The sequence below is a fragment of the Centroberyx affinis genome, unplaced genomic scaffold, assembly GCF_046629955.1.
Source record: "Centroberyx affinis isolate AG114_WGS23_722 - 3 ecotype Tasmania unplaced genomic scaffold, CSIRO-AGI_Caff_v1 ptg001801l_1, whole genome shotgun sequence".
NCBI classification, from domain to species: domain Eukaryota; kingdom Metazoa; phylum Chordata; class Actinopteri; order Beryciformes; family Berycidae; genus Centroberyx; species Centroberyx affinis.
In genome coordinates, this window is record NW_027280191.1 from 188,297 (window position 1) to 259,284 (window position 70,988).

Sequence of the window (70,988 nt, forward strand, 5' to 3'; positions counted from 1 at the left end):
ATATTGGAATAAATAAAACATATCTTAAATCAAATGCAAACTCTTCAGTCCTTTTCATTAGAAAAATGCAGGTTGAAAAAAACCTGACCCTCGCATCACTAAGGCATGCACAATTTGCACTATATAATGTTTGTTATCTGGACTATGGCTACTGGGTAAAGTAGTCTAGCCTTGCTAACTAGCTAGGTCTAACACCTCATTTCCATTACTCATTATGATGTGTTTCCATTAGGCAAACTTTATGAGCCGTTATGCTAACCGTGGCTGAGTTTAGCTGACTGATTTCCTGAAGAGAGAAGAGAGAGGCTGATGTTAGCTTGTTGGTGGCCTTCAAGTGCCCTTCCAGGCCCGGTCAGTAAAATTGAATACGGTTGGAAAATAAGGAGGAAGTAAGGAGTGTTGGGTCACATTTCCATATACTTAGAGAGGGAACGTGAGGTGAGGGAAGAAGGAAATATGTCCTGACGATCGAAATATCAAGTGCAACAGATAGTAAGGAAAAGAAGGGTCAGAGAAACAATAACAGCTGAAAAAGGTAAAATTCTACTTAGAAGATATTCAACATATAAAAGCCTGGTATTAATTTACCTTGATGCCACCACAATGTGATCTTTCCTGGTTAGTAAAGCACACTTTCCTTATAGTTTGCATGAGGCAAATGGGGACACATAGACACTGGCATGTGGTCACCAACAGACACAAAGGGCTACCAGACTACAGATTTAATGTAAAGCTATTTTTTAAGTTGTCGTCAATTAGTTCCTCAGGCTACTTGAAGACACAATGTAGACCAACTCTGATTAACCTGACAACATAAATATATTTTACAAGAGTGGAAGACTGGATGCAAATTACTTTTGGAAGGTGTAATATGGGCACAGTAGCCTAAAGTTTAGAGAAGCTGGTTGGTGACTGTAAGGTCACCAATAGAGGCTTTGCAGTTGTGCCATAAATCTCTTAGCAGCCACATCTGGATCCATCCAGGATTGGATTATTGGCTTTGTTATTTAGCTAACCAGCCAGCAGGCTAATTGAGCAAAGCAACTGTTAACATTGACAACACTGGCTGATCTTTGCTGCCAGATGTCATCACCTGTTGTACTCTGTGGAAGGTGACATCACCTGGCACCAAAGATCAGCCAATAGCAGATGGCAATTTCAGTAACATGCCTTAGATGTCAGACTTTACACAGATTTGGGATTGGGGTTTCTTTAACATGTACTACTAGCCGCTACAACGCTAGCTTCTACTACTGTTAGCTAAAACAGTTGTGTTTACAACAGTGATGGTTATTCAACCAGACACATTAGCTAGCAAACCAGCTAACATTATCGAAACACAAAATCAACTAGATTTATCAGTGGCAACATAATCAGTTCCCAGTCAAAACCAGCACAGAAATTAACCATGTATATTGAATTCTGTTTAAACGGCCAAGTGAAACACAATCAGCTGTTCTCAGACACTGTCGCCCAAGAGATGAGGACCTCCAATATGGCCGCCAGACGTCCCAGGTTTCTCCCAAGTTCTCCACTAGAGCTGCTCACTAGCAAACAGTGGAAGGCTGTGGTTGTGCTGGGCAGCTCCCTGGGGTGAATGTGTGTTTCAATATGAAGCAGAGGTACTGAAAAAGCAGCTTAAGACTACTTTTGTTGTTCAGATGGAGAGGAAGATGGAAGAGAAGTGGATGAACAACAACATCAAAGTTGGATGGGGAAAGACGCCGGATGGAAAAGTCTTCCATAAAGACGAAGATAAGAAGAATACAGTTTGCAGGTAAAGAGGGAACCTGTTTGTCTTGCTTAAGTACATTCTTACAAATTCATATAACAATATTGGAATAATGTCATCTTAGGGTAATCTTTGGTTTGATTACTGTTTTTTAATGAATAATTTTCTGTAATGGATTTTGATTTGACTAACAAATAGCAACAAATCATTTCCCAGACATTTTCATGGTGGGACCCAGCAACAGTTGTTTTGTGTAGATTTTCGGATGAGTTTATTTGCCCCTACAAATGATTTAAAACTAAATCAAAAACTGTTTATTTGTTCCTTTGTGGCTAACTGAACAGGAAGTGCACAGTGAAACGCTCATGGGAAAGTAACTCACTAAAAGATTCTGTTGTTGTAGATGCCAAAAAATCATTTTCTGGTGATATACAACCCTTTTCATTGAGAGTGTATCATGCTTCGCAACACAATATTTCCAAGACAACAAAGCAGCATACATCCAATATTAACCTACAATATTGACCTAATTATGTATCACATCTCCATGTAAATAAATACTTATATATCTCAAAACCATACTTTTGTGTTTAAGTCCTGTTATACACTGATACAAGCTTTAAAAAAGTGTGAAGTTGTAGCAATTATTCATTTTAAATTTGCACTGGAGAGATAACAAGGCAGATTGTTTTTCACCAAGTGGTGGAATATGTCTGCAATTCTTTATTGTGATGCATGTGCTTTTCTGACATTTGGATGGAGAAACTTTGTGAAATTTGTTTTAAATTTCATGATTATTCGTTTAACATAGTTAAATGATAGCTTGCCATTTGTGTTGCATCATTCAGAGAATATTTTAATATTGAATACATGAGTGCAAATATACATAAAGCTAAAATAAGTCTTTTTATGGAATTAAATGGAATCAAGAGTTTTATTGTGTTACAGATATATTATTGAAATAAAATAAAAAAGATATCTTAAATAAAATGCTTCTTTCCTTTTCATTAGAAAAATGAAAATACACAACATTCATCAAACAAAGAAAAATAGTTTAAAAAGACTTTCACTTGTTTATAGGTAATCTTTGGAAGTTTTTTTTTTTAACATGAATCTATCCTACAATCTTCTCAGCATGTCAAAATCTACAGTATTTGTATATGGCTGTTGGAGGGTGGGGGGGTGGGGTGCATACATCTTTGCGCCTGCAGAGGGTGCTATTTTACCCAAATCGTACATAGTATAGCTTAAAACACAAGGATGGCAGCCTCCTGGAATGACATGAGCTGTTCTCCTGGCTCATCCCACAGTGCAATACACAACCAGCATTCGCACTGCCTCATCCACTCTATTCAAACTGATCAGTTCAGACACACAGTGATGTTTGGATGCGCTGAGCTGTCTCGGGTTCCTGCACATTTCTGATCAGATTCCATAGTTTTTGCACGAGTCTTCCATGACAAAGAAAAGCAAATTCCACTCCTCTTACTTAACTTTCCTCTCAAAACAGGATATCCACCATTTGTAAATGTGACACTGACACCGTTTGCTCGCAAGAAAACAGTCAGTGTTTGATATATCATATTGAAGCGTTTTGTGAAGGCTTTGTGTCAGCTAATGTTGACCACATTTCATGGTGTCCAAAGTCCAAAACAAAGAGAACCACTGCAATATTCTAGTGTACGAATTAATGGCCATTTATCCACGACGGACACCTTATACTGCACATGGCAGCGAGTCAGCGACAGTACAATGTAGGAGGCTTTTAGGCATTTATCTGTCACTCTTATCCAGACTGACTCGATATGAATGAGTAGGTAGGGGTCCAGTGTGCTGCTGAAGGCCGTGTTGAGAGGACACATGACTGTTGTGGGGCTCAAACTTGTAAACTTTTGGTTGCAAGACAGTCACTATCTACTTTATCACTGGGCTACTTCATGTGCCATAATGGCAAGTTCTGAAGCTGATACTGGTGTACGCAGTCTCACATTTCCAGACTTTCCCATATCTTTTTAGTGATTTTTTTTGTAGTTTTCAAATACTTTAAAGGACCTAGAAATTGCCAAAAATGATTTTCCATACTTTGTGGGAACCCTGTGTCTACACGTGGCAGTTAAACAGTGTAGATAGTGTGGATTTCTGTCTCTCCAGTAAAGAAGAAAAATGGACCGCACTGAAAAAATGTTCAGGCCTCCTTTTTTTTCCACATTTTTCTATTTTCAATTCTTTCTACTGTATCAGTGTGGAATATAAAACACACACTGTTCATTTATTTATATTATGCACTTATAAAATGCTAAAACAGAAGTAATAAAGTAAGCCTGATCGTTTGGTTTTTGAATGCAGACCATTTTCCGTCACTGATTGCCATGCTCCACTGGTTCTGCGTGCCAAAACAGCCTTTCTAACTGGATGAATTCATGTGTCTCCCCCCCCCACCGATAAAAAGATATTTCTAGTCCCTCTGCTGCTCCAAGATGAGGTCGGACAGCGAGTTGATGTCCGTCTCTGCGGGGTGGCTCTGCAGCACCAGCGTCACCATGCTGTCCTGACCCGGAAAAACCTGACAGAGGCCCTCTCTCAGCCTGGCCGTTTCCTCCGGGCTCCTCACTGCGGGACCCCCGGCGCCCTGCTGCCTCTGCTGGTGTCCCGTCCCCGCGTGCCCCCCCCTGCCCTGCCCTCTGCCCTTCCCCCGGCTCCCTCCGGCCGCCGGCTCCACAACCCCCCCCAGTGTTCGGTCGCGGAAGTGCAGGACCTCGGTCTGGGAGCGTGGAGGTTTGAAGTGGGGGACGGCGGAGGCTACGCCGGCAAAAGTGTGGCTTCCTGGGTCAGGAGGCCTGAGGGGAAGAAAAGAAAAGAAAATCAAAAGTATAACATCAACCAGCAGCTGTTATTTTTTATTCAGAGAAAATTAGGAGTATGGGATATGAGATAAATAAGTTAAGCTGTTATTTGCCTTTATTTATGCTAGACTTTGGGTTTTGTGTAATGAAGAGTGTGTGTGTGTGTTCTATTTGTTTAATCTTTATTTAACCAGGTAGGTCAGTTGAAAACATTTTTTTTTAAGGGTGACGACCAGGCGAGGGGCAAAAGGCGTCTTGAAGGGCAGAAAAAGGGATCAGAAAAAATAAAATAAAATAAAATGAAATAAAGGCACTCAGAGAGCACAAACCTCTCCAACTTCCTGCTACACCCAAAGACATCATTCCTATCCCTTAAATGTTATGTTAAATTGGTTTCTTGACCGTGCAAACATATTCTTGGGATTAGGAATCAAGTCTCTATCTCTGTTAGTTTCATAGTTATGGTTTAAAGAGGATTATCATCGAATGGCAGAAATCTCAGATCCGGATCACCACCAAAATCTAATCAGTTATTCCTTGGCCCAAGGCCTTTCTGTCCTCCAAATTTCATGGACATCCATTTGTAAATTTCTGAGATATCCTGCAGACAGACAGACAGACAGACAGACAGGCAGACAAGCAGACAGACAGACAGACAGACAGACAGACAGACAGACAGACTTATCAGGTGAAAACATGAGGCAGTAACATCAGGCAGAGGTAAAAATATACAACAACACATGCCTTACTTGCTTACACATGCCTTACTGACTTACTATGGCGTACATATGGTAACAAAAAGTGTGTGTGCGTGTGTGTGCGTGTGTGTGCGTGTGTTTGGTGTTCATAATACCTGTGCTTTAAGTGTAGGAAGTCATCCAGGTGAGGCCCTCCTCTCCCCAGAGGGTCGTCCGGCACCATGAAGTGATCCCCAACAAACGTGTACTGAAGCAGTCTGGGGAAGCAACAGCACATCACACCACTGTGATTAGTGGAATAGCCCTTTAAGCAGTTTTTCAGAAGAGTGAAAAGTAAGTGTATTTAGTCTTTGTGTCTTTAGGTACTCGAGTTCATTAAAATATAGTATTTTTAATACATCTACTCTTGTCATGTGGGGGAAGCTGGATTAATAAAATAATTTAATAAATATAAATAAATAATGATTTTCCCCGAACCAATCACTAGTGACTGAAGTATCCGGCCGTTACTTAAGTGACATCAATGCTGGGCGTATTTGCTTTACCAAGAAGGAAGAATGATGAATGATGATATTTTATCGATCGATAATCGATGGAAAGTGGTGTCATACCTACAGATTTTAAAACAGCAAGGGTTATCCCATTGTTTAAGTCAGGTGATCCTCAGTCTTTCAATAACTATCACCCAATCTCTGTGTTGCCATGTTTTTCAAAAGTCCTTGAAAAATTCATATACAAGACATACTTAAACTGTATGGGCCGCTACATACCCTACCTCTCTTTATAGAATTTTCATTTTACAAAAAAAATGTGTTAATTACTCACTCTAACCACCATGAGCCTTCAGCCCAACTTTTTGCTAAATTGAATATACTGTCTGTTTTCAATATCAACATTTATGTAATTTGTTCTTTCATCTACAAATATTTACATCACTCGGAACTCCTTCCTAAACCTTTCAAAGATCTAGTCTGCCTTAATTACCAAGTACACACATACAGCACTAGACACAGCAATAATATTCATCTCCCTTTTTTCTGTTGGTCCCATTGCCAGTTTTCAATTTGGTACAGAGGAGCACAGCTTTGGAATAAGTATATGTCCGATTTAAAATCAGCAACATCTCTCCAAAACTTCAAATATAAGATAAGGTCCACTCTAATCGAGCAGTCACATTAATCCACACACACACTCATCCACTCATCACACTTTATACTGATTAGTCACTTCTAAAATATCTAGTTTACTTTAATTAGTATTTTCATTTGATTTGTATTTAATTTTGTATTTTTTTCCCCTTTTTTTATTTATTCTTTTACTTTATTTATTTTTTATTTATTTTATTTTTATCTTCACCTATCTTGTTTATTTGTACTTCTACTATCTTGTTTTATATTTTGTAATTTCCTTGTTTTGTTACTAATGTTGTACATACTGCTTATTTAGGTGGGCTACACCATAAGCCCCTTGGGGTTTCTTAATCTCACCTGCAAAATTGGCTCTGATTTGCTGTATCGTTCTTTTCTTTTGTTGCAATGTGCAAAAAAATAAATAAAAATAATAATAATGTTGGTTGTTTTGACAAAAATATCATCTTTGCAAAGACAATAAGGTTTTGTGTAACCAACATAAGGTTTTATGTTGGTTAAGGGGTGATTTCAACAAATATTATCCTGCTGAAACACCAATGAAAAACTGTTGCAGGAATGGTTCAAACCAGTCTGGAGTCTGGAACCAGGCTAGATTCAACCTATAGCCAGTCCACATGTGCTGTTCTAAATGCCCAGTATCAGGTAGGTCTTTCCCAGGAGAAATCCTCTGGCAGAAAGGATGTTATGCATTTTACGCAGCAAAACGTTTTGTTGTGTTTTGTTATTCTTGCCTTTCTCTACCTCTTTTTGATGATATCCTTCCACACGTGGGACTCATCCAGGAGGTCTCTCAGGTTGTCGTTTGTTACGATCACTCCATCTGTCTGCTGTGCAAGCTGCAGCATGATTCTGTGTGTGTGGGGTGGGGGCAGGGGGGATGTGAAAGGTGAGAGAGATGAAGGCAATAGGGAAACAAGCTAAAATCTTTAATCTTTTTATTCTCTATTTGTCGTTTTGTCTCTTTATCTCTTTACAAAATACAACGAAAGTTATTTGTCTGGGCTTAAATGCTGAGAGAAAATAGGTATTTTGAATGAAATAGACAATAAACATGAATTGCCTGCGAATGGATGAACTTAACATCAGCATAAAAATAACACTGTTAATGAACACAACCAGTTCATAATGTTGCTTGAAGACAAACAGATCTGTTTTCACTTGAGTTTGTGCTCAGCTACCAACAATTATATAATTGTTGGACCATATGAAAAAAATATATGTTTTTTTAAACATGCATTTATTCAGGGAAAGTTGACTGAGCTCACATGCAACAGATGCATGCACTTTCACACCTGGAGCTGCCCAGCACAACCAATCCTCTACTGTTGGCCACTTAGCAGTTTCACTGCAGCAGTTGAGAGTTAAGTGCCTTGGGAAAGGAAAAGGGAAAGGAGAGTGTTTCTCCCTCACTTTCCCCACACAGATTTCCCCAGCCAATCAGGGAATTGAAATCAGTGACCGTCCCATCACAAGCCTGCTTCTCTAACCTCTATACCTTCCTGCTATAACAAGACAGTAGCAGTGCATTGACTGTCATTAGATGTTTCTGAGCAGTCGTCGTTTCTAACCTGTCGTCGTACGCGTTGATCCTCTTGCCCTGCACTTCTCTGGAGGGGGTGTAGGAGAGCAGGCCCAGCGTCTGCAGCTCAGCCAGATAGTGCTGCTCTGAGGGTCGAGACAAACAACAGCATGTTTTGGGTGCATAAGAGGAAAACACACACACACCCGCACTCACATCCATGTATGCACACTTCCACTGAGGCTTCAGGCTGCAGCTGAAAGCGCCCCGATGCGACTAGTGTTTGAACATTCAAATCATAATTTGTCAGTGTTGCCGTGGCAATAAGTAAATCTTACATCATTCACCTGAGACAATTTCTGTAATTTTGGTTCCCACGGCAACTTGGCTAAGCAGCGTTAGCATGGAAGACAACAAGACACAAGAATGGGAAGAAAGAGAAACAGACGCCTCGATTCAGCCAAAACTGCCAGGTGCATACTGTAACCAAAATGTGTGGGAAACAAGTGGGAAAGTAGGTACAAAAACAAAAATGATGCCGTTTGTTATTGTTACTCTGCTGCGCGATATCTCTTCGACATCGCTGTCAGGTCATATTGGTATCGGATATGTTGCATCCTAAAATAGATATGAATATATATGAACAGTCATCCAAACAAATCAAATATGAGCTGATTCAGCAACTGAACACGAAGGCCTGCGGTGTGAATGTACTCACACAAACTATTTCTCTCACTCACACACACACACACACACACACACACAGGCACATAAGCACACATGCATGCCTGCATGGAAGCATATAAGCACTCATCTAATTTTAAAACCCCACTCTGCAATCCACATGTATAACAAAGCTAACAAAAGGTAACCATGCCATGTTTTTCATATCATTCAAAATATTTAACAAAGGTTTTGATACATAGCAGTAATAGGTAGCTAATCAAGGGTTAAATGAAGCTGTAAAACGCTGGGTTACAATTTCAATGTTTGTAAAAACTGAATAAAATAGCTACTATGGTTAAGGCAGAAAATGCTTATTTTCCAGTGACAGGTCAAACAATTAAACAAATGATGTGAAATGTATGCAGTTAGAAGAAGCTGTATCAGGGCTTAAATGAACGTTAATGCAAGCAAGCACATACACACACACACTCCTGTGCACACATATACACACAGACAAATGTGTGCGCGCACATAAATATATATACTGAACAAAAATATAAACGGAACACTTTTGTTTTTGCTCCCATTTTTCATGAGTTGAAATAAAAGATCTAAGACTTTTTCTATGCACACAAAAGGCTTATTTCTCTCAAATTTTGTTCACAAATTTGTTTAAATCCGTGTTAGTGAGCACTTCTCCTTTGCCAAGATAATCCATCCACCTGACAGGTGTGGCATATCAAGATGCTGATTAAACAGCATGATTATTGCACAGGTGTGCCTTGGGCTGGTCACAGTAAAAGGCCACTCTAAAATGTGCAGTTTTATCACACAACACAATGCCACAGATGTCGCACGTTTTGAGGGAGCGTGCATTGGCATGCCGACTGCAGGAATGTCCACCAGAGCTGTTGCCCGTGAATTGAATGTTCATTTCCCTACCATAAGCCGTCTCCAATGTCGTTTCCGAGAATTTGGCAGTACATCCCACCGGCCTCACAACCACAGACCACGTGTAACCACGCCAGCCCAGGATCTCCACATCCGGCTTCTTCACCTGCGAGATCGTCTGAGACCGGCCACCCGGACAGCTGATGCAACAGTTGGTTTGCAAAACCAAAGAATTTCTGCACAATCTGTCAGAAACTGTCTCAGGGAAGCTCATCTGCGTGCTCGTCAGGTGCATTTTATTGATGGCAATTTGAATGCACAGAGATACCGTGACAAGATCCTGAGGCCCATTGTCGTTCCATTCATCCACCACCATCACCTCATGTTGCAGCATGATAATGCAAGGCCCCATGTTGCAAGGATCTGTACACAATTCCTGGAAGCTGAAAACATCCCAGTTCTTGCATGGCCTGCATACTCACCAGACATGTCACCCATTGAGCATGTTTGGGATGCTCTGGATTGGCGTGTACGACAGCGTGTTCCAATTCCTGCCAATATCCAGCAACTTGGCACAGCCATTGAAGAGGAGTGGACCAACTTTCCACAGGCCACAATCAACAACCTGATCAACTCTATGCAAAGGAGATGTGTCACACCGCATGAGGCAAATGGTGGTCACACCAGATACTGACTGGTTTTCAAAAAATGCATATCTGTAGCCCTAGTCATGTGAGATCCATAGTTCAGTACCTAATAAATGTCTTTTTTCAAGATAAAACTGCACATTTTAGAGTGGCCTTTTACTGTGACCAGCCCAAGGCACACCTGTGCAATAATCATACTGTTTAATCAGCATCTTGATATGCCACACCTGTCAGGTGGATAGATTATCTTGGCAAAGGAGAAGTGCTCACTAACACGGATTTAAACAAATTTGTGAACACAATTTGAGAGAAATAAGCCTTTTTTTGTGCATAGAAAAAGTCTTAGATCTTTTATTTCAACTCATGAAAAATGGGAGGAAAAACAAAAGTGTTGCGTTTATATTTTTGTTCAGTACGTATATGTATCACTTGTATGCAACATGAAAACTATTATTATAATACATATTAGCACACATATAAAAGCCACATGTGTACAAGTGTCACCTTTGATCTTGGGGTCTCTCTTCTGTCTCCACTGCGGCAGCAAGGTGCTGATGTGACGATGTCCTCGGTTCCAGAAGTGCTGGACGGCCAGAGCGATTCCTCGACAGGAGAAGAAATGGCCCAAACCGTGACTGTGGAATACATGGAGCAGCGTATGAGGAGTTTTACAACAAAATGAGAAGTCCACTACAGAACCCTTTAAAGGATAGTGGGTAACATCACTTGTTCACTTATATCACTTTTAAAGACCGGAATTTTTCCATTTTATTTAGATATTGAGTGGTGAACGTTAAAGTAATAATTGTGGCATTTTCATCTAAATAAATCTCCATCACATAAAATACAGACGGCAGAGTAAATTCCAAATAAATACACAATACACAATTCTCCCATCCTTTCCTGCGGTCCTCACCTCATGGCCACGTTGCTCCCGTCGATGATGATCATCCTCAGCCCCGGCTTTTCAGGCTCGTCGGTCAGCTGGAGGTCAAAGGGCGTCTGCAAGCCCTCCAGGAAACGCTGCTCCCCTGTCACCACCACCCCCGACGCGGTGGCTGGGAAACCCTGTCTCTGCCGCGCTCTGGTGGGGGACGAGTCGCTCCCGGCGGGATGGGGCCTTACGGCGGCGGGAAGAGGCATGACGTAGGCGGGTGGTGCAACTTGGGGGGGTTGCTTTGGGGCGTTGCTGTGCGGTGGATTGGAGGTGTACGAGGTTTGGGTGTTTTGTTTGGGGGGTTGGAGATTGGTAAATAGAGTATCTAAGGTGGGGGGATAAGTAGGGAGGGGCGGCCCTCTGACTTCAGGCAGGGTGGTCTGGTGGTTTGTAGACAGCTGTTTGGGGTGGGACTTCGCATTCCATGCAAAGAAATCGAGTTCTGCCACAGGTGCGGTTTGGTTCGGCACATCGACTCTTCCTCTCTCATCTGTTTCTCTCTTTTCTTTACGGCTTTTTCTCTCCACCCTATTTTCTCGCGCCTCGTTCCCTCTTCTCGTCTCGTCCTCCCCCGCTCCGGCTCTCCTCGCCTCTCCCTCCAGCACCACGTCGTCCACCTCTCTCGGCCCCTCTCTCGCCGGGTCCGTTCTGCCGGTTTCCGACTCCCTCTGCAGCTTCAGGAGCAGCTGGCGGGTGGAGAGGTCGGGCCACATGCCGTAGACCTCCGCCACCTTCTCCTCCGTGTAGCCGCAGCTGGTCGCAGCTCTCTTCAACACTCCCAGGACGAAGTCTTCCTCACTTCCTCCCTCCCACATCTCTTTCCCCCTCTCGCTCTCTCCCTCTTCTCCGCCCTCCTCTCCCTCGCCGACTCCTCCCATCATGTTTCTCGCTTCCTCTCCCGTCCCTCCATTACTACTCATCGCATTCACTCCTTTACCTGTCCCTCCCGTCCCGCCTTCCCCCTCTCTGTGCTCTGTCTCGCAGGGCCGGTTCCTCTCGCTCCGACTCTGGCCGATCCGGTCTTGATTTCTCTGGTCTTGGTCCCTCCGGTTTGGTTCTTTCCGCCCCTGGTGTTTCTGATCCTGGTCGCTGCGGTCCTGTTCCTGCTGAACCAGGTCCAGTATCTGCGAGGCCTCTTTCGGTCCCGTTCGGGCGAGGACTCGTCGCACCACGTCCTCCGTATACCCCATCGCTGTGAAGAACTTCAACAGGAGGCAGAACTCCTTCTTGCTTCCCACAGACAGCAGCAGCTCCCCTTCTTCCTCCCGCTCCTCCTCCTCTTCCTCCTCGATCTCCAACTTTTCCAGCTCCTCCGGCTGCCCCTCTTCTCCCACCTCCTGCGGGGAATGCACCCGTCTTTCCTCGGCACCCTCTGCCCTCCTTCTGGTGCTCGCAGAGGTGGGGGGAGACTGGAGGAAGGGGTCGCCGGCTATCATATCTGCTCCCAAACCTCCGGCCATCCCATCACCCCACCTATCAGTATTGTTCGAATGCCCAGGAAGTGTGTATGTAGTGGAGGAGGGACTGTCCCATCTACCCCCTGATTCCCCGCCTAATCTGGTTCCTGCAATTCCCTCTATCAGTGTTTTGTATATTCTCTGGCTGTTGTCTGCTCCCTCTGCAGCAGAGTCTCCAGGGTCCGGGCTTGAATTTAGCCCAGATTCCCTCACCAAATCCAGCAGGATTTCCTTCACCGACCCTGGTAGCACCAGAAGATCCAGGATGTGCCTGTCCTCCCATTTCTCCACGAGGGATTTGAAGGCCCGTCGCGAATCCAGGGATTCGCCCGAGCCTCTGTCCCCAGACTCGGCGCGCCGGCCCTGGGTGCCCTCGTACCGGTCCACCAGGTCTGTGATGAGGGAGTAGGCTCGCACCACAGGCTCCGTCATACCTGAAATAAGCAGGAATCCTGGAGAGCCAACCTGGTTTGGTGAATGGAAAACAATGTGACATCATTTTAATGCAAATAAATAAAAACTAGTGCTTGAAACTCGAAATTGAAACAAAATTCCTCCCTCTCTTTAAACCTTCAATTAAACTTCCCTACAACGTAATATGGGTACTTCCCTTGCCTCTATTATTTCGTACTGTACATGTAATATAAGAGCATTATACACTGAGGTTGCACAATATTAGGAACATCTGCTCTTTCCAGTTATTACTCCATAAGGGATGTAACATATTTTTTACTGATGACGTAATAATAATATTGACTAATAATGTAATTTCTTGTAAGAATAATACAAATGTAATCACAAGACATCACATTATTAGTCAGTGTTATGTTATGACATAATCAGTTAGAAATGTTACACCCCGTATGAGTGGATTTGGAGTGAGTGAAACTACGTTGACTTTAAAAACTCCACCTCGTAAGAGAATCACTGAACAAAACATTGAATTCATCTGTTGACTTTAGCTGCTACAGTTAGAAAATCACCGAGCTACTTCCTGGTGTGTGAATGCACAGCACACCAGCCTCCAGTTGGTTGGTGTTTGTTTGACTTCTACCGTAGTACCTGGTGTATGAGCGCACACTGGATTTATTTCTTAAGGCTCTGCGGCACCTAAACAGTGCATAACGCGTAATTCCCCTAAGCTCTGTGCGTGGAAAGAAAGTATCACACACAACGAACGCACACACACACACACACACACACACACACACACACTTATAGATTATTATTAATAATTGCTGGTTAACACTAGAAATATATTCCCAAATAATGTGATAACATAATGTGATGACATGTTCTGAATTTTAGAGGTGAAATATCACACTTTTCAAAATGTCTCATGACCATGACGTTTACTCACTTTCTGTATAAACCAGCTTTGTTAAATTTAATATAATCATACTTACTCCCTTTAAATAATGTCACAATTTATCACATTTACCAGTTTTATTACATTTTCAACCCATTTAGAGTGACATTTTATCATATTTTGACAAGTAATTGTATTATTTGTCAGTTATTACATTAGATGTGGATACAGGGTGCAAATCAATAGGAAGTTGGTCCTATTATTTTGTACAGTCAACATAGCTGACAGCTAAATAGTTGGAACATTTTTAAACAATTTTTTTTGTTTCAACTTTTAAATTCCAGTACTTATTTCTGTATTGAGAGGAAAAGCCCAACTCCTTCATTTGTGAAATGAGCTATCTTATCAGTCTAAATTCAACCTAAAGATACAACCCAGCTCACACTTACCACTATATGTGCCGAGGTGTTTTTGATCAGGCAGTCCATGAACAGCCCCTTGGCTCCACAGAAGACACAGTGAAGGACCCCAGGATAGGAAACCTCCTGCTGCTGCTCCTGGTTCACCAATCCTTTCACAAACAACTGACAGAGAGAAATATTATTATCGTTATTATTAGTAGTAGTCGTAGTAGCGATATTAGCATTAATATTAGTAAATTCTGGAAAATAAATCGTTAGCTCATCATCATTAACTGATCACACAATATCTCTAAAATATGGAGGATGAAGTTTGTAAAAGTGTTAAAACAAGGACTTTAGTTATCGACTTATCTTTAAAAAGTGACACCATTTGTTTTAGTTTTGTGCTATCAATTATTTTCCAACAACAGCTGCTGAAACTCTTCAAATGTTGCCTGAAACTCATCAATCAATATTTTAAAACCCTAGATGATTCGGTTCTCAAAAATGTTACTGCTTTCTAAGTACATAAGAATAACATTATTATTACATTATTACATTATTATAAAGGAGCAGCAAGAGCAAAGGCTAAGGAATGGGCGGTAAAATTATACATATCTTTAAATAACTTTAGTAGTATGCAATAATATACTTCATGGTTATAGAGGTTGTTAAGGACACACTGGGTTACAACACCTGGGGCAAAGCTGTCAGGCAGCATTACTCAAAGAGATGACGCAACGCTTAACTGTGTATCATAAGACAATGAAATGATAAAACAATATTACTTTGGCAGCTGTCACGTTGTTTCTCGGTCCTCTCAGTTTCAGCCATATCTGCCCGTCGTTACCGTTGGGCAACTCGTCTGCCCCGATCCCAAAGTTCACCCTGAATATCCGCTCCACGGAGCTGTGGAGGGAGCTCAGAGACCCTCGCAGCATCCCGGCACACGCAAACTCATCCTCCATCTCCTCCTCCCGTTCTCCTCCTCCTCCTCCTCCGCCTCCATCGCTTCGCTCACCGTCCATCCCTTGTTCTCAAATTGGTGGCAGAGAGTCGCCCATACTGCAAAAAAACACATTTCCCATATCCTTCAGAACATGTTCACACATACTGAATGTTTAAAAAAATACCAAACAAATGGCCAAAAAATTGATTTGTCCATGTGGGTGACATTCATTCGAAACATATTCTTAGTGTCAAAAATATATTTCAGAAATACTCAGTTTGTTTGTTTCCGGACCAGTAGAGAGCAGCAGGGGCGGACTTAGTGTTTTGGGGGCCCTAGGCAAAGGCAAGGATGGGAGCCCCTGAATCACAACAATCACCCTTTTCAATCCATCCTTTCTATACATTACCTTCAAGTTGAGGCTCACCTTGGAGGCAGTGGTATAATATTACTAGCAACAGTTGATTCTTTGATGAAAAAAAGTTGTCAACAAAACTTCTATTTCCCTCTGTCTTTTCTCTGCGCCACTTGGGTAGCTTCGCTTAATTTTTTTTTATGTCTCTTGCATGAGGGTTGGGTGGTGGCCACACCCAAGATAGAATTGTGTTTTTCAGTGAGTCAATTTCTTTTAAACTGATAAAAAAAAATAAGGTTATATTAGTTCTATTCTTGTCTTTTGCGGGGCCCTGTGGCTGCTGGGGCCTCCTGCAGCCGCCTACCTTTGCCTCATGGTAAGATCGCCCCTGAAGACCGGCCGGGCGGCACCCAAGGGAACTGTACTGTCACCTTTCCTGTTCACGCTTTACACCTCAGACTTCGGATTCAATTCTGGGTCATATCACTGCCACCCAGAATTCCTTTGATGATTGATTCCTCGACCGAGGGATGCGTCGCACAAGGAGGAGGGCAAGCGTCTGGAAGAGAGAACCTCGAGAGCTGACTGTAGCTCAGTGTCAGTTAGACGAAGAAGCTGTTTGTGGATTTCCGAGCGCAAGAAGCCGCCGACGCCTGCTACCATCCAGGGAGAGGATGTGGAGGAGGCACACGCTACTGTATGTATTGTACTTCCTATCTGTAAATGCTAACAATGTACAATTGCACGTCCGGACTCATGTCTGCACTGCTACTTGCATCTCTACATTTCACAAGGTGCTAGCGTACCATGCACTTTGCAGCTCTGGAGATAATGCTGTTAAATGTGTTATGTTATTACATGTACATTATATGTAGGCCTACATACCGGTATGCTGCTTCCATCTGATCTGCTTGCACAGATTTGTCTGCATCCATGTGCATGACCTCTACATATTCCTGTACATACTGTATATATACTTCATATGGACACATCTCTTGTATATTTATGTTAGTTTTATCTGTAAATGCTGATGTGTATATGTACTGTCTGTTCTCCCACCTGTACACCTGTATAAAGTGCATAGGTAGTGATGCACACTTCAACATCCACTTCAACCTGTAAATGTGTCAGTGAGGACGCTGTATCTTTATCTCTATTTATTTATTGAAGAACTATTGGCAACCCGTTTGGCTGTTGTAATTTCTTTGTTGTAATTATTTGCTTGTATTACCTTTATTACCTTCAGTGCTCATTATTTGCGTTACTCTTTATCTACATCCTACTCTCTGCTTCTTCAACGACCCAGTTTCCCCTCTCAGATAATAAAGTTTAATCTGTAATCCGATGCACTTGCACATATAGGCCTATATGGTCAAAAGCGCATAGGAAGAAAATGTAGCCTATTTCCAGTGTTCAAAATGTATTTTGAACAAGTGTCATACGTACATGTAGCAGACAAAGACATTTTTGGCCACTTGTATATTTTGAAACGTATTCTACAGCAACATGTGAAATGTAGCCTATTATTTGGAAGTACGCGCAGAGAAACAGAGAGCAGATAGAGTCGCTATGTCACATCAGTAGCCTAATCAGCTTAATTCATGACTTTTAAACTCAACATAATACACAATATAATCTTTCTGTGTCGTTTTCTTACGTGATGTAGATCGGTCTGCGCCTTAAAAGTTTCGTTTCCAGTAGCCTGGTTACATGTAGGCTACACACACACACAGAGAGAAACAGCTCACTTCACTTCAGTCTTCCGCAATCATCAACAAAAAAACAGAATCTGTCCAAAGTTCAACACATACTGTAACACCACAAACCCGAGCCGATCGGGCCTCGGAGGGAAGATAATGTTAAATATCCTGGACTAAAAGCTGAAGGAGGAAACCAGACATCACTGGTGGAAACCCGAAGACAAAACCGAAACTAAACGAAAACACGGTTTATCTCAAAGTGGGGCGGATACTTCTGGCGTCGCTGTAAAACCCTGAGAGTATTCCTATGATATTCCTATAATATTCCTATAGGGACTTAAAGTGTGTCTGTAGTACCCAGCAGTGAGCTTATAGTACCATTTTCATGCATAATGGCATAATTGTTCTATCTACCGTTGTGAAAATATAATATTCCTATACTATTCCTATAGAGAAATGTAGTTTTTCTGTGTTATTTGTGTAGTACCCTTATGAAATTTACTATAGGAATACTATTTGTCGTCAGGGAACATAAACTATGTGTCACCCAAGTTACTTCCCTGACAAACATATGGCAGCATATTTATTGTATTGCCTAGTCAGAGTCAAACAGGCGATAAGGGGGAATTCCACTGACGTCAGAGGGAGTGTTTTTTTCTTTTTCTTTTTTCTTTCTTTTCTTTTTTTTTTTTTTAAACAAGGTAGACTGCTATACTCCGACGAATGACAGACAGACTTGAATAGAGTAAAAATATACTATTACAGGCCGAGCATGACAGTAAATATTAAAAAAAACAAAAAACGACTAGTACTACTTCCATTCAATCACATTGTTATAAACCACCCAGAATAAAAAAAAAAACAGCCTATGGCCTATATAATGAAGAATCATTCAATCAGACAGGTGAGATAGCCTACATTGGGGCTACAAAAAAAACAACAATTTCCTGTTGTCGCCACACACTTGCCTGTTCGCTGTGGAGTCAGGAAGCAGAAGTAAATTTGTTGATGGGATGGATTAGGACTGAGCCGTTTCACTTCTGCTTTTGCCCATTTAGTTGGAACAGACCTGCTGTGAGAAAAAGTCACTGACAAAAGATGAGTGGACGGGGTTTTACAGTCTGTTACCTTGAAAGATGAGGGAGATGAGTAGTAGGCCTGTCTTCTTGCGGGTGAGTATTTCCCCCAATGAAAAGCTACTATAATATTCCTTTAATGTTCATGTAGGGACTTAACAGTGTCTGTGGGGCTCGCTGCTGAGTGTACAGCGACCTCATTGTACTTTATTCTGTTTTTATACATTATTATATACTAGTGTATCATTCATAATGTTAGTCCTGATCACATTAGGTGGGAAGATTTAGCAATGTGTGTGTAATTTCTGTTAAATTCTTTGTGTGTGTGTGTGTGTGTGTGTGTGTGTGTGTGTGTTACAACCACCACTTGTTGAAAAAGAATCTGCCTTGTTGGCTCTCCGGTGCAAATTTATGTTTGACAAACAAGGAATCGAGGCAAATTTTAACATTTTTAATTTATAATGTGTTACCACTTACCATAAAATACAGTGTTAAGTCATTTAATTCAAGTCAAATTCAGTGTTTTTAACAAAGAAAGTACAGTTCAGTACAAAGCGCTTTACATTGCAACAAAGAGTATAAAAACAACAGGATAGAGCACAGAGTAAATGTGTGTGTGTGTGTTTGCGTGTGTGATTCAATTGAGATTGTTCCCAAAAAGAGATATTCTGTGGACTCATAGTTTTTGTTAAGAACATTTTTGAGGATATGAAATAGGCCTTAATAGGTGTTTTGTTTTGTTTTTTAGTTCAGAGAATAATGTGTCCTTTTTGTGGCCAGTAAAGAGCCATATGAAGCTGGAACCATAATCATCCCATCATCACGGTTGAACTGTTTCCTAAGGACATATCAGACTATTTACCATCTTTTGTAAAAATGTACAAACATTCCTGTGTCAAGTCTAATATATTTCATATGCAACAGTGACATATTTTTCCATTTTAACTGCTAATCCAGAAGATGTTGTTACTGTAAATGAGAGAAAAACAGAGAAGTGTGTGTTTTGGAGGTGGGTTGTACTTTTCACTATAGGAAGCCTTCGTTATTAAGGTATTACTATCAGTCTGTTCATATTTGGTAGCCGGGGCTATGTACACAGGCTGGTGCCATGTGACCAATGGCAGGGCAATAACGTGGCACGGTATTGTTTCCCGTTTATTATTGTCAGTTGCCATATATGGAGAAGGCACATGTTTTCTCGATGTGTGATGTTTTTTTTTAATGAAACTCAAGATCTTCAGAGAACAATATGTCCTTTTATGTTGAGTAAAGAGCCATATGATGCAGGAAAAACATAACCATCCCGCTGAAGGATACCACAAACTAAGTGTCTATTTATTTACCACCTCCTCTTAGCATGAAATGGACTGACCAGGTGAAAGCTGTGATTCCTTTAATGATTTCACCTATTAAATCCACTCCAGTCATAAAGGGGAGATGTACAGTATAAGCAAATGCAAGTCTGGTCAAAGAAGGATTTTTAAACCTTCAGATAACTGAGACATGGATTATGAAGTACGTTATGGAAGACAATGCTAGGAAGCTGTATTTTGGGCTTGCTTAGGGGCATTTTGGTAATATTAGGCACTGTCAGAGCCGGAGATTCAACCAGCAACCTGTCGACTGCTATACAGCCTGCCAACCGGTTATCAATAAAGAGAATAAACACAGGAACAAATGAAGATATATCCAATGCATACTCTCACGAAATGACTGAGAGCACAAAATAAAAACAAATCATGGTCTTGTATAAAAGATAATCGGAAACCTAAGTCTTTGGATGACAAAATGATAACATTAGATGTCGATATTTTAGGGATACTGAACAATGAATTTCAAATTTTTTTTGTTTTCAAATGGAGATATATAATTTTGGAAACAGACTCTTCAGATATATTTCCTTACCATGAATAACCTCCTACTGTTACCCTGTCCCCCCTCTAGTGAACTATGGCCCTGTCCAGCTGTTCAGCTCCGGTGTTGATTGGTGACTCCAGCCTGCAGAGCTGGGAAGTGATTGGCTCCGGGGGTTTCGGACAAATCTATAAAGCCAGGCATTGTCAGTGGGCCTGCGACGTGGCTGTTAAACTGCTTCATTATGATGACGGGTAACTACTCACAAAGAGATTCAATTTACTGCAAATAAAGGACATCATACAGTATGTTGTAAATTGCTACCAGTGCATCTAAATGACACACACACACACACACACACACAGGTCGAGCTCATCCCTGCTGCGTGAGGTGGACCTGATGCGTCAGGGAAGCAGCCCGTTCATCCTCCAGGTCCTCGGGGTTTTCCAGGGCCGGCTGCCCTCCTCCGGTATGTCCTCACAGCTCGGCCTGGTCATGGAGTTCATGGAGAGAGGATCCCTGGCCTCCCTGCAGGTAACCTACCTTCCTACCTTCCTACCTTCCTACTTTCCTACCTACCTTCCTACCTACCTTCCTACTTACCTTTCTACCTTCCTGGAGTTTATGGAGTTCATGGAGAGAGGATCCCTGGCCTCCCTGCAGGTAACCTACCTTCCTACCTTCCTACCTTCCTACTTTCCTACCTACCTTCCTACCTACCTTCCTACTTACCTTTCTACCTTCCTGGAGTTTATGGAGTTCATGGAGAGAGGATCCCTGGCCTCCCTGCAGGTAACCCTGCAGGTAACCTTTCTACCTACATAACTAACTAACTACCTACCTACTGACCTTCCTACCTCTCCACCTCCTTATCTCCTACCTACCGCACGGTGGTTCAGTGGTTAGCACTGTTGCCTCCCAGCAAGAAGGTCCTGGGTTCGAACTCCGTACCAGATCCTTTCTGTGTGGAGTTTGCATGTTCTCCCCGCGTTTGTGTGGGTTTTCGCCGGGTGCTCCGGTTTCCTCCCACCATCAAAGACATGTATGTTAGGGTTAATACTCCTGTCAGTGCCCCTGACCAAGGCACTGGCAAAAGAACTGGAGTTGGTCCCCGGGCGCTGTACTGCGGCTGCCCACTGCGTGTTGTGTATAGGATGGGTCAAATGCAAATCACCCCACGGGGATAAATGCAAATCTCCCCATGGGGATAATAAAGTATACAAATATCTACTTCCTACCTCTCCACCTCCTTATCTCCCTTCCTACCTACCTACTTACCTTCCTACCTCTACACCTCCTTATCTTCTTAACTTAACCTACCTAACTACCTATGTACCCAATACTTACCAACCACGCTACCTAGTTATCTAACTTCCTACCTACCTACCTTCCTACCTACCTATCTACCTACCTACCTACTTATACCTACCTGCCTACCTTCCTACTTACCTTACTACCCACCTATCTAACTTCCTACCTACCTTCCTACCTCTCTACCTCTTTATCTCCCTCCCTACTTCCGTACTTCTCTACCTACCTACCTACCTACCGACCTACCTACCTACCTATACCTACCTGCCTATCTTCCTACTTACCTTACTACCCACCTATCTAACTTCCTACCTAACTACACCTTCCTGCCTATCTACCCAACTACCTACTTACCTTCTATCTACCTTCTTCTTTACCTACCTTCCTACCTACCTACTGTCGTACCTACCTTTGTACCTACCCACCTACCTTCCTACTTACCTACCCTCCTACCAACCCACCTACCCAGTTATGTACCATCTACCTACCTTCCTACCTATCGATCTTCCTACCCACCTACTAATTACCTGCTTTCTTTCTTTCTTTCTTTCTTTCTTTCTTTCTTTTTCACTGGACTGGACCAAAAAAATATTAATTATATGGCCCTTTTTTCACACATTATGGGAAGAAACCTCCATTTTTCGTCCCCCCAGAACAGCTTTCTTTCTTTCTTTCTTTCTTTCTTTCTTTCTTTCTTTCTTTTTCACTGGCCTGGACCAAAAAAATAATATTAATTATATAGCCCTTTTTCCACACATTATGGAAAGAAACCTCCATTTTTCGTCCCCCCAGGACAGCTTGCGTGGACCCCCGCCCTGGCCGCTGGCCTTCAGACTGGCTCACCAAGTGGCTCTAGGCATTAACTTCCTCCACAGCCTCTCCCCTCCCCTCCTCCACCTGGACCTAAAGCCCAACAACGTGCTTCTGGACTACAGCCTCAATGCCAAGGTGAGTCCCAGGCTTTTGGGGAAAGTTAGGCCTCATCCTGCTGAGCTTCATACCGTATGCTTACTGTGCCTATTTGCTGTTATGCTATATTTCATGCTGCATGGAATAGAGATGGATGCAAACCAAAGATCACTATCACTAAAATCACTAGGCCTATTTATCATTGTCCTCTTTTTTCCTAAATAATGATTTTAACTGCTGAAATGGCATATCATTATTATGCAATTTCTGTTTTAAAAAAAAAAAAAATACTTAACAGAGAGTGACAGGAAAGGTGGGGGAGAGTCATGAGAACGAGGAGTCATGAGCCAAAGCCATGAGACAAATTATCTTATTTAAGATTAGATCATCACTTACTGAAGAAATAAAGAATTAAACTGAATGATTCCCTGCCCCGGCCCTTTCTGTGTGGAGTTTGCATGTTCTCGCCGTGTTTGTGTGGGTTTCCTCCCACAGTCCAAAGACATGCAGGTTGCAGTAGATGGATTAGAGACTCATTAGAGACTAAATTTCCCATAGGTATGAACGTGAGTGTGAGTGATTGTCTGTCTACCTGTGTTAGCCTTGCGATCTGTCCAGGGTGTTTTCCCTGACTTCTGCCCAATGTACGCTGGAATAAGCTCCAGCCGTCTGGGACTCTGAAAAGGTCTAAGTGGATGAAGAAAATGAATGAATGAAGCCTATTACAGTATATTTTAAAGGATTCACAGGCTATGGCCAATAAATGGACATTACACAATGGACCAGTCCTACAAACTTTCTCCTGTTTTTAAAGAGACAATAGGCTATGACCTGTAAACTGACGGTCACAGTAAATGGACAGTCGAAGCCTTTATGAACATAACTGTAGGTAGGACAGTAGCTGCAGCTCTGCACCGGTGGCACGAGGATATACCAATGATCATCTTTTGGAAGACACAAAGCCCAGTAATGTTATTTCCATGCACATTAGGACATTTGCAAAATATGTATGTTGTTGAAATAAGGAGTATGAGGCCATTATTGCGCCACCATTGACTCTTTAATTCTCTCTCTCTTTTTCTCTTCCCCTCCCTGCTTCCTTCCTCTCTATGCTCCTTTTCTTCTCCCTCTCTCTCTCTCTCTCTCCAGCTTACTGATTTTGGCCTTGCCAGGTATTACCACAGCGTCACGCGGCAGTCCAAGAAGGACAGCACTGATGAAGCGGGAACGATTAGCTACATGCCGCCGGAGGCCTTTAAGATATCGTACAGGCCGACCCGCGCCTCGGATATCTATAGGTACAGGAACAGCACCGATCAATACTTCTCAAGTCTGTTTAAGCCTGTTGAGGTTGTCAGATGTGTGAGGTTTACCATAAGAGGCAATAAGAGTCACAAATACTTTTAGATGGATGGGATTTAATGAGTAAAGGGCAATTGAAATGGAGTCAGGCAAGTTCTCAATCACAGAAAAAATTTAATAAAAAGGTTTACTGTGATTGACTAAACTTCTTGGCACTCCAGCCACACCCAAATGGGAAATACCTCCCTGTGGTTGTCTAAATATTCTGGCAATCCATTGTTTATGTAGCAAAACACACCCATAAAGTAGTCCAGGAAGATTAAAACATCAAAATTATCAAAATCAAAATTATTTGATCAAAGTTTGATGTATGTGTGTATGTCACTTGGATGTGCAGAGGGTGATTGTTGTGGTGTAATTCCTGATCAAGGTGTGTTTCTCTCTCTCTTTTAGCTATGGCATACTTCTGTGGTCCATTGTCACGGGTAAACAACCATACGCCCGTGAGTTATTATTATTTCAGGTTTCTACTCACAGATCTCTCTCTCTCTCTCTTTGTCTTTTCACCCTCTTGTTTCTTTTTGTTTCACATTGACTCTCTTAGTCACTCTCTCCCTCTCCCTATCCTGTCTGTCTCTTCCCTCTAAGCTTTCATTATCTCACTTGATGTTGTTTTTAAGCTACTTCTTTGAATTATAATCAAAGTCACTTTATTTGGCGAGTACAACAGACATGCAGCATTTTTTCTTGCCATTTAATTCTTAATCCTGAGCAATTTACAGTGAGTGAGCAGGCAGGTGTTCAGTGTCTTGCTAAAGGACAATTCAACAGGACAGTCAGGGTGACATCACACCCACAGTTTGTTTTCTTTGGTCTGAACCATTGTGTATTTTGTATTTGGTTTGTTTAGTTTCACATTGCCCAATTACAAGCGAACCAGAGCTTGTAAACAAAAGTCACAAGTAGCTTGTTGATTGTTGAGTTTTGGTAACCTGTCATCCTGCCAGGTTAGAGATTCTGAGTCAAAACAAATCTGATTCCTATCCCCATAACTTTAGCTAAGCATGATGGACTTGTCTGTGCTCTTCTTCTGTGGTGTTCATATCAGTTAAGAACACATGAAGAAATAGCTGAATATGAGCATCAATCCCTCAGTTCATTTTGTTATCCATGGCTTTCCAAGCATGAGGAACTGCTAGCTATCAGATATCAACATCTGTCTTCTTGTACCCCTAACATTTTGCATTTTGGCGTTGTTTCCTGTATTTGGTTCAGATAATTTTCAAATCAAACTGCACCAAAGTTTGTTTGGAAGAGGACTGAGACTCACATTTTCAGATGTCTCAGTCTTTTGGTGCCACCCGAGTTTGAATGACATTGCTCTCACCTGAACTAGAGTAGTAGCGTTTACTCCTCTAGTTCAGGAGAGTTTGAATAAGTCTAAACTGACTGTGTCTAGGATCAAATTTGTTGCCTTGTCGATACAGAAGCTGTCCCTTAAAACAAGGCCACTCTGTCGCACTTCTTAACCCTCACTCCTGTCCTCCTGTACTGTAGATGCCATCTCCAGCATAGTGCGGCTGCGTATCCCGCAGGGAGACCGGCCGTCGCTGGCTGAGATCAACCACGGTCAGGCTGCGGGGCTGAGGATCCTGGTGGAACTCATGGAGAGGTGCTGGGTGCCGGTACCCACCCAAAGGCCCTCCTCCCTCGGTGAGGAAGCCCCTTCCTGTAGAAATGAGCCTGCTGGAACTGGAGAACTAGCCAGAGAATGGATTTGAAAAACAGAATAGAATAGAATAGAATAGAATAGAATAGAATAGAATAGAATAGAATAGAATAGAATAGAATACCTTATAAACATGTATGTATGTATGTATGTGCTTACTTACACAGAGTCGAATCGACAGCCTCTGCTCGCATAAACTGATGTAAACAACTTTCAGATAATTTACAGACTGTAAAATGGAGTGAATAACATTGTAATACTAACAGGCATTAAGAGAGTCTAGTTTCATTGTTAGCGAGTTAGCTGTAAGCTGTTCGTGCCTTTTTACTGGCTTTTTACAGGTTCAATTGATTTTTCTCACAAAAATGGTTGAGAATTAGCAGGAAATTAAGAACAGATTCAGAATTATTGTGGGAAGAATCCAGAATTTGGCCCTAGTATTAAATTTTCTCTCTTGCTCTGTGTTGTTTGCAGACTGCACAGCTAAGACAGAGGACCTGTTTAAGATGCACAAGCATGCAATTAACAACGCCGTCCATCAAGTGCTGGCAAAACTGGTAATGATCAACTCAAAATGCTGCTTTGATTCTTCAACAGAAATATTTGACATGACACAGCAACTCACTCTTTTTTCCACTCTGTCTTTCTGTCACCGTCTGACTCACTCACTCTCTCTCTCTCTCTCTCTGTCTCTCTCTCTCTCTGTCTCCCTGTTCCTCTTTCCAGGACCAAACAGAAGGAGAACAAAGAATAACAGAGGGGGTTACCAAGCTCCACGTCACTCAGCCTTTAGGTCAGCTCTTAATTTCCATCAATATCATTCCACCACATTCAAAAATTCTTTCTTATCATGATGTATTTTTGAACCACATTTCACCTCTCCCCCCTTAGAAGTAAAAAAAAAATACATAAATGTATAAATGAAGAATCTCATTCCAAAATGCTCTATATTCATTTTGAGGGAAAAAAAAGTATGATGAATGACTCTATCCTTAAAAACTAGAGCCATTTCCATCCTTAAAAATGTTACAATTTCATAAAGAAAAATTTAAAGGAATACACCAAGTGATGAAAAATCATCCATGTGTCCCTGGTAGATCATGGCTCTGGTGCTCCATGCTAACACTTTAGCATACACTATGTTCAGTGTCATAGTAAATGATTAGCATCATTCATAATGTATTAATCTATTAGTAATAAAAAGTTGTTGGTGGTTTTCATTATATGGTCTGTAGATTCTTCAGTTTAAAAAAATACATATTAACTCAATATAGCTGGGTTTATTTTTGGAACTATTTCAATTTAGCAACCACATATTCATCCACTGTGGAGTGATTTTTAGCTGCGCACAGTCTCCCTCCACCTTCACTTCTTATGGAAAAAGGGAAATTAGTACCTGCTAGTTCAATACAGTACATTATTTTTGTATCATGTTTCATGAACCATATGCCATTCAAGATAGTCGGTAACTTAAATAATATTCCATAGTGATTTTTTACTTTGATATTAGTAATCATTTTACAAGAGGAGGCCTTGCTTTTGCCACAGAAATCTCATTTTGGAATACTCATTTTGATTTTTCACAATGTTGTTTTTTTTGTTTTCCATCTTTTTTCAGCGAGTCCCAGAGTTGAAGCTGTGAAAGCGCTCAATAACGTTCTGACAGGCCCGTCCCCGGTTCAGGTAAGAGCCTGCTGTAAGAGAGAGACAGATCCAGATCCAGATAGTTTACAGATAGTTTATAGATCTAGATAGCTGCAGCCGAGCTCCGATCCCTGGAACCTGCTGAGACTCTAGAGGAGAGACATCTATAGACGTTGACTCCTGTACAGTAAATTGTTATCATTTTGTAAACTAATATCTTACCTACTATCTTTTAAAGTGCTAATCTATGAGATACTTTGTTTTATTTTTTTGTTTTGGTGGCATCTTTGGCTCTAAGCGCTCATTGTGTCTCAGTGTGTCTTTAAAGCTTTTCTGAGTGTTCAAGGCAGCGAGTGGAGTCTGTAGTTCATGATTTATTATCCTTAATCAGCATGGTGTCTCTATGGTGGTCAGTCAGATTAGTTAAGGTACTATATATATACAGTAGTGTCTTTATCAAGTGCAATCCAGATCCTTTGTATAGACGGCTTTTAATCCTTTCATCTTGAATTGAGAAGTTCAGCTAACAAAGCCAGATAAGGGGCATCACAGATGGGACAGGTACATCATAAACGACAAACAGACAGAGCTTGACTTCCTTTTTTGTTGCAGGAAATGGCTGGCGGTTTGACTCCAAATCAAAGAGACAAAGCGAGCGGCAAAGGTAAAAAGGAAGTCGGCACGGGGGTTGCTTGGAAACCGCTAAAGTAGAAGGGAAACTTTTTCAGGTCGCGGTTTAGACGACCTGATCATCTAGCCTGTCTTGATGTTTGTGAGATAACGTGTTGCGCTCGTTTCCTCCCAGGTCAGACCTCGCCTCGACCGACAAGTGCGTCTTACGCCAAACCCGTCCACTCAGCAACCAATCAGAGACTGAAAACATCCCCCGTTTTGAACAATCGAGCGTCACCGTCACCTCCTTTGCCTCGGAGGCCACATACGGACGGAACACCAAAACCTTTCCCATCACCCTTTGGGCAATACTACCAGGTGTTTTTTTTTTACTGAGAGTTTTATTCCACAGTAAGAGATCCCCTATGTGAAAAATGACTTTACAAAATGATAAATAGCACAGAACTAAAACAAGCAGGTTAATCAGTAACTTCATTGACATAATGGTGAAACACTTTTACAGACTGCATTCTCTGTTTTAGAGATTTAATGATGAACTTCAGGTAAGGATTTTCCCCCCCAAAATGTATATATAGTGTTTTGGAAATTATCTTTTCTTTTACACCATATTTAGATTGAAAGATTGAAACACTGTATTGTTTTTCCGTTTTCCAAAAATGAATAGTTTAATTCCAAAACACTATATATCAGCCTAGGAATAACAATTATTTTACTTTCTCAATCCTCCTAAATTTTAAGAAAAATTTAAAATTTTGTTAGTAAAGTACCTTCATGCAAGCAATCATTTCTAGTAGGTGTTGCATTTTCTAGGTGGATGTCTTATTTTGGTGTGAAACTCTTCAAATTAGAATCAGAAAAAGTACATCTCTGTGTCGTTTGTTAATATCAATATGCAAATTAATATTTTAACCTTGGCTGCTGTTTGTGTGTTTGTTTTCTAATCTGCAGCGCCAGTTTTCCAGCCCCGACACCTTCTCCAACTCCCCCCGCCCAGCTGGAGTGTCCATCTACATGAGCAATGTGACAGGCTTGCAGATCGGCGACAACAACGACATGTACATCCACACCACAGACCTGTGGGAGAGGAAACGCCACCCAACGGCGCCACCTAGCGTTAACCTCTCACCGCCGCATCCAGGGAGGCACAAGGACAAGACGGGAACCGTTGGCTGAGTTCACATGGAGCTTTTTCCGGTTTTAAGTTCTCTAATTTTCTTTCATAGTTTGCTCTGTTTGGTTTACCCGTTCTTGCACAACAGGAAAATCGTGTTTTGCAAGAGTAGCTCACTGTATAAAGGCTTTTCCCATTTCTCTCTTTTTTTAAAGTTTTTACTACAGGGCAGGACCCGTTATAATTCAAAAGTATTTTCCTGGTACGGTCCAGCTTTTTAAAATCCAATATATTGGCCTTTTTAACCCTTTATTTCTGTGTTTCTTTGTTAAAACATATTAGACCAATGAGCAAAACCTCACTTTTGCCTTGTCAGCAGTGTGAAAATGAGCCAAGTGCGGTCATATGGTTTTGCTTTTTCACCAACTGTGGTCAACAAATATCCAGTCATAGTGCCAGCTCAACGAATCGGGAGCCAGAAATCTCCTGAACACCAGACTGACTATTAATCAGACCTGTGTTTTATCATACACTGTAAAAACTCATAGTGCAATTTAGTGAAATCAACTCATCTTTATCCATTAACACAATGTATATAGATGTGTTTGTCAATTTCAACTTAAAAGTTCTAGTTATGAGCTTCATGACTTAAAATCATGAGTTCACATCATGTGACTTAAAATTATGAGTTGAAAGAACAGCTTATAAAGCATTCACTAAACTCAACACTGTTAGTTTATTAGCAGACTTCCCAGTATGCATTGCATTCAGTTTAACTCTCCAGAAACTCTTCCTTCTTTTGGTTTGAATGAAGTTACAGGATAGAGACTTGTTATGTATGTATGTTTGGTGAATCATAGGTCAATTTCTGATTTAAAAAAACAAAACAAAAAACATGATAAAATCTACTATCTATCTTATCTATGTATCTGGGAATTCACAGTCAAATAAGTTTCTCTCTGATGCACATGGCAAGTACAATCCACTACAAGTATGTGTATTGCAGCTGCATACTATATGCTGAACTGTGTATTAATCATGTGATACAAGAGGAACTCAAACTTAAACCTAGCAAACCTTGTGAAAAAATAAATAACACTGGGTTTCAGTTCATCAATTAATGCATTCAACCTGGAAACACGAATCAGCATGACTAGACATTTGTTGATTGAACTTATTGTCTTAAGTTCACTCAGTTAGCTTTTCTACATTAGAAGAACTAACTAATGATCTTTGACCAAACTATTCAGTACTACTTCAGTCAACTCAACAGCAAGGAAACTTATGTTTTTAAGTTGAACTGCATTAATATTTTTTGCAGTGCACAGCCTATCCACAAATAGTATTTATGGTTTGTTTCAGCCAATTTAAGAGCCAGATGTATAGAATGAGCGACAGAAAGTTTCAACAATCTCAGGGAAATACTGGAAAGTCAATACTTTTCTTAATATACTATCTGCATTGTCCTGTTGCTGGAAACCCCACCCATCCGGTTTCTCACGGAGATTAAAACAAACGCTAAGAATTATTTGGAAAATTTGTAATCTTTTACAATAAAATGTGTTTACAAAAAAAAAAAAAAGAATTATTTGGAAGTAGTATTGATCCAGGTCTGGTATACTTACATCTGCGTTGAAATATTGAACTGGATGATCACAATGTTGTTTTTATTTCGAAAGCGTGAATGTCTATTATTATGTATTTTGTATGTACTTCATAGATTCAATGTCTTTTTTAAAAGGAAGATAAATATTGTTTACTTCGACTCAGAAAAGTCAATAAATTGTGTCTTTGTACTCATCTGTCATGCCTGTCATTATGTTTATTAGGCGAATTTTGGGGGTTTTCAGTCACATTTCAAGCACGTTGTGGTACGTGTAAGTGTTTTTTTAATGCATATCTGCTTTATCTGATTAGATAAAATTAAAGAAAAGACAGGAGCGAGGGGATGACATGCAAAGTAGACGGTGAGCCGTGTAACATTTATCTAGGGGAGTGTGTTAAACTGTTTTTCTGCAACACTGTTTTCATGTTTATACGTAGTGTTTCAGCACTGCAGTTCCCAGAGATCGCCTGTCAATCAAACAGTGTGGGCGGAGCTTGGATTTTCTGCAGTTTGTTTCTCTTTTCTTTGTCTGTTCAGTCATGGCGGCTATCGCTGCTCATGCTAACTACCAAGTTCTTCTTCTGTTTATTCCAAACAAACCGGAAACGTAAAACGCATCACGCATCATTTACATGAAAATGTCACATATTATGACTTTAACTTACTTACTATCTTTATAAAAACTGTGTGAATTTGTTTTAATCTTTTGCTATATTCTGCAAAAGAAGCTACCAAATTTTTTACACGGCGGTTATCGTCTTTTAGAACCAAACTCTTTCGTATGATTTTGTACTCCAGACACGAATCTCCAAAGTGCTAACACAGGCCTCTGCTGCGCTCTGGGGCGTTGAGACTAATCGGTAGTGACGGTCCGGTGCCATCCCGGCAGGCTCCTGGCGCCCGATCCCTCCCTTCGTCGCCGACGCTCCATCTGCCACCGGATCCACCGCAGAGCCGCTGTGCGTCACCCAGGAATACTTAGGAGGACAAACTCTCACAGGATATTGTTTTTAATTAAAGCTGCAAAACGGGATGCTCCGGAGACATGATGGAGGTGTGTGAGGAAGGTATCGGTGATGGCGTGTGGGTGTGTTGTGGTTTCGTTGGGTCAAACTCTCGTAGTGTATGAGCCCGTCCTTACCCAGAATACACCTCTCAGGGCGCAGTAGGGAGGCTCACTATTTACAGAACAACCAGCTGTCTGCAATGGCAGGATGGAGTGATTTACAGTGAAGTAGAGGTTGTTTGGAGGCCATGATGGTGTCAGCATGATCTGAGGACATGATGAGCAACGCCTAGGCTCATAGATAGATAGATAGATAAATAGATAGATAGATAGATAGATAGATAGATAGATAGATAGATAGATAGATAGATAGATAGATAGATAGGTGAAAGTGTCAGTTTCCAACTAGAGGATGACAACATATTTTAGGCAAGAAACAATGTAATTTTATTCAGTAAGAGCCAGGGAATAGACATAATAATCTTTATTGCCACAAATGTTTGCTACTCAGCGTTTCATGCATCAAAGGAAATTCACAGACATGGGACGGGAAACACATGGTGTGAGCAAGCATAGAGTACACATTACGATAGACATTGTGCCATAAAAGTGCCACGGAAATGGAAATTACATTCAGGATTATTTGGTGCAAAGTGAAATTGACATTCACCCATTCATCTGAAGCATATGAAGCACATACATACGGAACTTTCTGGCTTACTGCTTCATGTCCCTGCTGAGCACTAGGCCTGTTTTTTTCTTTTATATGCCCATATTCCCAGAGATGGATATTAACTAATTAGGCTGTCCCTTTCATCCTGCTTTCTCTCCCTTCTTCTCAACTCTCAAAAACCGAGAAGAGGTTGGAATATTGAAACCCTCACATTCGATGTTCTCGCTTCTCTCCTTCACTTCCATCCCTTACCTTTTAGCTCCATCGCTCCATCCCTCCTCTATCCTTTCACTCCCTACCCTACTCTTTCATGCTTCTCTTGCATCCCTCCCCTTACACCCCAAATTCTCCATCTTTCCCGCCTTCCACCCCTACTATGCATCATCCTCACCCTGTCATCTTCCCTTCCAGTCCTCCCTTCCACCCCTCCATCTCTCATCCTCCCTCAAATCGTACATTGTTCCAATCTCATCCTTCCTTTAATCCCTCCTTCCCTCCTTCCCCTTCTCTACGAGGTGAACACCAGAAACCCAGAGAAGTTCGAGGACTTTCCCCTCTCCCATCAAATCGCCCTCCTTTCCCTTCCTTCCTTCCTCCTCCTCTTCCCTCCATCCCTCCTGCCCCATCCCGCCCTACAAGGGGAACACCAGAAACCCGGAGAAAGTGGAGTACTTCCACCCTCCCATCAGGTTCCCCCTCTCCAGTTTGAGGTAAGCCTTGTCCCCTCTCTCCATCATCACCAGCCCGGCGTTGGTGGCAGCTTCCCGGGTCACGTCCTGATCGCCGGCGAAGGCCGAGATCACCGGCCAGCCGTTGAGAACCAAACTCACCTGGGAGAGGAGGGAGGAGGAGCGTAGGAGAAGTTAATGGGGTGGTGAGCAGTGGTGAAAAAAGTAAAAGTAGCAATACCATAATGGAAAAATACTTCATTAAAAGTAAAAGTTCTGCATTCAAAAGTTTACTCAAGTAAAAGTGCAGAAGTATTAGCAGTAAAATGCACTTAAGTACCAAAAAAGTCCTCATTCTTTCAGAGTGTTAAATTATTGAAGCATTAACCTGTCGGAAGTATTTTAATGTTGTCGGTCTAGCTGCTCCATGTACTGTTGGGGAGTTTACACTCTAACAATGCAACATATTTTATGAGCTTATCGTATGTTTTGCATGTAAAACCTTATTCTGCAAAGTAACTAGTAACTCCAGCTGTCAGATAAATGTAGTGGAGGAAAAACTACAATATTTCCCTCTGAAATGTAGTGGAGGAAAAGTATAGAGTCTCACAAAATGGAAATACTCAAGTAAAGTGCCAGTCCCTCAAAATTGTACTTAAGTAGAGTACTTAGTAAATGTACATAGTTACTTTCCACCTCTGGTTGTGAGCAGGGTGAAATGTAGAATGAGGAAGGTATGGGCTAAAGTTGAGATATGATATATAGATATGATATGATATGAAGGATATGAGTTATATGACTTCCATGCATTTCTCAGTTTATCCATTTGTTTTTTGAAAAGGTTTCATATGAGTTAAAAATCACCAAATTTGGAGATACAAGGTTTCCATCCTACAAAGACGATATGTTATATGGTGAGCATGTTCATCCATATCTATTCTTAGTTTTGATCACTGTGTACTCTGCTATTCCTCAGCCAGGGAGCTCTTGGCTGTCCTGAGGTTTAGGCCTGAGCTAAAAGGCCAAAAATGTTTGGGATTTTGCCATCCAGGCCAATCCAGGCTTTGGAACAGCCTGCCTGAGGAGCTTAGACTATCAAAATCAGTAAACAACTGCAAAAAAGTATTTATATTAGTTCAGAGTTTAACACTTTGAGATATCATATCAGCACTATGAATGGACAAACAACTCTCCAGTCAATCCTTTTCAACTTCAAGTAATTGTCACTGAAAAATCAACACTTACACTGGAAAATTTGCTGTGTTCCTAAAACACATTTTTACTGGCAGGCTTTCATGCAGTTTGTTAAGCTTATGTTTTCCACCTATAATTTACAATATCTATTGCATTTCCTCGTTTCATTTACCTTTCACCCCTCGTTTTAATTCATGTAAGACTTATCGTTTATTTCACTAGCTTTTAATTAAGGCAAGTGTAACTCTCCTTTGAAAGGTGCTATACAAATAAAGTGTAATCATATTCTTACATTGACTGTTGCTCTTACTTGTATGGTTTGTCGGTTGTAAACTTTGACCACGTGGAAGCTGAAGCTGTAGACTCCTTTTCTGGGGGCCACAAAGACACTCCTGGCTGGATCGAAATGACTGCCCACATTTACAAGGATCTAGGATGAGAGGGGGAGAGAAAGAGAGAGCAGTAGTAGTAGTAGTGGTAGCAGTAATAGCAGGGCCGCCACCAGGGGGGGACAACTGGGCATGTTGTCCCGGGACCTGAGCCAAGGCGAGCCAACTAATAGTCCATTAAATTGTGGAATGTTTAATAAAGAATCTAGCTTTCTGGGAAATTTAGATGTAGAACCAGGATATTTTTGTATTTTTCAAATTTTTCACCATAGGGTAATAGGTCAACAATGCATTTTTACACATTTTTTGGTCTGCTAAGCATGCCTTATCAAGTTCAAGAGAGTTGCCATGCTCACTGTCTAAGATTGCCTCAAATCCATCAAAGTCAAGTGTCAAATTCAAGAAAAGAAAAAAGGGAACATGAGAATTTTAGTGTCGGTGAGTTCCAACTTGCTCAGAAACAGGACTGTTAGGACCTAATCAAGGGAGTTTGAGGACAAGACATGAGGTAGGTGTACATCTTCACTTTTATTGGATTGTTTTGATGGCTCCTGGTACGCCACTCACAGTGTGACCTGCTTATGAATTGCTCCATATGATTGTTATGAAATACACGATAGGCCTATAAATAAATAGAGCATTTGCTGGCATGTTTGGCGATAGGTTTGGTAATTTTCCACACAGCGGTAGAGGAGAGCTTAATGTTCTATTTGTGAGAAGTCTGACTGTGAAAACGGTAGTAAGAATAACAAATGAATTAGTTGATAATGTGTGGGCGCCAACTGTTTCAATGCTTGGGTATTGCTCTCGATAGAGGAAAGGTCTTGACTGTGGTGTGTAAACTGTACGCGTTCTGTGTGTCTGTTTTGTGGACTGTCGGGCCCGGGGATGTGATGGGAGAGATAATTTTGTCCCCGGCACAGGAATCAGCGCTGAGTAGCAGCAGGAGTTGCAGTGTTCTATAGATTCCACAGTGGGAAATTCCTCCATCGCTGAAGCACCACAGGTGATAAAAAGACAGCAGCGGTAGGACAGAGCTCAGCCGCAGAGAGAGAGAGAGAGAGAGAGAGAGAGAGAGAGGGAGAGAGAGAGAGAGAGAGGGAGAGAGAGAGACATAGACTTGCTCATCATTGAACAGTTATGCAGCTAGTTAGGAGTCACACACACACACATGTACACACTGACACACAAACACACTACTGAAACCTACCTGTTCAAAATAGATGGTCACGGTGTGTTTGGTCCCAACACATAAAAGGCAAGTAAAACATCTTTGGTTAAGGTACGGCTAGGTTTAGGCAACTAAAACTTTGGTTAAGGTTAAGCAACTAAAACAAAGCCAGGAATCTCAGCACTTGGTGAAGTTATCATTGAGTCATTTGTTTTGATCAACAACCCTATCAACCCCCTGCAGATATATTATGGTCATTTTGTGTTATGGGGCAGTAATAATACTTATTGCCCCTTTAAAGTCCCCATGAAATTAACTCCCATTACATTTACTTCCTAGAAAACAGATTATCTTTAATGGTGACATCATGCTGCACCAGTAGGCGTAAATATAAATTCCAACCAATAAAACCATCATAGATTTTTGGACATCCCCACCACTCTCATCAAATAAAACGACCTTTCTCTCCCTGACTCATATTCCGTTAGTTTAGACTTTTGATTGACCCCCCCCCCGATTATGTCCTGCCCCAACATCCTGTTTCAACAGGAAATACATCAAATCAAGGAAGTAAAGATGCCGTTTCATGGGGTCTTTAAGGGTTATGAAACTAGTTTTGGGGTCATCCACACACACACACACACACACACACACACACACACACACACACACTAGTGAAACCTACCTGGTCAAAGTAGATGGTCATGGTGCGGTTGCTCATCTCAGAGGGTTCATGGTTGGTGTTACGGATGGCTGAGAACGCCACGCGCCCCGTCCCCGACCTCACCGACATGCCCAGAGCGTTACCTGATGGCTCCGCGGAGGGGGTGGAGTCACACACCACCAGGCACTTTCCCTCCAACACGATTGGCTCCGTGTCATTCTGACAGCTGACCTGCGAGGGCCCCCATTGGAGGAGAAGCAGCAGTCCGAGGAGCAGGGTGGGACTGAGAGCTGGGTAGGGCGAAGGGGAAGAAGACGGACAGGGCATAGCTCCAAATGAGGAGGTGTTTCACCTGCTTATGGGCTCTGATGGTATTTTCACCCCCCAACACAGTTAGTTACCAGGTCTGAACAGAGGTAAATCCTCAATCTCACAAATCCTGGGTGAGAATTTGTCTTCCTCACGGTAATGCCCTAGGTGGAGCGCACTTCACTTTAGCAACAGGATCATATTTTCACCTTGGAGGTAAGAATCAGCCGAGGGTTTTGTGTATCTCACATGAAACGATGTAGGTAATCCTCAGGTGACTAGCAGCTCTGCCAACGTGGGCGGAGAAGGAGTCTCCTTGGAGGGGATTATCAGTTGGCACCAAGATGGCTGCTTCCCATAGGAACAGGCCGGAAGTCCTGCTATGGACACGGTGGAGGCGTGCGTTACGTAATTCTTCAGACCGCAGCGAGAATGGCCAGCAGCCAGTTTGGCTCTCATGCGGGAATCCAAACAGGTTTCAGAGGCGGTTGTCAAGGTTTCTCACCTGTTTGACTAGAATATAGAAAAAACAGCAGTGGACTGAATAAAAGTACTTTTCATCATACAAATATATAATTTTAAATATAAAGCACACAATCTGCAGCAGCACCTGCTCTGTCAATGACACTTGACTGCCACCAACCTACAGTATATGTATGAAAATTGTGTGCAATTAAACAGAAATATATGTGTATGCAATCTAAATATATGTGTAATAGGAGTGTAAATTGGCTAAATCAATAAATTGCAGAGGTAATCTATAAACTGGTGTAATTTCTCCACTTTTCTATTCCTTTCTCTAGCTCTCTTTGAACAAATATTTTAACCATTACAGGTAACCATTAGTAAGGACTGCACTGCTCAAAGCCACAGCGACAATAGATGCATGTGACAATAGATGCAAGAAATATTTGTGTGTCCCGACAACGATCACGATATGATAGGAAAGTTTTTGGTAAAGACATACAGACGTGTTCCTCTACACCGCAAAACACATCGCCCCTGACCTCTCCTAACCCTTTATAAAGACCTGAAAACAGAAAACTAACAAAATGAAGAGGAAAATAATGATGATGATGATGATGGTGATGGTGATGAAGAAGAAGAAGATGAGGTAATGCTTTGGCCGGGCGGAGGCCGGGGTTAGCGGTGCCAGCTGGACTCAGGAGGGGGGACAGAGGACCATCGCAATCCCACCGCCGAGAAGCCATCTGTGGGTAAACACTCCCACTCCCACCCCCCCACCCCCCCCACCCCCCAAACCTCTCCGGTTTAATCCATGTCACTGTGCTTGCATTCCTTCACATACACACACACACACACACACACAAACACACTATGAAGACACCTGCACCCATATCACAAAGTTCCCTAGCCTTATCTGAGAGGCAATCAGCGATATCAATAACCAACTGCCAAAAGCAATAAACAACTGACTTTTCATCACTTGAGGAATGTATTGACTTTTATTAAATACTAAAACCTCTATTTTGTAACGTTGCTGACAATAAAACTAAGAGAAATCAGTAGCCATTTTTGAGGAAATCATTTTGGAGAGTGTAATTATTTCCTGAATGCATACAATTCGTGCCTTAGCTTAAAAACACACATAATAGTATAGAGTACAAAAATATTCAATAAATGACCCTTGCAACATTCATACAATGTTATAAATTATACAAAAATTATGAGAAAAGTGAAAAACACTTACCTCCTCTCTAAGTGTTGGCTATACCTTGACATACAATAATTTGCTTGCTTCAGTAAAGTTAGCGCATCCCAAGAGCCAGATTCCCCCTTGTCTACTGCTTTATCTCTGTTCCTCTGCTCTCTCTCTCTCCCTCTCTCTCTCTCTCTCTCCCTCTCTCTCTGTTCCAGGGAACCCCTCTGTTCGAGCAGACGTTTAATCAGATCACGAGCATCACGGCCCGTCTGTTGTCACGTCTCCTCGACCCCCTACCCGTTCCCCGTCCCGTCCCGTCGTTCCTCCTCCCTTTCCCTCAAAAGACAGATTGATAGTAATTCAAAGGCTTCATCCCAAACCACTATATATCCATTCTGGGAAAAAACAAAAAACATGCCACCTAAAAAGACACTCATGCCTCTAAACTGGATGCCATCATCTTTTGTCACATTGTGATGAACTTTATTGAGCATCACATTGACCTTTATAAACATTTTATTATTGTGAAAATTTAACTTCACCATAACTCACCTTCACCTTCACCATCCTCCAATCATATGCAATTGAGTATCAATGGCGTCAGATGATGGGAGTGTGTACTTCCAGCTACTTCCAGATACTAGTGTACAAAACTACAAAAATTGTCTGTGCACAAATAATATCTAAAGATACAACACCTGGGATAGAAAAAGAGACACCTGTAAAATATTGTTGTGGTGTAGATGTAAACTAGGTCACAAATAAACTGTCTTGTCCTAGTCTCTACTCTACTACTGTTAATTTTAATATGCACTGCTAACGCTAGCTACTACTTGATATGTTAGCTAGTGTGCAAATAAGGTGTTTATAACAAAAGCTATGTTAGTTGACCAGATACTTTTGTTAGCTAGCTAACAAGTTGATATTATCTAAACCCAAAATCGATCAGATGAATCACTGGGAAAGGATCAGCTCCCAGTCAAACCACACCGAAATCAACCATGTCTACTCAGTTGAGATGGCCAATATACAAAATACATTTAGAAACACAATCAGCTGCAAGCCACTGTTATCCAACAGCTGAAGACCTCCAATATGGCCACCACAGGGTGTGTTAAAGCCCTCATTATCTCTTATATATACAGAATCTGTACTTCTTCTTTTTTTCCAATGAAATAAAATGAAATACATTTTATTTTTTATTATAAATAAATGTGGTCCTATTAGTGCTAATAAGGTACATGCCTGTACATTTCACCAGGGATAAAAATGGCATATCTCACATATTAAACACACATAAGATGATGGAGATATAATGGAGAATAAGATTTGTCCTTCTTTTCAAAAGTGTATGGAGAAATCAATTAAAAACATTTAGCAAGAAAAGAAAAGAAAAGAAAAAACTTAAACATGGCTAATTCTTTGAAGAAATATCCTGCTCTGACAACAGCAGCAGAAGTGCCATTAAATCAAGTAAATTGGCTCAACAGTCAAACCATTTTTAACTACATCAACTACAGCATAACTGTTTCAGTATGTAATAGGGAATTGCTGAAAAATAACATGCATGCTCAACAAACCATCCCAGATATATAAAAAAAAAAATAATAATAATTACAGCTGTCTTTTCGGCTATGGAAATTTCCACCTAACTAGCTCCAAAGTTCGAAAAAAAACTTTTCTCCATACAGTACGACAGTGTCACTTCCATATTCTGTATCTGCTCGTTCCAGTGCTTCATTGAAGCTACAGCTGCTTATACTGAGAGAAATATTTAAATCCATGACGCCTTTTTTATGGCTGCACCATTACATCAAATGGAACAAATCTAGATGTTTGTACACAAACTTTATGCACATGTCCCTGTAACTCAGCATGATCTGGTACCTTTGGAAACCTTGGGATCTTGACTAGAATTTAAAATAAAGTTCTTCGGGTTTGAACAAAGCTTGACCACACAACATGAGTTTGTAATTATGGACCCACCGGTACATTTAAGTCCCAGAATGCAACCATAAGAATATAAAAGTAGGTATTTTAGTCCTTGTTCAAGAATGAATCTTAACTGTCCTCAGCGAGAATATCCTGTCTAAGTCCTCACATGACCCCTCCCTCGACAGGACAGATAACCAATGGGGCGATGTTCTTCCCATTGTCATGGACGCAGGGGTTCAAGTACGGGTAGAGGGCCTCGGTGAAGACACACCCACTGTAAGTATAAATATGAGTCTTTGCTTTCTCGTCGTAGAAAGAGACCACCCCTTCCTCGTAATCCAGGAACACGCCCACCTTCTGGGGGTTGTCCCTAAGGTGGAGGGAGACGGAGGGGCCGGCACAGGCGCTGAGGCTGCCGCCTTTCCGCCGGCAGATCGCCCAGTAACCGCTGTCCGGCCGCACCGTGATGCTCCCCTTCCTGTTGATGGACTCCCTGGCCACTCCCAGGTCCCAGTCTGTTTTATCCCCAACCTGAAACACAATGTGCAAGGTACAGAATTAGTTTTCTGGGAGCAGAAAAGAGTCAGTAGCCACTGGTTATTCAGTTTCAACCCCAGTTCTGAGTGTTTGCTCTCTTGTAGTACTATTATATATGCATCACTCTTAACAACCTTTAAGAACCATTAGTTTCAGATTCAAGTGTACTAAAGTTATCCCGAGCTCCTACCTGTACCACCCAGTAGCGTCTACCGGTGCTGAAGCTTTGTTTCCCCAAAACACAGACACAGGAGTCGAACCTCCGGGGGTCGGCAGGGACCGGGACCTTGTTCTGCTGGTAGCTGAGCCTCACCTGTGGGTTGCCATCATCATCACCATCAACTGTTCATCATCAACATTAGAATTCTCATCACCATCATTGTCATTAATATTGTCATCTCTGCCAACTGTTTGCTGTTATTGTCATCATCTGTCCAGTCTCCCAATTATCCGATCATTGCGCTTCCCACTTGGGTGTGTCAACAACTACACACCTCTTCATCTCGCTTCGCTCACCTTTTCACAGCCCACCACTTCTCAATTCTCATGCTACAGTAAGTCCCATCAATATCACACCCCCACTCTCCTCTACTACAATCAAATTCAGTTGAGTGGTGGATGTTTCAACACAACCTTGAATGAATTTTGAGGACTGACTTCACTTCCAAATATGCAATTTTGCCATACGTTACAGCAGTGATTCTCAGTCTTCTTCATATCAAGGACCACAGACCCCCATTTGATGAGATTTTGTCTCTTGGACCCAAATCTGAGAATATTTTTATTGTTAGATATGATTTTGTCCAGAATTCCATGACTAGAACCACTGCCTTACAGAATGACAGTCTTGAATGTGAGAGACTCAAACGGTGGTTTCCAATTAAAGTGCAGAATACACTTTACTTCGCTTCACAGTTCAGTTCACAGTTCAGACAGTGATCTTCTGTCATACCTGCTTTCTGTCTGGGGACAGAACCAGCCAGGCTGCAGCGGTCACAGGATCCAGAGTCACATCCACTGGAGAGACAGAGGGATAGAGGAAGTGAATGAGAAGGTAATGATTAGGGGCATTGATCATTGAGATGATTTAAGTGAGCTGGCTGAATTAGACAATGGAGGTACTGTATATTCACACACTTACCTGCATATTGATTAGTCCTGGTCACTTCTACAAAAGAGCAGAAGAAGGGGTTTTGTCACGTGTACATTTTCCAACATGGATTTTGACAATCTGCTGTATCTTTGCTTGTTTTGTGGAACAACTGGCTAATGAAATACTTATTCTTATTCTTACTCGACGGTGTTTGCAGGAACATTTGTAAAAATAGGCCTTGACAAAAGGCAGTGGGCTATTTCATGTTGAATAAATTATTATTGTCCATAGTGTCCATAGTTAAAAAATTATGATTTCAGGACCAAATGAGTCACGTTACTTAATTGTAACATCTATACTTGTTTGTTGGTATGGTATGGTATTGTTTGGTATGCTGTTTTTTTATTTAGCTAAATACAGTTTCAGTTTAATCAACACAACTAACGCTTTGAAGACACTGACCCTGTGCAGGCAATACAACAACAACAGCACAACAGAAGATACTGACCTTCTACAGACAGTTTCTTCTCAAGTTCTTGGCAGATGCCCACCAGCTTGGAGACAGTTCTCCTCACTGTGCCCACACTAGTGTTTGAATGGACACTGACCTCAGACCAGTCCTTGGAGGATGGGGGAGTACTGAGAAATGGGAAGCTCTAAAACAGGGAAGAAGATGGCACATGTTGCTCATAAATACGTTTGATTTTAAAAGGGATTCTAAGCTAGCTTGAATCCATAAATTACTTATTTTTTCACTTGTTGTGAGAGTGTGACCAACAGTGGCTGTAAAAGCTGGTTGCGTTTCTAAACTTACAACATTTCCTTCAGCACAGAATTGAATAAACATGGTAAATTTCTGTGCTGTTGACTGACTTCTGAGCCAATTTGCTTGCAGTATAGTGGCTCATTGCTAAATTAGCTAGCTGGCTAGTTACAGTACAGTTACAGTACAAGTTGACTAGACTTTGTGGTAACCCTGTCTAACCTGTAGGAGGTGGAGATGGTTCTCGGTGTGCTCCAGGTGCTTCAGCTCACTACTTCTCCTCTGGAGTTCACTGATTTCTTGCTCCAGCTGGTTGAGGAGCCCCTCAGCTCTCCTCTCAGCTGCTTTCTGTTTCTCCTTGATCTCCTCAATGAGCCCAGCCTGGTGTCTCTCAATGGCGCTTATCAACATGCTGAAGACCTGAATGCTGCCCTCTATCTCTCTCTCAGTGCTTTTCTGGCAAATTGAAACAAATGAATGCGTAAATTAACGAAACAGTATCGAAATGTAAAAAAGTGGTAACTCTCACCCGAGAAAGTTAAACATGAGATGTGAGAAGAGGTATTACTTCAGTCAGAACAGTTGAGCTTCAGCCCTCTCACATATCTTTATTATTTATTTAGACAGTGGGAAAGTATAGAGAGAGACAGAGTAGGGTAGACACAGCAGTGAGCCTGGCGGGATGCTATCCTAAGCCAGTAGGAGGTGGACAAACTTAACGAATCAACTATTTCTGGGCACATCAGTGTTCCTGTTTCTAGGTAATAAATACTACAGTGCAAAACTTACTTTGCTCAGCTCCAGTGAATGTTTGATCTCCTCCATCTTTCTCAATCTGGACTTGATCATCTGTTGAAACTCTGTCTCTGTCTTCTTCAACTGAGACTGTGGAGGTCAAAAACAGGACTGTACATGCCTAACAGCTCTATTGATTGTAATGAAGGCATGTAGCCTACATTATAATGCATGGAAAAAAGCAATAGCTCAAACGAAAGCTCTCTCAACTTAATCAGGGAAACAATACGTTGATTGGTTGATCTATTGGTTGGATTCATTTGCTCAATTACAGTCCAATTGACTAACAAATATACACAATTATAACTTTCTGGGTGACATGATAAAATCACATGAATTAACATATTTCCATTGTGATCCTTAAATTGTTTGGCAGGAAAGCAGTCAGAAAATAAATACCAATACTCTCAGCAGCATATGCACAAATATGATAAAATTAACACATTATTAGGTGTGAGCTCAGTTTAAGGGACATGAAATAAATGAAATTATCAATGAAATAAACATCTCTTCCTCACCTTGATCCTCTTGCTCTCCTCCTCCATAGGGACAGGCTTGTGGTCCTTGTGGTCTCTGTAGATGCAAGTTATACACAGCGGAGTCTGGTCTTTCTTGCAGAACATCTCCAGGCGCTTGTTGTGTTTTCTGCAGAGGTTTCGGATGGTGAAGGTGGCCGGATCCGTCACCCTGTGTCCCTTTAGGGCCGTCTCCCTCTGATGAGGTATCAGGTGGTTTTCACAGTAAGACGCCTGGCAAACCAGGCATGACTTCACTGCTGTTAGCTTGTTCCCATGGCAGATGTCACAGGGAACTTCATCGGCCCCAATACGCTGCCCTGAGGAACACTTCTCGGTCCCTGGCGACACCACAGTATTGACATCCTCCCCCCGATGTGGCTTTCCCTTCAGAGACCTTTTGATTTAATTCAGTTCAGTTTAATTTGAGTCAAATTCACTTCACTTCGATTCAGTTCCACTAAATTCAATTAAATTATTGTCCCCCAAAGGGTATTTAGTTTGATTTCGTTTGCAAACATTTGAATTAACTAAGTTAAAGACAGTTAAAAAAGCAATATTCAGTTTAAAACTTAAAAAATCCTACATATAATCTAGAAATAATATCATCAATGGACCTTCTAAAGTGTTCAGTGATGTCAGCGAGGCCCCGGTTGATCCTGAGCTCTGGACGGTTTTTGAAGGTCTCTTTGCACAGCGGGCACTCCGCCGTACACCTCATATCCCAGTAGCCTTTGATGCAGCCCAGGCAAAGATTGTGGCCACATGGGATGGAGACGGGGTCGGTGAAGATGTCCAGACATATGCAGCACTGAAACTGCTCCACAGACAGCATAGAGGCCATGTTTCTAACTAGAAAAAAACATTATTTTACTCATACATACATACATCACTATGTGAAATTGTTGTATGTTGTACACTGTACACATCTTGTATATATGAAGAGTTTTGCTCCAAAAGGAGGTATCCAACATTTTAAAATGGTAAAACAATCATTGCAAAATGATTGATAGCATACAATTAAAACAAAATATAGTTTTCAAAAGATTAGTAATTTTGTTGACAAAATGATCACAGTGTCGATAGGGGCCTTGAAATACCCATGTGGGATGAACCCTAGTTCAAGTGTTGGTTTCATTTCTTGCCAAAGCCATTCACCTATATCTAAAAACCTATAAACCTGACAGCTGAAACTGAAAGCATGTGCTGTATTATAAATTCCAGGCCCCGCTAAACTGGAGCAGTGGATTGCAGTCATGCCATAGAGTATGCAGGTTTTCCTCCTAACCACATTACAGCACTACAGTAGCTGATTTCACCCATCAGCATCTATTCAAATAGAGAGGGGAGCTTATCAGTGAAATCATCTGGTGTAGTGTTAAATTGGACTAAAAACCTGCCGACTCCTGGGTTGTGATGGCAAGCAACTGAAAACCACTGACCTACTGTAGCACAAAGCAATGTTGCCACTCAGGAGAAGACAGAGAGGTGATTCGGGAAATAGAGCAGAAAGGTATTGAAACTTATGAGCAATTAGATTTATAAGAAATGAAAGGAAAGTGTGAGAATGTGGCCTTCTGCCCTGGATAAAAAAGGTCCTTCAGTTTTGGTGCATTTTCCTGGAACACCTTGAAACATACAGATTTATCTGGCCATGTAGCTTGGTTCATAAAGAAGTTGATGACTGTCAGATATTTGTCAATATTTAAAAATTCACATAATGACATCATACCTTTTGGTAACCCTTTAAAATACAGACCATTAATTCTGCAGTAATGACCTGAAATAACAGTAATATCCAAGTAAAAAAGATGCAATAACTAGTTATAGCATTAGAATGACTGCTAATTATGAAGTAATTGTATTGTACCAATGAGTAGAAAGTGGTATATACACTCCCCATTGCTTAATAATTACACAGCAGTGACTGGTAATTTCTAGGTAATGGAAAAGACTAGATGCTACAAGGAGTATTATATTATATTATAGTGGCTGGTTAGTGACCGCTGTTTCCATGAAAAATCGTATTAGTAGTAGTAGTAGTAGTAGTAGTAGTAGTAGTAGTAGTAATAATCTTAAAAATGGGGTAGTTTTCCAATATGACTGCCTGTTGTAACTTTATTGCTGTCGGTGTTATATACTTCTTAATAGCTAATAGCAACTAGTCATCACAAAACAATTACTGGTTTAACTTGTATATTACTTTGTAATTACCAGTCATTCTAAAGCTGTATCTAGTTATTACATCTATTTTACTTGGACACTACTTAGTTATTTCCAGCCTGTAATAAATGGTTACCCATGTCATCTGTTTTACCAGTTTTGTCCTCTTTGTGCATGTTCCTTACTTAAAACATTGTTGACCACAAGATGCACAATTCACTGAATGATGTTTTTCAAGCCATCAGCAGCAGTCAGTCTGCATTTCTTCAAACAGAAATTACTGATATCATGATGCACACATTCCTTCTTGCTACAGATGCTGTCTAATATCAATGATTTCTTACCTGTGTGGGTTGACAGACTGATACCCCTGAGTGTCTTCAATAGATGTGAAGCTGGCAGGTGTATAAGTAGGCAGCAAACATGAATTTCTGGGGAAGGGTTTGGCCACGTCTGATCAGAGTGTAGCCCCGCCCACACAGGGCAATGCTTTCATTTCCACAGAATATAGCAGGTATATCTGGTCCTCCTGCTTATAACGTATGGCGTAAATGCAGAGGTAAGACAGAGTGAATTACCAGTTGGCATTAATCCCAAATCACATTTAAAAACACATTGTGGAGTTCAAGTATACATAGATATATAGTTGAATAGTGCACGTTTTCCCCAACACATACACATTTATTTCACAACACACACAAATTGTACATCCCTATCCATGCATGTATATATACTGTATATGTATATATATATATATGTGTGTACTGACATGTATTTATGCATTCACCTATCATAAATATGCATACAAATACTTATACATACAAATATATACTGTAGCAGCACACATATACATACACATACATATATCTGTTGTCACCTGTGTTGATCACAGTCCAGGTGTAAAGGAGTCTCTTCCTTATTCTCTTCCAGTTAACACAAAGGAAAGCTCTCTGCCAAAAACAACAAAGTCACGTGTAGCTTCACGGTGGAGTACCAGGAAACAACAACACCAGGAATGCTGACATGGGTAATCAAAAGTAGGTCAGTCGAAAGCCAGTTTCCAAACCCTTTATTCTAACAAAGCAAACAGAAAAGTTAAAGAATAAAAATGTAGATCAGCTAAGGAATATACATTGCATTGAAAAAGTACCCAAAATGTGATTTGGTCCCATGATTGTGTCAGGGAAATCTGGCTTTACTTTGAGAATATGATCTCATGTAATTAATGAACACAATGGAATATTTCAGCTTGTGTATTTGAGCTGATGAAAAACAAAGTGGATAAATGTTTTGAAAAATGTTACAAACACTTGACATTTTAGACACAAACACTTAAATATTTCTAAATATGAAATAGTTAATTCATCGGGTTAAAAGTGATTTATCTTGTCTGCAGCCACTCTATACAGTAACTATATTTTTCTATATTCTATATCTATACAGTATATATATCTATATTTTAGCATACTGGCTAATTCTCCATTGAGAAGCCCTGAAGGACAGCTGTATTTTGGTGATACTTTCATTTCATTTTTAATCAAGTAATCCTTGATTAACCAAACCATGCAAACAATTTAAAACCTGTTTTGCAAAGTTAATCTTGGAGAAATATAGTTGACAAAGACACTTTCCTTCAACTGAAGAAGAGAAAACAAGGTCACGTGAAACAAAGATTCATAAAAGTGTGAAGGTGCAATTTGTAAAGGGGCATTACAAATAAAGTTTGTTCATATTCTTATACTGACTGTTGCTCTTATTTGTATTGTATGTTGGTTATTACAATTGGTTAAAAGCATTTCTCAATAGTGAGTTCACTTTTCCAAAACTCTTCACACAGTTAGCACAATAGCAATAGCACTCTTTGTGGACCAAACTGTGAAGGATTTTTCATTGCTTTGACACAAAATGCATTCAATGACCACAATTTCCAATTAATTTCTTATTCAAACTCAGCCACCAGCAAAACTGTATATATCTACAGCCCATTTTGCAAATGTTTACATACTCTTTTGAAACTGGGAAATTCAAGTTCAAAACCTAACATACAAAATTCAAGTGGACAGCTTGACTTGTGGTGATTTTTTTTAAACTGTATACTACATACATTTTACTGTATTACAGTATTGGATTCTGTAAGAGGTGGAGGAGATTCACGACTGTATACTCGCAACCGTTTTTTCAAAATCCACTGGCTGTAGTGAAGATTTGCTCTAAATAATGGCATCAGTATCTGTCTTTTTCACTCAATGTGTGATAGTTGGCTTCAGGAGACTTGGATTATGCTGTAAGAGCTGAATGGAGTAATTTTATGGATACAGAACTCTAAAGATCGGCCCCTAACGACTTCAGTTTTTTTGGAGAACGCTGCTACGAAGTTGTGCTTGGAAGCTCCGGGATTGTTTTATGGACTAACGAATTCAGCAGTTTCAACCGGCATGGGGGTGAGTAGATAATGACTGAATTTTCATTTTTGGGTGAACTATTCCTTTAAGAACTTATAAGAATAGTAAGAAGCCTAATTTATATGTGCACCCCATAAAAAACAACATCAGTATATCTAAAGATTACTGGCATTACTTTCTTATGATCTCTTATCTCAAGAGCTTAACTTAAGAGTTAAGAAATGTACATGGACTTTGAATGTCTCTTTCCATTTGCCCTTAAAGGAGTGCGCCCTGTACATCCTGTTCAAGCTCTGCCAACTCTCTTACCACCCCTTCTTCAACAGGACAGATAACCAATGGGGCGGTGTTCTTCCCGTTGTCATGGAGACAGGGGTTTAAGTACGGGTAGAGGGCCTCGGTGAAGACACACCCACTGTAAGTATAAATATGAGTCTTTGCGTTCTCGTCGTAGAAAGAGACCACCCCTTCCTCGTAGTCCAGGAACACGCCCACCTTCTGGGGGTTGTCCCTAAGGTGGAGGCAGACGGAGGGGCCGGCACAGGCGCTGAGGCTGCCGCCTTTCCGCCGGCAGATCGCCCAGTAACCGCTGTCCGGCCGCACCGTGATGCTCCCCTTCCTGTTGATGGACTCCCTGGCCACTCCCAGGTCCCAGTCTGTTTTATCCCCAACCTGAAACACAATGTGCAGCATACAGAATTAGATAGGCAAGCATGTAATCCAGTTTGGTAACTGCAGAGAAAGAGCTCCAGTCTAAGGGTGCAGTCGCAATTACAGTTTGCTTTCTTTGGTTCGAACCACAGTTGACTTTGTTGCATTTTTGTATTTGGTTAATTTAGGTTCACACTTCCCAATTATAAGCAAACCAGGGCTTGTAAACAAAAGTCACATGGACTCAAAGTAGCTCATTTATAGGACAGTTTGGGCAACCTGTCGTCTTGCCAGGTTAGAGATTTTGTTGGCAGGTGGGAATCAAATCTGATTCCCTGCACCTTTAGCTAAGCATGATGAGCATCCTTATATATAACTTTGGGTTTTGTGGTTGTTTCATGTAATTGGTTCGGACTATGTTCTCACTCCTAATAAACCACACTGCAGTTTGCTTGGAAGAGGGCCGACTACCCTATTTTGGTCTTCTTGTGGTTATTTGGTTCACACCTTAGTTTGAATGCCATTGTTCTCACCTTCCCTAACAAACTGAACTAAAGGAGTAAACATTCAGTTCATATAAACTGCTGTATTGAAACGAACGTAAAACTGCTGGTCACAATTAAACAAACTTGAAGAGTTTGATTTAAGTGTACCTGTACCACCCAGTAGCGTCTTCCAGTGGTGAAACCTTGTTTCCCCAGAATGGAGACACAGGAATCAAACCTCCGGGGGTCGTCAGGAAGCGGGACTGGGTTCCGCTGGGTGCTGAGCTTCACCTGTGGATTATCATCATCATCATCATCAACAACATCAACAGCAGCTATTCATCACGGACATACTTATCACTGTCATAATCATCTTCATTATCGTTATCACCTGTCCACCCTCACAATCTTGTAGCACTTTTGAGGTCTGACTTTATGTGTCTGAGCAAACGTACAGATTCAGTACAGCCCCATTTTGCATTTGTGGCGATGGCATATGGCTTTGCAATTGTGTCAAATCTCGTAGCAACCACGGAATCATGGAGGTACATCTGAGAATAGGATGTGCGCAAATGTCTAAATATACAATGACCCAGCAAGAAAAACATACTTGACCAAGCACAGATCCTGTACAGACCCATGGCACACATGGTAAATTCAATTCAATTCAATTCAATGCAAGCACTGTGACACGGTTATCTGTTAAATTACCTAATTCCACCAGCATAAGGCTACTTAAATACCACAAGATAGTAACGTTACCTACCGTTAAAGTTTGTAGGGCGGCAGAAGACGAGTCATCAAATTACTGTTTACAAATCCCGTTACTAACACAGGCCAGTTATAATAATAGGCCCTTTTCAATAATACAAATTATACTTTGTTTTACGAATTATATACTGTTGAATAAAGAACAGAGTTGAGTTCTACAAAACCTTTACCACACCATGACGAAGTTTCATAGCACCCAGGCATCGAGGAGTAAAGTTTGATGATCATTGACCTTCAGTAAAAGTGTTGTGTTCCATTTCACCACACAACACTATCTTGAAGAACCGATAGTTTCATCATCTGCCATACCTGCTTTCCGTCTCGTGACAGAACCAGCCAGGCTGCAGCGGTCGCAGGATCCAGAGTCACATCCACTGGAGAGGCAGAGGGACAGTAGGAGTGAATGAGAAGGTAATGATTCGGGACAATGATCCATTTAATTGAGTTGACTGAAGTATACTATGGAGGCATGTTGATACACTCACATACATACCTGCATATTGATTTGTCCTGTTCACTTCTGCAAAAGGCCAGAAGAAATGTTTTTGTCACTTTACTTGTCCGTCTTTGCTTGTTTCATGGAACAACTAGCTAATGAAATTCCTATTCTTATTACAGTCCTTCAGGAACATTTGTAAAAATTACCCTTGATGGCTGTTTTATATATCATGGTGAATAATGTATTTTTCAGGTCTGTGCGTATTGTTAAATATGTTCTGTTGGGTGTAGCAATAAGCATTTTTTCATTGACAAGTGATTTCAGGACCACAATGGAAATGAGTCATGTGACTTAACTGTTACATCCTGACATCCTTCCATCAACACAAATAGCTAGTAATCCTGCACAGGCATTACAATTACAACTGAAGATACTGACCTTCTACAGACAGTTTCTTCTCAAGTTCTTGGCAGACGTCCACCAGCTTAGAGACAGCTCTTCTTACTGTGCCTGTGCAAATGTTTGCATAGACATGGACCTCAGACCAGTCCTTGGTGGATGGGGGCGCATTGAGAGAAGGGAAGCTCTAAAACAGGGAAGAAGATGGCGCACATTGCTCATGAATGCATCTGAATTTCATTCTAACACTTTATGGATTGCAGGGCAAAGGGTAAAGGTTTAGGCGGTGTTCATATGAGACATTTGGCCTTCGTCAAATTCACCGACAAGCATTGAAACCAACTAGATTGCTTTGTTGTGGCTGTGTTTAGATTAGATTAGGTGGCTATAGCGAATGTCCCTGCCTGTCTGATGTTCTTGTAGATTTATGACGTTGTAGCCTGATGTCCTCTCACTGTTGTGGGTCAGTACATCATTCTTCTGATCTGAACTGGGCTTCTATATGAATGCTGGAACATTAAATCTTGCGCATTGGTAAATAACTTAGCCTGGATCCAAAAATCAATTGCTCATTTTTGTTTTCACTTGTTTCCCATGTGACCATTTGAATGCCACAATTCATGGGACTGGCTTGCCAGGTTCTGCTTTCCTGCTTTCTTGATCGATAATATTTCAATCCTCAGCCTAGGTTGATCCTGATCAATCCGTGTTTTCCCAACACTGGGGAAACGTGTCTTGAGAAAGATTGGTAAACTGAAATGTTGACACAATAAGTTGGCATGGGCGACTTTGTCTGTGTGAGACTTTCTGGTGTCTAACCTGTAGGAGGTGGAGATGGTTCTCGGTGTGCTCCAGGTGCTTCAGCTCACCGCTTCTCCTCTGGAGTTCACTGATTTCCTGGCCCAGCTGGTTGAGGAGCCCCTCAGCTCTCCTCTCAGCTGCTTTCTGCTTCTCTTCAATCTCCTCAATGAGCCCAGCCTGGTTTCTCTCAATGGCGCTTACCAACATGCTGAAGACCTGAACGCTGGCCTGTATCTCTCTCTCAGTGCTTTTCTGACAAAATAAATTGAAATGAATCAATATTTAACAAAAAATATTGGAATGTAAAAAAAGTGGTAGCCCTCACCTGAGAAAGTTACATATGACACTTTTCACTTTTTCTCAAAATAATCAAGTTAGTTACATGACTGACAGCATGTTATGGCCTTGAATCCAGAGCCCCTGCCACAATGATCAATTATGAATTATTAATGATTAGTGAAATCATAAGTAGGAGCCCTAACATCAACTTTTGTTTAGTATATTTACTCTTCACAACTATTTCTGGGCACATCAGTGTCCCTGTTTATAAATGATAAATACGACAATGCAAAACGTACTTTGCTCAGCTCCACTGTGTATTTGATCTCTTTCATCTTTCTCAGTCTGGCCTGGATCATCTGTTGAAACTCTGTCTCTGTCTTCTTCAGCTGGGTCTGTGGAGGTCAAACACAGGAATTGCACTTGCATTCAGCTCGGTTGGCTTAATCAGGGAAATGATACATTGATTGACTGACTGGCTGGTTGACTTTATTTCTAAATTAAAATCCCGTACATCAACAAGCATATAGCATTATAACTATCAAGATGACACAATGAAATCACTTGACTTATTCCTATTATGGTCCTAAATCATCTGGCAGGCAAGCAGGCAGAATATACTTAACAGTATACCTAAATATGATAAAATAAATGGAGAGAGCTCAGTTTAGGGGGCAGGATAAGATCATAAATCAAGTAAACCTCTCTTCCTTACCTTGATCCTCTTGCTCTCCTTGTCCATAGGGACAGTCTTGTGGTCCTTGTGATCCGTCTCTGTGCATTTCACACACAACGGAGTCTGGTCTTTCTTGCAGAACATCTCCAGGGGCTTGTTGTGTTTTCTGCAGAGGTTTCGGGTGGTGAAGGTGGCCGGATCCGTCACCCTGTGTCCCTTCAGGGCCGTCTCCCTCTGATGAGGTATCAGGTGGCTTTCACAGTAAGACGCCTGGCAAACCAGACATGACTTCACTGCTGTTAGCTTGTTCCCACGGCAGATGTCACAGGGAACTTCATTGGCCCCGGTATGTTTTTGCGGCTTGCCCTTCAGAGACCTTTTGATCAAAATTATTTCGGATTAATTCAAGCCAAATTTAAATAAAATGCAGTTCAAATAATTGTGCTTCAGGTGGTATTTGGTTAGATTTGGTTTGCAGTCAGCATTTCAAAGAATTAGTAGGGTTAAAAAGGAAATATTCAGATTAAAAATACAAAACCATAAAAATTATAGAAATAATAACATGAAACAGACTTTTTAAATTCCCCAGTGATTTCTCTGAGGACTCGGTTGATCCTGAGCTCTGGGCGGATCCTGAACGTCTCTTTGCACAGCGGGCACTCAGCAATATCCTTCTTATCCCAGAAGTTTTTGATGCAGACCAAGCAGAAATTGTGTCCACATGGGATGGAGACGGGGTCGTTGAAGCTGTCCAGACAGATGCAGCACTGGAACTGCTCCTCAGACAGCACGGAGGCCATGTTTCTGACCAGAAAATAACATTGTTTTACTCATACATGCGCAATATTTAAGTGAGATTCTTTTTTTTTTATAACATTGTGTACAATGCTTTCAGAAAGTATTCAACCTAAACAAAAAGCTGTAAAGCAAAGTGCTATATTTGGCTGAAAGCATCCATTGTCAACTAGAACCACGTGCCATGTGGCAATGTGCCGTGCTCATCTCCTCAGCCAGTGATCAAGCACTTTGTGAGTGCCACATTTGAATGGTAGCTAACTTTTTTCATTTGCTGATAAATACCCAAATCCTTTGTCATTGTTTTACGTCAGTGAATGAAATTGCGTTGGGAACATCATATCAACTTGATAAATCAAGCTAAAAACATGTGGACATGAGGCATAGTTAGCTGCTAGCTGCTGGGGAGCTAAATGTTTGGAAACTAAAAAAAATCCAGCCCTCACTATAGTGTGATTATCCATGTAAACATACTTTTCTACCTGTCCACTGCTAAATATCCAAATATGACAAGGCTGTCCCACGTCATGTTATCAGACAAAACCCACATTTCCAAGAGAGAATGTAGCATACTGTATACATCTCCGTAAGTGTTCCACATTTCCGAGTTTCCCTGAATGCAGCGGTAATGTGATAAACTAACGGCCGAATTTTGTGTGACAGAGTGGAAATCCCCATGTAACTTAACGTTAGTGTACGCGAATAACCTTAGTAAGCACTTTTATCATAAAACATTTTCACTTTCTACTGGTCTCTTCAGTGATTTGCATTTGTTCTTTTTACTTTTTAGAACACCTCTAACAGTAGCTAGCTAACTACCTAACCGTTATACAGTTGGGTTATACTTATACTAGCCGATGCTTGCTAGGTCTAGCTAACGTTAGCTAGCTAACTACCTAGGCAGAATTTGAAAGGATAAACATAAGCTAGGCTATGTCTCTAGAAAACACTGTTGCTGGTGGAATATTGACCAGAAAACACAACTGTCTTCTAAATGGATGGAAAGAGAGAAATGGTCACCTTGTTTGTTCAACCATGTTGAAAACTGTGTTCTAACACCATGTGTCATACAATTTTATTTATGCTTAATTTAGGCTATGAATGTAGTGTTTCTATAAAAAAAAATAAATTGTGATTTTCAACTTTTGGCTGTCAAGAGTGAGGCCACTGTTGGCAGGCTTGGAGGAGGAGGCAAAAAATAATAACTGGTAGAGAAGTTATGACTTTATCTTTTATTATTTAAAAGGCATGACACTGAGGTTAGTTTAATTCAATCTGATTGTGTTCTATGCAGAAGTAAATAACCCATGGGACCAGCTCTGGTGCGATCAACAAACTACAGTTAATGGTAGCAAGGGGTTCATGGAGCAATATTCAAGCATTATTGGTTTTTCCTCATAATATCAAACATTTTGTGCTTACCATCTTATTGGACAAAAGGTTATCTTAAAGGAAGTTGATTGCTGATTGATTGTAACGTTATTAGTGCTAGTTGCTATTGGCATGTTCTCTAAAAGGTAGTTAATCTAGCATAAGGTTGTTCTCTTCTCGTGAGTGCCTGTTTTTGACATCTTGTTTTTCTACAATTTGTAAAGATTGTGAAATCGTTACCACTGGAGTCATGCCGTTCCTTTCAGTTAAGATACCACTTCAACGCTAGCAAAGTTAACCAGATAGCCTGTTAAAATGGTTCATTGTGGTGTTGTTCCACTGTGTACAAACGGAGAATGGCGTTGATAAAAAAAAATAGAACAGAACAGCTGGTCCCATGGGTTATTTACTTCCACTAAGAATCCTGGGAGCTCACATCTCCTTTGTCACTTCTTCTAGGCTAGCTGTGGTTAATGGTTGCTATGCCAACTCTTGTGGTAACCAAGGATCTAGTTAGCAATCTTCATTGATTTCTCCTTTTTTATTCTCATGTTTGCATACTACTTTGGGGAAAACACTTAAGACAGTACAGAAGTGCTGGTTGCCAAAGCCATTCTCCCATATCTAAAAATCTGAAAAGTTGACAGTCCAGACAGAGCATTTACTGTATCACACCCTGCTGGCCCAGGTAATCTAGAGTAGTGGTTTTTAATTGCGGCATCAAGTCTGCAGGTTTTCATTCCAGCCAAACACTACAGCAACCGATTTCACTGACTGGCAAAATGTCAGCTAGAAGGATGGGGACAATTTAGTCAAATCTGTTGCTGTAGTGTTTGGTTGGAAAGAAAATATGCAGACTGTTGGACCTTGATGATTGAAAACCTCTGGCTTGCTGTATAGTAAAGGAATGTTGTCGCACAGGTGTTTGAGAGAAGAGAAGACAAAGAGAGATGGTTTTGGAAATATATTAGGAACATTTTAAAACTCATGGGAATTTAAAGTTGTATCAAGTTAAAATTAGGAGCATTAAGAGGTGGCTCCATTGGCTAAGGCCCATGCCATGTAGCCGCAACAATGTGGGTTTGTCACATTTCGTTCCCATGTCTTTCCCCCAATCTTTCCTATCTCTCTCTACCATGAGACCACAAAAAAATGTTTAAAAAAAACAATTAGGAGAATGTGAAAATGTGGCTCTGCACCTTGGATAAAGTTTCATTTTTGGTGCATTTTCCTTGAACACTTTGAAACATACAGATTTATCATGTAGCTTGGTTAAATGTGCATTTTCCCCTCATTAAAAAGTTAATGACTGTCAGATATTTGCCAATATGTGAAACATTTACGAAATGTTATGCCAGCCCTTTATTTTTGTCACAATTGTAAATTCCATGTCACCTGTTTCGACTGTTTTGTTATCTCGGTGCCTTTTCCTTACTTAACATTGTTGACGACCAGGCATTTGTCAGTATGTGTAAAAAAAAAAGAATTACATTTTCTTTTAAGGCATTGGCATCAGTTTGCATTTCTTAAAACATAAATTACTGATATCACAATGTATACTTTACTACAGTGATTAGGACTATCTATATCAATAATATCTTACCTGCGATGTCGACAGACTGAGACACCTTAGTAGATGTGTAGCTGGCTGTTGTATAAATATGTACAAGACAAACACTTCCTGAAATAGGATTGGCCACGTGGCTGATCAGCATTTAGCCCCTCCCACACTCTCATTTCTCAGAGAGTTCAGCAGGTATTTCTGGTCCTTCAACTTCAGAGATGCCACCCTCACATGATCAGAAAGTGTAGCAAGAGGTCTGCAAATGTGTAGTTTGGCACAAAAATGCATAGTTTTCACTGTGGCATACAGACCTGACACTTGATTAACAAGCAAACTTGTTTTACAGGCATAGGCTATAAGATATGCACACTAAGGAGATAAGTATATCTTGTTGTGTTTATGCAGATAAAGGAATAAAGGAATTTAAGCAAAAATAAGCATATATAAGTATAAGTATATGTAAGCATCCTGCTCATTTGATGGTATTTTCCGCTGCACTGCTGTAGCTTAACTACACTGGTTGCATTTCAGTCCGTTTATTTCGAAAGGGTCAGATCAGATACACAGCCATTTACTTCAACGTAGCTGCTATCCTGAGCCCTATCCCTAGTTTATATACAGAATGTATTTTTGACTACACTTGCAGGTCAAGACATGCCTCCAGCTCTCCAATTACCTCCAGCCTGCAGCAGGTGAGTAGTTAAAAGCAAAAATACAGTGTTTCAGTATTAACATTATTTAACATACATAACATACATATAACATACATTATTTATACTATATATCACTGCTTACATTAAAAATTTCAGAATTATAATGTGCTGGAACGATTAATCGATTCAGGGCTGGCCCTGCTTAGTGGGTTCAAGAAAATAAACTCTAATCCTTTATTTCCCTTAGTTCATTCTTTATTAAAATTATTGTTCAACGCAATCTCCCGATACCACACACAAAACATCGTTCATTTATTCACCCACAAAGAATTAATTTTCATACCACTTACTATCCCAATATCAGTCAGTGATATTCCTGGAAAAACCATGCAATTCACAAAAGTGTATATAAGTTAATCATCGTCCAACCCAAACCAGTTAACAATGAAGCCATATTGAATCTGTTTTGTAGTATCAGTTAAGTAAGCATTGTAATAAAAAGTATGAAAAGGAAACAAAAAAAAAACCTTTTGGAGCGTCACCAGGTTTGACCATGTTCCAGGCCTAAAGGAGCGTCTCCCTAATTTCATCCTGATTTTAGCTGAACACAAAAGGTGACAAAAAATTAAGATTGTGGGTGATGATAGACTAGGCACTTTTTTTGTGCAACATTGATGGGCAACATTCCCAGCAACAGGCAACAAAGTGAGGTATTTGTCAAAAAACCCCCAAAAGATTAGAAAATTTCCTGAAAACAAGATGTTTAGTTTCTGTTTAATAGCAGCAACTGGGCGGCCCTCACCCTGACCAACCACTTTCCTCAAATAGTTGAATTAACCAGATTCATGGTCAAGCACACCTAAGCCAACCTGCCATACAGCGCACAAACCCACCCAACATGTTGATCCCAGGTGTCGCTATAGACCACCACACTGTCCAGTTAAAAACCCTTCACAGCCCTCCAGACCAGGAACAACCCAGTTCACCAGGGGGGTATTTCACAAAGCAGGATTAGACCATTAGCCAGACAACTGTGGAAAAGATTATGCTGTATCCTGGAGATACTGATTTGAATCAAAACTTGAATATTAGGTTTAGCAATATGATTCATTCATGCATGTTGATGATTGCTAATAATAAACAACATTTTAGAAGATATTTCATAACATTTTTTCAAGTTATCTGATTAATTTGCTAATCCTGCTTTGTGAAATACCCCTGGGTGCTGAAATTATGCAAACAGACTAAAAGGCATGACTAAATAAGGATATAGTCCACAGGGGATGACAGAAGCACAATTTGCCCTTGTTCTTAGAGACAAAGGGACCGGTCCCTCCCCTCAAAAGATCAAATTTGCACAACAAATATTTCTACTTGATCCACACAATACTCCATACAAGGAAGTGGAAAAGAATCTGGTTTCATGACATCAACTCAATAAAAGGTAATTCAGGGTCTAAACGTATTATGTGGCTTCTTAACCAGCAAATGTGGTGAAGCCCACCTACAACAGGAGGGGTTGGTAATATTGTTGTCCAACTTGTACTCAACTTCTGCAGCTAGATGTTTATGTTTCTCAGCTGAAACATGGTAGGGCCGCTTCCCAATGGGCTCAGCAAGCCCCACATCAATGTCATGCTCAATAAGATATGTTCGAAGGATGTATCAGAAAATGATGGAGGTCTCTTGATAAGACTGACCTCCTCACGCTTAGAGTCATCCATATTCCCCCATATTGCCTGCGAGTTACAAAGCTGTTTTTGTTTTGTTTTTTCATTTGTTTTTTTTCTGATGATGGTGTAGGCTAACACACCATTTCTGATGATGGTGTAACACACCATCATCAGAAATGTAATCCCTCCCTCCTCACGTTGCCACTGCTCGAGTAGGTGAGGAGCACACTGTCGGTGTCAAGTAAACAGGTCTAACACCCTGTGGGACTCTTTTGTCTTTGATTCAGAAGGCGCAGACGAACAAGCATAGTGTGGTTTCAACAGATTAACATGGCAGAGTTCGGTGCACGTTCTGCAATTACGAGTCACGATTAATTAATTTTGTTCAGACATTTGCTGCACCACATTAAAAGGGCCAGTAAATATAACCTATAGTAGAGGAACATACCAGCACAATGTCCTTATTCGTCTTTTTTATTGCATTGACAGCATGTATGAATAACAACAGACATACCACGCTTCATACCTGCTGCCAATGCAATAGAAAAAACACTCTTATCCTCTACTATAACTTTTTCAGACCATGCACCTGGTGATTACTAAAACTGAGTCATGCTCGCACTTGCTAGAATTTGGTCAGTAAATTTAACTTGACAAGGCAAACCAGCAAGAATTGATCATCTGGGCTAAACTACCTACGATCATCTTGGGCAATCATCTCTTTATTTGAGATTTCTAGCTTTTCCTTTGCCATCTCCCCAGCTGCATGAGAAGCAGCATGCACAGTATGCCCAAATACCAGATTGTTAGGACTACTCTCAGTGCCCTCTTGTACCACCTTTCTAGCTGCCAAGAGTAGCCTTTCCAATCATGGTCTAACTCTGTACGATAAGCACATAACAGTGACCTCAAGGTCTAAAGAAAGCGTTCCAATACTCTTTGATTTGCATGACATGCTGGAGCTTGGTTCTACTTAATACAGAGCTGTTGCAGGACCTGCACAAACACTTGAGAGGTAAAATTTGAACCTTGGTCACTCTGAATGACCTTGGGTATCCAAAACACCAAGGTGAACTAGTTAGCCTTCACAATGGTCTTGTCTGTAATTGCACAAAGTGATTAAGCAACATGATACCTGGTTGTCTGGCACATTACAGTGAGCAGATAGTTACTACCAGACTTAGAACAATCGATGATCAAATGCTTAAAGAGCCGACCAACTGCAGGAATCAGATATGGAGGAGCAGGTTTTATTAACTGATTAGGCCTTCTCAGTCAACTGGCATGTGTAGCATGTTTTTTTTTTTTTTTTTAGGTAAGCAGAAACATCCCATTTTAAACAGCCAAAAGAAGTGACCCACTAAACTTTCCCCATGGGGCACCAATTTACCATACCAAAAGGTCATTCTGAAGAAAATAACCTTGAGCAGAGCCTTTCACATTATTTAGGCAGAGATTCAGGTCAGATTGTCATAAATCAGATTCATTCTCATGACTGGATTCTGACATAGTGCAGCTCATACATCGTGTCAAAGTAGACGCTCTAGCTCTAAACACTAAAGCGAGATCTGATGCACTTTTAACAAGTTCATCTGTGGGAGATGAGAGAATTGCCAACAGTGTAACCACATTAGGTGTTGGCCCATCACGCCAAACACACCCACCTGCCAGACCATTCCTGCAGTGACATCAACACCTTCAACAGGCAGCTAGCAGATTGGCCGCCCGCCTGTCTCCACTGCACCCTGCACTAAACCTGAAACGAGCTCCATTCTCTGCAGCACAACAAACAAGGTGTTCAATCTCATTCCATGGATGAAAACAAAACTCCCAGTGTCAGAATAAGGTTAGAAAGGCAATACCGATTCCCAAGAAAATGACTATTGCCTCAGTGTCTTGCAAAAATCTTGAATTATACTTCCTCACCACTCCCCAAAAGAGAAACATTACCCTCTGACATAAATGCAGAATAGTCAGTTACTTTTGAAAAAAAAATCAGGCTCATGTGTGATCTTCCCAAAGCCTGACACCTAACAAAATTACAAAACAAACAGTGTCACCAGGCACTCCACCTGTTGCTACCATAAAGGATCTTGTGACCAATTTGGAAAATAATTATCACTCCCACATGGTTAGCCAACATAACCACAAACTGCAAAAAGCATTCATCACCCTATCACATGTGCATTCAGGCAACATGGCATACAACATGGCTGCAACTGGAGAGAGTGGAGGTAAATATTTAGCAGGCAGTCGAACAGCGTACTATAAGATAGCTATACAGAGTAAGATGTAAACCAAGAAATTAGTTAGTAAGCATTGAGGAACAATCAGAATCAGTAACAAGAGAAAGTGTGCCATTATCTTTGGTGCCTCTGCAGTAACTGATGCACATGTATTCCCTCACACATATCCTCTAGACTTTTTTTTGTCACAAACTGACTGTTCAAGGGAGGAATATGAAATGCTGTTATTTTTGAGTTCTCAAAGTTGGTTCAGAAGGTCCAAAAGATAACAGGAATCAGCCTACATGAGGGGCAAAAAACCTCAAATGGGGGCACTTGATATTTGAATCTTTTATGTTGATATTGTGATATTCTATATTCCTACATTTACTTCTTTTTGTTTTTGTATCATGGTCCCGCTGTGTTCTTTACTCAGATGCAAAGGCAAAATTTATGCAACATGGGAAAATATCACTGAACACTCCCTAGTTCCTCCTTTTCCTCATACTAAGGTATAATTTACTAAAAGGGGCCTGGAAGGGCACTTGAAGTTCAACAAGTGTTTACTATTAACCTCTCTCATCTCCCTACCTGCTCTGTTTCTCAGAAAAAAATAAATTTAAGCATTTTTGTAAATGACTGTTAACCAGGAGAGGCACTGCTTTCCTACAGTAGATCTCACCACAAAATGTTTCACTCTCTGGGTTTTGCGAGATAAAATTTTGTTGTAAACTCTGATTTCACTGATTAGCTCAACCTCAACCAGAGAGGAGGAACTAATCAGTGGAATCAGCTGGTGTAGTTTTTGCTTGGAATGAAAACCTGCAGACTCTCGGGCCTCCATAGCACATGATTACCCATCTCTAATCCATGCCTGGTTTAAACCAGGCATACCATATAATCATTTAGGGTATCATTTATGCATATAATATGTATACTATATGTTAGTGGCCGCACTGATGGACGAAAAGTTCTGTCACATCCACAAACTTATGTAAACTAAATTAGCCTTCACCTTTTGACTTTTTTGTATTTTTAAGATATTTTATTTTCATATCCTTTACCCAGACAAGATATAATGAGTTTAAAGTACATAAACAAGAAGTAAATATGCCGTCTCTGTATGTTTAAAATAACTGTCTAGGACATTGAATCATTCAAAACAGTGTGATTCAAGGCAAGTCAAATTTATTTCTCAAAGCTACACTAAGCGATTTTTTCTGACCACTAGAGGGTGATAGAAACCTCAACACATTTTGTAAACACACAGCAAAGCTACTGGAAACCGTGCATAAAGGCTAATGGCAAAAATAAACGTACCTACGGAGAAATATCCCCGGTTACCAGTCTCGCTTTGCCAGAATTTTCTCCCGCTGAAGGTCACATGTCCCACAATGACAAGTGAAGAGGCAGGTAGCAAGTTTAGTAAAAAACTATGACTTATAAGTAAGTTTTAAATAGAGACATTACATGATAGTGAAAACATATTTTGATTGTATTCACAGTATAGATAAAGAAAAATGTCTAGTTGAATATTTAATGCATGCTACTTTAATGTCTTTTAAATATTGTGTGGTGAAACCTGGCACACTCTTAACAAAAGGGTTCTCTGTAGCAGCGCAAATGGACTCTCTCGGCCTCTACCACAGCATCGTTCCTGGTGCTAAAACAAGAGATTTCCAAACTGGTTCGCCACTGATGGGTCCCAGCAGGGGAACAGGCATAAAAAAGTAAAAAAAACAAATGACTTATGTTTTTGCCTATTTTAATTTTATTTTTTTATTAAATACACAAAATGAAGAAAAGTTTTTGTATTTAAATTAACTTTGAAAATATGTTTTTCTTTATATTTGTTTCACCGAGGTCCACTACAGAGACATACCACCAAAGGGCAAACTGGCAATGTTTACAGTAATTACATTATTACCAGTTGGACTTAAACTAATAAATCAAACCAAAACAGCATTCTTCTTATTTTCTTCTTTGTGGAAGACTTTTCCGTCAGGCCCCTTTCTCCATCGAAGTTTGACGTCTTTGCTCATCCTGTTCTCTTTATCTTCCTCTCCATCTGAACAACAAAAGTATTGTTACTGTTTTTTTCAGCACCTCTCTGCTTCATATCCATACACACATTCCCTCCTCCTCTATTCTTAGCTACTGACCTGCTCCAGTCGTTGAGAGGATTTGCTCAAAGGCACCTTGGTAGATGTTGAAAGAGGGGAGAGTGTTACTCGTTCACTTTCCTGCAGCATATTTTCCCAGTGGATTTGGTTATTCAAACTGGTGACCTTCCGCTTGCTCACAAGCCAGTTTCTCTATGCTTAGAATTGCTGATGCTCATATTGTACTCAAAACAAAAAATCAGAAGATTTGTTTTCAGCTAGATGAGACGGGTGTATTTTTACATAAAAATTGTGCCTAATGCAGCTTTAATTAATATTGTAGCAACGTAACTACTTGTGTATTGCTTGTCTTGTTCAAGTACCGCACCAAAAGAAGGACTCAGATTCTTAGTTATTTTGAAATGAAATTAAAAAAATTTCAATTTATGCATAGAGGCCTATGGATCAGTCTCCATTCATGTGTTTGTTTGTCACTCATGATTCCTCAGAACCCACTGGCCTGATTTAGACCAAACTTAGATGAATGACATATTTTGCCATTGAGGTCGACCACTTACAAAATTACATTATTGGTTTGTGGGTGTTAGTTGTTACAGCAATTAAATGGAAACTTTGAACATGCATAACTTGACAAATGGGGGGGGGGGATGCTTTAAAAAAATGTTCACGTAGAAATTAAAAAAGTGTTAGGCCTGTCCAAGTTTAATAGTGCAAGGTATTAATACAGATCCCATGTATTGGTAAATGACAAAAGCAATTTGTTAGAGACTAACCTGTTTCAAGATGGCCTCCATCACAGCAGGATCATTCAGGTTGACTGTGGAGTCTGCTGGGGTCAGCTTTATTTGGAACACATGCTTCTTCTCTGCACCTTTAACACAGTATAGATAGATAGATACTTGATACTATTAACAATTTTACTTTTATCAACTTTTAAAAAAAAAGTAATGCTATATAATAAATGTTACATTGATTAGTGATTAAAATAACTCACGGTTGTAGCAAATGAAATCATATTTGTCCTCACACCTCCTGTCCGACCACTTGCCATGATTGTCAATCTCACTGGCAGCGCAGTTCTCTTCGGAAAGCTAATTTCTTGGTTGTCCATCCGTCCAGTATCTGAATGAGGAGTCGCTCCCTCCTGACCACCACCTCCAGGAGTCTCTGAACAGACCGATCCAAACTAGTACTTTGCTTGGTATCACCTTCTGGATCTCCTGGTTCTCAGTCTGGTTCCTCACACTGGCCAGGTCTGTGTGGTGCTGCCTGCAGTAACGCTGAGCTTCGGTCCAGGTCTTTCGTTCGCTTACATAGATATATCTATCAGAGCTACTGGCTGGCAACGCTGGAATAATGCAATGTATTTCAAAGTTTAGTTTGGTTTATTTGCACATAAAAATGGAAAAAACATAGAAAAAAGGGTGAAAGTTGTCCAGCAAAGATAAAGAAATGCAGAAGGGCTTATAAAGGCATCTCATATCAAAAGGAAAAAGAAAAATAAGATAGAAAATACATTGCTGAAATGGATAATAGAAAATATAACAATAGAAGTAAAGAAAAATAAGAAGAAAAATAAACAAGTTTAAAAATAAAATAATTATTTTAAAATAATCAATTTTATTGATGCACAAAATGATATAATCAAAATAAGTATAAAGTATGATTAAAATATTTTTGGTTAATTGAAATAACAAACTTAAACAAGTTATAATGAGTACTCACCAAGAATGTTTGTGTTGTTATAGCAAACGAAGCTGAAAGTTGCATCGCAGCCATAATCTCGCCACAACCCTTTTTTAACAAAAACACAAAACTGCCTGCTGTACTTGTTATTAGGTTCAGAATCTCTCCACATCCTAAAGTTAGTTTCTCCCTGTCCATAGAAGCCCTGATCTGACAGAGACCGCCTTCAGCTGTCAGGTTTGTCATACAGGCCGATCCAGACTCTTCCCCCATAACCTCTGCCTGCAGAATCAATCAGCCTCTTCGTGTCGTCCATGTCGTCGATGGTGGCCAGGTCAGTGAACTTCTCTCTGCACTAGCTTTGGGCTTCATTCCAGGTCTTTTTCTCATTAACAAAGTAGTACTGATGATGAAGGCCTGAACAGAGTCCTGTGAGCAAAGACACATTATGCATAGTACGCAATGTAATGATGTATATACGTTACCTGATGTTCATTGCTTAATGTAAAAAAACCCCAGATGATTACATCCTGTAAAAAGTTTTTTTTAGTGGTTACAGGTTAGTAATAATTTCAATAATATTAATTTGTAGATTTTACACACACACACTGACCTGAGAAAAGCAGGATAAACAGCATGGTCCTTCTAATGACTGAGGAAAAGAAAAATCAAAGACATTATTTTAGAATAGAGCTATACAAATAAACTTTGACTTGACTTGACTTGCTTGGAATGAAAACCTGCAGACTCTCGGGCCTCCATGGCACATGATTACCCATCTCTAATCCGAATTTGTAGAGCATATACTGTGCAAAAGTCTTAGGCACCCTAGATTTTTTATATAAATTTCTTAGAAGTCTTAGATGTTTATTTGTTTTCTGCATTAGTGTGCCAGTAGACTGCTCTTTATTGTACATTTTTGATATTCAGAAACTTTTCATTTCATTAGTTCTGAAAGCATCTTCGCTTTATGGATATCTTTGACATATACCTAAGACTTTTGCACAGTACTGTCTATATATAGTACATGTTTTATTATGGCATATGGCATAATCAATAAATATGGCCTTCTAAATATTGGTAGGACCATCTAGCATCAGCTATCAGAACATTTTTCCCCCTTTCTTTCCAAAATGTACTGGTTAAATATACAGTCCAGACTGAGACAGAGCCATGAAACAAAACATCAGAAAGCTCTGTGGGCTTGTGGGACAACATGAACCCATGACCTTACGCACACTGGCCTGAGGGAGACACTAAAGGGAATGATCCATCACAGAGTTAGCCATAACCTGAAGACAGTTTTTCCAATCATTACATAAACAGAGGATTCTGCTACTCTATCATTTATGAGACGAAGTTGGGGCTAATTTGCTCCATTCTTTGCAGCCAGGCAGTTTCTTGATTATCTGTCGCATGACTACTAAGGTGTCAAGTTTATGGCATTATAGCATGTCAAGAGAACATTATACCAAAGGCATATTGATAACATGATTGTTTTAGTGTTGGTTTTGCTGCTCCTCTAATGCTTTATTGCCACCCAGTGGAATTGCCAGGACAACACAGGATGTGCGTGGAGATTCATGAGTTCAGAGCTGTGGGACTGTTATTGAGATGTGGATTTGTGTGAAGAGCCTGCATAAGAATCAAAATAAGTTGTAGTTTAATATTGGATAATATTCTAATAAACTCTGCGCTGCTGATGTGGAGGGACGATTGATGTAAGCTGTTTACCCACGCACTCATTTTCATTCTTCAGTCTACATGAGTGGCTTCTAGCTCAATGTAGAGCTCAAAACTTTGGTTTTATTGACAATTTTAACCTTTTCTGGGAGCGCTCTGCAGTCTTCAGAAGAGATGGTCTTCATTCGAATCGACTGGGCTCACGTATGTTCTCAGCAAATATTTTTCACTGTACTCTGTCTAGCCCACTTGCATGACTGCTTGCAATTACTGGCACGTGTGTCCCTGCTCTGGACACTCGCTTTTCACTGGTCATCAGTTCCTGGTCTACGCAGCCATCCACAGGTATTGCCTCTTGTACTACCCCCCCTGCTGGTCACACACCTCATTACACTCTCCACTTTCCATTCCTGGTCCTCAGGCTGTAAACGTGAGTCCGGATCCTTCTAGCGCTGTTTCACCTAGTTGTAAGGTCCCTGTATTAATTACACTTAGGTCTGTCAAAAGAAACAGGCACATCCTATACAGCAATACTAATAATTTAATAAAGATCCGGACCAAAACCACAGCTCCAGTTCTAACTCCAATTTTAACCCAGCACAGACTGTTTAAGATGGCTCTTCTGAATGAATAAGATCCCTCACTAATAAGACATTTATTTTAAACGATTTTATCTCATCTGCTGATTTAGATTTTATGTTTTTAACAGAATCCTGGTTACACTCTAGTGATCACAGCCAGCTTGCTGAATTGTGCCCTCCAGATTATGACTGTTTTAGCCGACCTAGGGATTGTGGTCGTGGTGGTGGCCTTGTTACTACAGGAAGCATTTCAAATGTAACCTAATTGCTTGTAATGATTTTTCTTCCTTTGAAGTGCTCATGTTTAAACTTGGTGGCCCACACCCGGTCATTTTTGCTGTAATTTACCGCCCCCCTAAACCAGCTGGCTCCTTTTTGATGGAGCTCCCTGAATTTTTATCCAGTCTTTTCTTAAATTATGATAGAATTGTTCTTTGTGGTGATTTTAATATTCACATTGACGAGTCTTCTAATGTACTTGCTACTGATTTTTTAAATATCACTAGATCTTTTAACTTTCAACAACATGTGTCTGGCCAAACTCATAACCGTGGCCACACTCTAGACCTTGTTTTTAGTCTGGGTCTGAGAATACCATCTGTGGAGATCATGGACATGTTTGTATCTGATCACCAATGCATTGTTTTTAACTGTGAATTACAGGCTGCTAGTACAGTTTTATCCCGCTCTAAGTACACTCGCATCTTTAATGAGCATAGTGCCTCTAAATTCTGCTCACTGTTTAATGCTCATGGCAATGTGTTTCCTGACTTCTCCTACACCAATGATTTGGTTAATTATTTTAATTCTCTGTGTTCCTCAACCATAGATCTCATAGCTCCTTTGAAGACTAGATCTAACTCAAAGACTAGAAAACAGCCCTGGTTAAATAATGACAGTATTCGTAGCTGTAAAAGGAAATGCAGAAAAGCAGAACGTAGCTGGAAGAAATCAGGTCTCCAGGTCCACTTTGTGGCTATGAAAGAGTTACTACTTCTTTACAATAGGATGGTGAAAGATGCAAGAACATGCTATTTTTCTGAACTTATTTCCGCCCATAAGCACAACCCCAGATTTCTATTTAAGACCGTTGATCAGTTAGTAAACCCAGCCTCTCCTTGTGCCTCTGCAGATTGTGATGCTGATTGTGAAAAGTTTTTATTGCACTTTGCTGGAAAGGTGGAGTCAATAAGACTTAGTATTACCCCCAATCCTACCTTTTTAGATGTTGACCACCAGCTCCGGGATACTTGGAGCTATTTTTCCCCTATTACTCTGCCTGAAGTTCTAGAAATCATGTCTCATATGAGAGTATCCTCCAGCCCTCTTGACATAATTCCAACTAAGTTTTTATTTGAAATAATGGAATGTATTGGGCCCCATTTGCTTTCTATTTTGAACAGCTCTCTGTCTACCGGTTGTGTCCCAGATTATTTTAAAACTGTTTGTGTCTAACCAGTCCTGAAAAAACCTAGGCTTGATCCTACTCTCCTAGATAATTACCGCCCGATTTCTAAACTGTCTTTTATTTCTAAGATTCTTGAAAAAAATGTTTCAAAGCAGCTTCTTGCTGCTGTGGAAAATAATAGTATCTTTGAAAAGTTTCAATCAGGTTTCCGTCAGTATCATAGCACTGAGACAGCCCTTCTAAAAGTCACTAACGACCTTTTAATGAATACTGATGCAGGCATGTGTTCAATTCCTGTGCTGCTTGACTTAAGTGCAGCTTTTGACACAATTGATCATGGTATTCTTCTAGATAGACTGAGGCACTGGGTGGGCTTATCCGGTACTGCATTAGACTGGTTATCATCTTATTTGTCTAATAGGAAGTTTTGTGTCTCTGGTAACAACTTCTTGTCGTCATTTTCCAATTTCAAGTATGGTGTGCCTCAAGGGTCAATTCTAGGACCAATTTTGTTCTCCCTATGCTCCCCTTGGGTGATGTCATCCATAGACATGGTATTTCTTTTCACTGTTATGCGGATGACACACAGTTGTACCTCCCTGTTAAGCCCACTGACCTTAGTATGCTGAGTTCTCTACAGGATTGCCTGAGTGATATAAAAAACTGGATGTCGATAAATGTTCTTCAGCTCAATTCCTCAAAACAGAATTTCTCAAACAGAAATACTTGTTATTCGGCCCTAGCATATCACAAAACAAATACTGCCATCGTCTGGTCACAACATATCAAGCCTGTTGCAAGAAATCTTGGTGTCCTGTTTGATAGCAATTTATGCTTTGAGCAACACATCACAAAGTTTGTCCAATCATGTTTTTATCACCTCAGAAATATTGCAAAAATAAGATCTAGTTTAAATTTTAGAGATGCAGAAACTGTTGTACATGCTTTTATCTCCTCGTGCCTTGATTACTGCAATAGCCTTTTCTCCTGTCTTAATCAAAAAACTTTGAAACGTCTACAGACTGTACAGAACTCAGCTGCCAGGCTTTTAACCAAAACTAAGAGGCACGATCACATCACACCTGTTTTAGCCTCTTTATATTGGCTCCCTGTTTGTTTTAGGATTAATTTTAAGATCTTATTGATTACCTTTTAGGCTTTTCATGACCTGGCTCCAGATTATATTTTAGACCTTTTAATCCCTTATTCCTTTGCGTAGTTTGAGATCCTCGGGCAGAGGTCTTCTGTCCCTTCCAGTGTCCAGGCTGAAAACTAAAGGGGACAGAGCCTTTGCCATCAGGGCCCCAAGGCTCTGGAACGACCTGCCCGAGGAAATAAGGCTGCCTGAGTCAGTGTGTTCTTTCAAGTCTCTTCTTAAAACGTACTTTTATCGGAAAGCATTTCCTGATTTTACCTGAGCTGCCTCCTTATTTTACTTGATTTTTATTTGTTTTTAATTTAATGTTTATTTGAATTTTTTTTAATTTTTTAATTTTGTGTTTTTACTCCCTTTGTGTTTATAATGTGTCTATTTTTATGGCTTTTAGTTCACTCTAATCTCTCTGTGCCTCTTAATGTGTTCTGTTTTTATTGTAAAGCACTTAACCGTGTTTTGAAAGGTGCTATACAAATAAAGTTTATTATTATTATTATTATTTCCTATGATCTTATTCCTGTGACCCATGACAGTTTGTGTGGTCAAGTCTCACGCAAATCGGTTGCTGCACTTGACAGAGTTGCTCTTTAACTTATTGACAGTGCCAGTTGTGAAATCAACGTAATTGCGGCCATTGGGTTGATGTTGGCGAGTTTTTGAATAGATGGTCAGACTTTACACCCAGTTTCCTCAGCCAACAAAAACATTGTCTTATCTGGCAAATGAGTGGATGACATTAATAATCTCTGTATATGCTTCAATGAATTTATGAATTTAATAAATGTTCGCCTCCTTGTATTTTAATTGTTTCCTGCCCTAAGGCTACTTTCTATGTTGGATTAAGTATAAAACAAGAGCAAGGGAATGCCATTCTATGCAAACTGAGATTTGCACAAGTGCATTCATTCTATCAAAAATGAATAGCCTGCACTGCACAGAGAGTCAGAGAATCCATTTTCCTATGCTTTACTCCAGATAAAGGTTGTCTTAAAGCCCAGACTTTTTCAAACATATGTCTTACCTGGATATAGTGGACTGGAAACTGATGCCATTGTCAAATTCTCCCTCTGTTGTCTTTATCTTCCCTGCCAATTGCAAAATATTTTTGGGAAAAACATAGTAACCAGGCCTCCTTTAAAATAACCTCAGGTGTGCTGCTCATTTCCTCCTTTTTATAGCAAGTTTTAAACCCTGATATG

General features: G+C 40.6%; 5 protein-coding genes across 8 annotated transcripts; 1 reads left to right on the forward strand and 4 right to left on the reverse strand.

Moving 5' to 3' along the window:
* Nucleotides 1-2,639: 2,639 nt before the first annotated feature.
* khnyn (KH and NYN domain containing) lies at nt 2,640-17,436 on the reverse strand. 3 transcript variants are annotated; one of them, XM_071529567.1, is made up of 10 exons: nt 17,367-17,436; nt 17,213-17,272; nt 15,040-15,316; nt 14,300-14,434; nt 11,064-13,006; nt 10,652-10,782; nt 7,993-8,089; nt 7,166-7,273; nt 5,429-5,530; nt 2,640-4,569 (listed from the first exon to the last, which is right to left on the reverse strand). In XM_071529567.1, exons 3-10 carry the CDS (start codon nt 15,277-15,279, stop codon nt 4,188-4,190), a joined length of 3,138 nt encoding a protein of 1,045 aa, XP_071385668.1. In that variant the 5' UTR covers nt 15,280-15,316; nt 17,213-17,272; nt 17,367-17,436; the 3' UTR covers nt 2,640-4,187. The 3 variants fall into 3 exon arrangements, 2 of the variants coding, with proteins under 2 accessions (XP_071385668.1, XP_071385666.1); XM_071529565.1 differs by lacking the exons at nt 17,213-17,272; nt 17,367-17,436 and adding an exon at nt 15,920-16,169; XR_011695744.1 differs by lacking the exon at nt 2,640-4,569 and adding an exon at nt 8,291-8,331 and having other exon boundaries at nt 5,432-5,530; nt 17,213-17,423.
* An 807-nt stretch (nt 17,437-18,243) lies between these two features.
* Nucleotides 18,244-30,608, forward strand: ripk3 (receptor-interacting serine-threonine kinase 3). Of its 2 annotated transcripts, none has more exons than XM_071529555.1 (13): nt 18,244-18,427; nt 20,276-20,439; nt 20,551-20,719; nt 22,289-22,444; nt 23,555-23,703; nt 24,161-24,210; nt 25,265-25,420; nt 25,911-25,993; nt 26,163-26,229; nt 27,055-27,119; nt 27,693-27,744; nt 27,886-28,070; nt 28,662-30,608. In XM_071529555.1, the coding sequence occupies exons 2-13, from the start codon at nt 20,282-20,284 to the stop codon at nt 28,884-28,886; spliced, it is 1,515 nt and encodes a 504-aa protein (XP_071385656.1). In that variant the 5' UTR covers nt 18,244-18,427; nt 20,276-20,281; the 3' UTR covers nt 28,887-30,608. The 2 variants fall into 2 exon arrangements, with proteins under 2 accessions (XP_071385656.1, XP_071385657.1); XM_071529556.1 differs by having other exon boundaries at nt 27,891-28,070.
* A 2,133-nt stretch (nt 30,609-32,741) lies between these two features.
* LOC139652463 (cerebellin-1) lies at nt 32,742-36,522 on the reverse strand. Its single transcript, XM_071529549.1, has 3 exons — nt 36,217-36,522; nt 34,282-34,401; nt 32,742-32,939 (listed from the first exon to the last, which is right to left on the reverse strand). Exons 1-3 carry the CDS (start codon nt 36,520-36,522, stop codon nt 32,742-32,744), a joined length of 624 nt encoding a protein of 207 aa, XP_071385650.1.
* A 3,742-nt stretch (nt 36,523-40,264) lies between these two features.
* Nucleotides 40,265-44,649, reverse strand: LOC139652464 (E3 ubiquitin-protein ligase TRIM39-like). The gene is made up of 9 exons (XM_071529550.1): nt 44,423-44,649; nt 43,809-44,202; nt 43,285-43,380; nt 42,718-42,951; nt 42,241-42,388; nt 41,781-41,807; nt 41,592-41,656; nt 40,830-40,952; nt 40,265-40,633 (listed from the first exon to the last, which is right to left on the reverse strand). Exons 1-9 carry the CDS (start codon nt 44,647-44,649, stop codon nt 40,265-40,267), a joined length of 1,683 nt encoding a protein of 560 aa, XP_071385651.1.
* Nucleotides 44,650-47,027: 2,378 nt separating this feature from the next.
* LOC139652474 (E3 ubiquitin-protein ligase TRIM39-like) lies at nt 47,028-53,671 on the reverse strand. Its single transcript, XM_071529562.1, has 9 exons — nt 53,445-53,671; nt 52,911-53,247; nt 52,495-52,590; nt 51,935-52,168; nt 51,155-51,302; nt 50,771-50,797; nt 50,587-50,651; nt 49,675-49,797; nt 47,028-49,042 (listed from the first exon to the last, which is right to left on the reverse strand). The coding sequence occupies exons 1-9, from the start codon at nt 53,669-53,671 to the stop codon at nt 48,629-48,631; spliced, it is 1,671 nt and encodes a 556-aa protein (XP_071385663.1). The 3' UTR covers nt 47,028-48,628.
* Between the last annotated feature and the right edge of the window lie 17,317 nt (nt 53,672-70,988).

Bases quoted from the DNA above. Each gene is read 5' to 3' on its own strand.
- khnyn (XM_071529567.1), bottom strand. From the start codon at position 15,279: ATGGACGGTGAGCGAAGCGATGGAGGCGGAGGAGGAGGAGGAGGAGAA. The intron at 7,274-7,992 runs GTTAGAAACGAC...CCACACACACAG, and splicing joins ATCAACGCGTACGACGACAG to AATCATGCTGCAGCTTGCAC. The intron at 5,531-7,165 runs GTAGAGAAAGGC...TTGCTTCCCCAG, and splicing joins AAGGATATCATCAAAAAGAG to ACTGCTTCAGTACACGTTTG.
- ripk3 (XM_071529555.1), top strand. From the start codon at position 20,282: ATGGCCCTGTCCAGCTGTTCAGCTCCGGTGTTGATTGGTGACTCCAGC. The intron at 24,211-25,264 runs GTGAGTTATTAT...CCTGTACTGTAG, and splicing joins GGGTAAACAACCATACGCCC to ATGCCATCTCCAGCATAGTG. The intron at 27,745-27,885 runs GTAAAAAGGAAG...GTTTCCTCCCAG, and splicing joins AGACAAAGCGAGCGGCAAAG to GTCAGACCTCGCCTCGACCG.
- LOC139652463 (XM_071529549.1), bottom strand. From the start codon at position 36,522: ATGCCCTGTCCGTCTTCTTCCCCTTCGCCCTACCCAGCTCTCAGTCCC. The intron at 34,402-36,216 runs GTAGGTTTCACT...CTCTCATCCTAG, and splicing joins TGACCATCTACTTTGACCAG to ATCCTTGTAAATGTGGGCAG. The intron at 32,940-34,281 runs GTAAGAGCAACA...CTCCTCTCCCAG, and splicing joins ACAACCGACAAACCATACAA to GTGAGTTTGGTTCTCAACGG.
- LOC139652464 (XM_071529550.1), bottom strand. From the start codon at position 44,649: ATGGCCTCTATGCTGTCTGTGGAGCAGTTTCAGTGCTGCATATGTCTG. The intron at 42,952-43,284 runs GTAAGTTTTGCA...TCAATTTGCCAG, and splicing joins ATTCACTGGAGCTGAGCAAA to AAAAGCACTGAGAGAGAGAT. The intron at 40,634-40,829 runs GTAGGAGCTCGG...ATTGTGTTTCAG, and splicing joins GACGCTACTGGGTGGTACAG to GTTGGGGATAAAACAGACTG.
- LOC139652474 (XM_071529562.1), bottom strand. From the start codon at position 53,671: ATGGCCTCCGTGCTGTCTGAGGAGCAGTTCCAGTGCTGCATCTGTCTG. The intron at 52,169-52,494 runs GTACGTTTTGCA...TTATTTTGTCAG, and splicing joins ACACAGTGGAGCTGAGCAAA to AAAAGCACTGAGAGAGAGAT. The intron at 49,798-50,586 runs GTATGGCAGATG...GATAATCCACAG, and splicing joins TGTCACGAGACGGAAAGCAG to GTGAAGCTCAGCACCCAGCG.